This window comes from Diceros bicornis, chromosome X (assembly GCF_020826845.1).
Source record: "Diceros bicornis minor isolate mBicDic1 chromosome X, mDicBic1.mat.cur, whole genome shotgun sequence".
NCBI lineage: Eukaryota > Metazoa > Chordata > Mammalia > Perissodactyla > Rhinocerotidae > Diceros > Diceros bicornis.
Window position 1 is genome coordinate 70,772,197 of NC_080781.1, and position 72,089 is coordinate 70,844,285.

The 72,089-nt window shown below is 38.3% G+C and overlaps 1 protein-coding gene across 1 annotated transcript; it reads right to left on the minus strand.

Moving 5' to 3' along the window:
* Positions 1-25,136: 25,136 nt before the first annotated feature.
* Positions 25,137-54,266, minus strand: CYSLTR1 (cysteinyl leukotriene receptor 1). The gene is made up of 3 exons (XM_058536238.1): positions 53,987-54,266; positions 31,466-31,551; positions 25,137-27,858 (listed from the first exon to the last, which is right to left on the minus strand). Exon 3 carries the CDS (start codon positions 27,829-27,831, stop codon positions 26,818-26,820), a length of 1,014 nt encoding a protein of 337 aa, XP_058392221.1. The 5' UTR covers positions 27,832-27,858; positions 31,466-31,551; positions 53,987-54,266; the 3' UTR covers positions 25,137-26,817.
* Positions 54,267-72,089: the final 17,823 nt, after the last annotated feature.

A 72,089-nucleotide genomic window follows, 5' to 3' on the forward strand; every position in this document is an offset into this window, starting at 1 on the left:
TAGGATTCTCTCTTTATCTTTAATTCTGGACATTTTGATTATGATGTGTCTTGATGTGGGCCTCTTTGGGTTTATCTTGTTTGGGGCTCTCTGTGCTTCCTGTATCTGGATGTTGTTTCCTTCCTTATGTTAGGGAAATTTTCATCTATTATTTCTTGAAATAGATTCTCTGCCCCTTTGTCTCGCTCTTCTCCTTCCGGAACACCTATAACACGGATGTTAGTTCCTTGATGTTGTCTCAGAGGTCCCTTAGACTGTCCTCACTCTTTTTAATTCTTTTCTCTTTTATCTGTTCAGCTTGGGTAACTTCTTCTAGTCTTTCTTCCAGCTCACAGATCCGTTCTTCTGTATCCTCTACTCTGCTTTTGTGTCCCTCTAGTGAATTTTTCATTTCTAGTATTGTATTCTTCATTTATGATTGGTTCTTTTTTTATATCTTCCATTTCTTTGTTGACATTCTCACCGAGTTCATCTATTTTTCTCCCCAGATCAGTGTGCATACTTAACACTCTTTGTGTGAACTCTCTGTTGGGTATGTTGCTCATTTCTGTTTTACTTAGTTCCTTTTCTGGGGTTTCATCCTGTTCCCTTACTTGGAATGTATTCCTTTGCCTCCTCATTTTGCCTCTTTCCCTATGCTTGTGTCTACGTATTAGGTAGCTCAGCTACGTCTCCTGCTCTTGGATAGTTTACCTTATGTAAGTGCTGCCTTCAGAGGCCTGCAGTGTGCTTCCCTCAGTTCTCAATGTTTCAGGGGTGACTCCTATGTGGGCTACGTGTGTCCTTCTGTTGTGGCCTGTTTGCTCTCCCTGTAGGTGCCCAGGGAGGCCGAGTTATGCTCCTGGCCAGCTGTTCTAATGCTCTGCTGCTTGTAATTGTTGTGGGCTCTTCTGTCTCTTTATCAGGTATGTGGAGCCCCAGCACAGTTGGCTGAAAGTTCTAATACAACATTTGTGTTTCAGTATTTCTTTTAAGTGAGTAGGCCCCCAGCGTGGCAGGTTGTTAAGCTCAGGGTCTTACAATTGCTATAAGCCTCCAGCCTTTAGGTCTCTTGTCAGCTCTCTGAGGTTTGCAGCTGTGTGGGGCTGGCCTCAGGCATGGGAGCACCCAATTGTTTCAGGCTTTTGAAGGTGGGTCAAACCCCCTATGTGGGTCTTTTGAAGCACCAGTCTTCTGCAGCTGACACTCCCTGCTGCCCCCGGGTCCACACACAGTCAACACAGTCCCGCCCTGTGTGCGCACCCCAACCTCCCGAAGCAAATCCAGTCTCTCCATGCCGGGAGCCCCACACACTCCACCACTGCCCCACACTCTCCACCGACTCCTTGTGCACACCCTGCCCCACTGAAGTGGGCTCAGTTGCCAGGCTGCAGAGAATCCAGTCACAAATCTTTGCAGGCCCACAAGTTGCCTGAGGGCTTGTTGTTGTGTGGGGCCAGTCTCTAGGGTGGGCTGCATGCCCTGGCTGAGCTTGATTAAATTGGTGCTCTAGTGGGTGGGGCAGACCCTGGGCTAGAAGGCCCCAAGGAGAACTTCAATGGTGTCTGTGTCTTTACGCCCACACCAGGTCATAACAATGGCCGCCACCAATGTCCCAGTCCCTGGAGAGGTCTCACCCCTCACCGAGATGCACTCTGGGCCTATTAGGTGAGTCTCTTTTCACCAAAGCACTGTGCAGCTTTCTTTCTGGTGATTTTAGGTTGCTTTCTGAAACAGGTGAGTTTGCGTGTGGGCCCTTTAAGAGCCAGTTTTAATTTCTTTGTGAACCAGATTTTCTGGGTGTACTCCCCAATGTTTTAGTAGCAGGCAAAGTCAGATATTATGCCATTTGTCTTGATTGCGCTATGTCCACAGACTGCCCACAGCAGGGGCGCTCCCTGGCTCAGGACCCCGCTCTTTCAGGGAGGGCTGCATACCTTTGGGCTGCTCCCGGGCGGCCGTGAGGCGCTGCGGCTTGTGAAGGTGGCGTTTTTTCTCTCCATAAGGGAGTTTCTGCCTCTTCCACCTCAATTAGGATTGTCCTTTGTTGCAGGAGTTCCTCTTATCCAGTTTTCACTTCTGTCTCAGGGGTAATTTTTCCACGAGTAGTTGTAAATTGGCTGTGTCCGCAGGAGGAGGTGAGTTCAGAGTCTGCCTACACCGCCATCTTGACTTCGCCCCAAAGCTTTTTAGTTTGATGGACTGTCATTTGTTTATTTTTGCTTTTGTAACCCTTCTGAGGAGACAGATTCAAACAAATATTGCTAAGACTGATGTCAAAGTCTACTGTCTATGTTCTCTTCTGGGAGTTTTATGGTTACAGGTGTTACAAATCAGTCTTTTATCCATTTTGAATTTACTTTTTATATGGTGTAAGAAAGTGGTCCAGTTTTATTCTTTTGCATGTAGCTGTCCAGTTTTTACCACATCATTTATTGAAGAAAATGTCTTTTCTCCATTGTATATTCTTACTTCCTTTGTTGTAGATTAATTGACCATATAAGTATGGGTTTATTTCTGGGCTCTCTGTTCTGTTCCATTGATCTAAGTGTGTTTTTTCATGACGGTGCCATACTGTTTTGGTTACTATGGCTTTTTACTATGGTTTGAAGTCAGGGAACATGATAGCTCCAGATTTGTTCTTCTTTCTCAAGATTGCTTTGGCTGTTCAGGGTCTTTTGTGGCTCCATACAAATTTTAGGATTGTTTATTATATTTCTGTGAAAAATGTCATTGGAATCTTGATAGGAATTGCATTGAATCTGTAGATTGCTTTGGGTTGTATAAACATTTTAACAACATTAATTATTCCAATCCCTGAGCATGGAATATCCTACCATTTCTTTATGTCTACTTCAATTTCTTTCCACAATGTCTTATAGTTTTCAGTGTACAGGACTTACCTCCTTGGTTATATTTATTTCCAGGTATTTCATTCTTTTTCTTGTGATTATAAAAGGGGTTGTATTCTTTTTTTCTCAGGATTGCTTTAGCTATTTGGGGTCTTTTGTTGCCCCATATGAATTTTAGTATTCTTTGTTCTATTTCTGTGAAGAATGTCATTGGGATTCTGATTGGGATTGCGTTGAATCTGCAGATTGCTTTAGGTAATATAGACATTTTAACTATGTTTATTCTTTCAATCCCTGTGCATGGGATATCTTTCCATTTCTTTATATCATTGATTTCTTTCAATAATGTCTTATAGTTTTCATTGTATAGGTCTTTCACCTCTTTGCTAAGATTTATTCCTATATATTTTATTCTTTTTGTTGCAATTGTAAATGGTATTATCTTTTTGAGCTCTCTTTCTGTTATTTTTTATTAGCATACAGAATTGCAACCGATTTTTGTAGGTTGCTTTTGGACCCTGTGACTTTGCTCTAGTTGTCAATTATTTCTAATAGTTTTCCAATGGATTCTTGAGGGTTTTCTATATATAAAATCATGTCATCTGCAAATAGTGCGAGTTTCACTTCTTTGTTGCCTATTTGGATTCCTTTTATTCCTTTTTCTTGCCTAATTGCTCTGGCCAAAACCTCCAGTACTATGTTGAATAAGAGTGGCAAGAGTGGGCACCCTTGTCTTGTTCCTGTTCTCAGAGGAATGTCTTTCAGACTTTCCCCATTGAGTATGATGTTGGCTGTGGGTTTGTCACAAATGGACTTTATTATGTTGAGGTACTTTCCTTCTATACCAATTTTGTTGAGAGTTTTTATCATAAATGGATGTTGGATTTTGTCAAATGCCTTCTCTGCATCTATTGAGATGATCATTTGGTTTTTATTCCTCGCTTTGTTAATGTTGTCTATCATGTTGATTGATTTGTGGATGTTGAACAATCCCTGCATCCCTGGTATAAATCCTATTTGGTCATGTTGTGTGATCTTTTTAACATATTGCTGTATTTGGTTTGCCAATATTTTGCTGAGGATTTCTGCATCTATGTTCATTAGCGATATTGGTCTGTAATTTTCCTTCTTTGTATTGTCCTTGTCTGGCTTTGGTATTAGGGTGATGTTGGCCTCATAGAATGTGTTAGGAAGTGTTCCATCTTCCTCTATTTTTTGGAATAGTTTGAGAAGGATGGGTATTAAATCTTCTTTGAATGTTTGGTAAAATTCACCGGAGAAGCCATCTGGTCATGGACTTTTAGTTTTTGGGAGGTTTTTCATTACCTTTTCAATTTCTTTATTTGTGATTGGTCCATTCAGATTCTCTATTTCTTCTTAGTTCAGTTTTGGGAGGTTGTATGAGTCTAAGAATTTATCTATTTCTTCTAGATTGTCCAATTTGTTGGCATATAGTTTTTCATAGTATTCTCTTTTAATCCTTTGTATTTCTGTGGTATCCATTGTAACTTCTCTTCTTTCATTTCTAATTTTATTTATTTGAGCCCTTTCTCTTTTTATCTTAGTGAGTCTGGCTAAGGGTTTGTCAATTTTGTTTATCTTCTCAAAGAACCAACTCTTTGTTTCATTAATCCTTTCTCCTGTTTTTTGGTCTCAATTTCATATATTTCTGCTTTAATTTTTATTATTTCTCTCCTTCTGCTGACCTTGGGCTTTGTTTGTTCTTTTTCTAGTTCTGTTAGGCATAATTTAAGGTTGCTTATTTGGGGTTTTTCTTATTTGTTAAGGTGGGCCTGTATTGCTATGAGTTTCCCTCTCAGTACCGCTTTTGCTGCATCCCATATGGTTTGGTATGACATATTTTCATTTGTTTCCAGATAGTTTTTGATTTCTCCTTTAATTTCATCAATGTTCCATTGGTTGTTCAGTAGCATGTTGTTTAATCTCCACATCTTTGTCACTTTCCCAATTATTTTCTTGTAGTTGATTTTTAGTTTCATAGCATTATGGTCTGAAAAGATGCTTGTTATGATTTCAATCTTCTTAAGTTTATTGAGGCTTGCCTTGTTTTCCAACATATGGTCTGTCTTTGAGAATGTTCCATGCACACTTGAGAAGAATGTGTTGTCAGTTGTTTTTCGGTGGAGTGCTCTGTATATGTCTATTAATTCCATCTCGTCTAGTTTTTCATTCAAGTCCATTATTTCCTTATTGGCTTTCTTTCTGGATGATCTATCCATTGATGTAAGTGGGATATTGAGATCCCCTACTATTATTGTGTTGTTATTAATATCTCCTTTTAGGCTTGTTAATAGTTGCTATATGTACTTTGGTTCTCCTGTGTTGGGTTCATATATATTTATAGTTGATATGTCTTCTTGGTGGAGTGTCCCTTTTATCATTATATAATGTCCCTCTTTGTCTCTCATTACTTGTTTTATCTTGAAGTCTACTTTGTCTGATATGAGTATGGCAACACCTGCTTTCTTTTGATTGCCATTAGCTAGGAGTATTGTCTTCCATCCTTTCACTCTGCGCCTGTTTGTCTTTAGAGCTGAGATGTGTTTCCTGGAGGCAGCATACTGTTAGGTCTTGCTTTTTAATCCATCCTGCAACCCTATGTCTTTTGATTGGGGAGTTCAATCAATTTACATTTAGAGTGATTATTGATATATCGGGGATTAATATTGCTGTTTTATCACTTATTTTCCGGTTCTTTTGCATTTCTTTTGTTTCTCGTCCAGTGTGTTTTGGACTACCAGTTCAGTTTGGTAGCTCTGTATTATGACTTTTAGTTTTCTCTTTATTTATCATATGTGATTCTGTTCTGATTTTTTAGTGATTACCTTGAGGTTTGTATAAAAAATCTCGTGGATGAGATAGTCCATTATCTGATGGCCTCTTATTTCCTTAGACTAAGTCAGTACGATCTCTTTCCTCTTCCCCTTCTAAGTTATTATTGTCACAACTTATTCCATCTTGTGTTGTGGGTGTGTGTTTAAAGTGATGAGGTTATATTTATTTTTGGTGTTTTCCTTCCTTTGATCTTTGATTTTGGTATTTATGTGGTTGCTAACCTATTCTGATAAAGATCAACCATTTTTCTGATTTTGTCTACCTATTTTTCTCCTTGCTCCAAGCTTTGTATTCCCTTTCTCTTCTTTTTTAAGGCATGAGTGCATTCTTAAACATTTCTTGTAGTGGGGGTCACATGGCCATGAAATCCTTTAGCTTTTGTTTGTCTGGGGAAAGTTATTATTTCTCCATCATGTTTGAAGGATATTTTCGCTGGATAGAGTATTCTTGGCTGAAAGTTTTTGTCTTTCAGGATTTTGAATATATCATTCCAGTCTCTCCTAGCCTGTAAAGTTTCCATTGAGAAATCTGCTGAGAGCATGATGGGAATTCATTTGTACATTATTTTTTATTTTTGTCTATCTGCCTTTGATATTATTTCTTTGTCATTGACTTTTGCCAGCTTTACTACTATATGCCTTGGAGAGGACCCTTTCCTGTTGATATACTTAGGCAACCTATTGGCTTTACTTACTGGTATTTCCTGCTTCTTCCCCAGATTTGGGAAGTTCTCAGCTATTATTTTCTTGAATAGGCTCTCTCTTCCTCTTTCCCTCTCCTCTCCCTCAAGAATACCTATAATTCTTATGTTACATTTCCTAATTGAGTCGGATATTTCTCAGAGTCTTTCTTCATTTCTTTTTAGTCTTAGTTCTCTCTCCTCCTCCATCTGAAGCATATCTATATTCCTATCCTCAATAATGCTAATTCTTTCCTCCATATTGTCAGCTTTGTTCTTTAAAGATTTCAGATTTTCCTTTATCTCCTCCATTGTGTTCTTCATCTCCATCAATACTGATTGGTTTTTCTTTATGATTTCAATCTCTTTTGTAAAGAAACTCCTTATCTCATTGAATCATTTATCTGTGTTTTCTTGTAGTTTGTTGAGCTTTTCTATGATAGCTATTTTGAATTCTCTGTAGTTTAGGTTATGAATTTCTGTGCCTTCAGGGTTGATTTCTGGGTGCTTGTCATTTTCTTCTGGTCTGGCAATTTAATGTACTTTTGCATCGTGCTTCCTGTATTTGCTTTGTTTTTCCTCATCCTGGAAATATCTGGTTGTAGTTTCCACCTTCTGCCACTGGGTGGTGTTCAATGGCTGTGTAATCTGAGCCCACCGTGATCTGGGACTGCTCTGTGACTGCTCCGCGACTACTCTGACTGATTGGCCGAGCTGCTGTGCCAGGCGTGCCGGGGGAGAGGCTCTCCCTTTTGCTTGCCTGATCCCGGGGCACTTCTTGTTCTTCCCTCGTTGTCTGCTCTCCTGGGATGCTCAGAGGTTGACGGCAACCCTGCAACAGTTCTGACTCCTCCATGTGGGAGTTTCCCACAGGCTGAGAGAACTTGGAGAGTTACGGTTTCCCTGCAGAGGGCCGGCCATCCCCCCTCTCTGGGAGCAGCGCAGACCTGAGTCACAGATCTGATGGGGAGGGGGAAGATTTCTCCTTACTTCTCCCTACTTCCTCTGGGGGCTCCAGCATGTCCATTCTCATATGTGTGGCTGTGTGGGTCTCTCTGATGTCCTTTTGTGCCGTATGAGTGTTCTTTGTTGGTATGTGAATGTCCCTTTTGTTATATCTTCTGGGGGAAGAGTTTACGGGAAAGCTCACTCCGCCATGATGCTGACGTCACTGGGATTATATTCTTGATTTTTCCTTCTGTCAGTTCATTGTTAGTGTATGGAAATACCACTGATTTTTGCATGTTAATTTTGTATCCTGCAACTTTACTGAATTTGTTTGTTAGTTCTAACAGTTTTCTGGTGGATTCTTTAGGGTTTTTATATATAATATCATGTCATCTGCAAATAGTGACAGTTTTACTTCTTTCTTTTCAATTTGGATGCCTTTTTTTTTCTTTTTCTTGCCTAATTGCTCTGGCTAGGATTTTCACTACCACGTTGAGTAAAAGTGGTGAGAGAGGGCATCCTTGTCTTGTTTGTTGTCTTAGAGGAAGAGCTTTCTGCTTTTTACCATTAAGAATCATGTTAGCTGTGGGCCTGTCATATATGGCCTTTATTATGTTTAGGTATGTTGCCTCTACCTCAGTTTATTGAGTATTTTTATCAAAAATGGATGCTTAATTTTGTCAAATGCTTTTTCTACATCTATTGATATTATCATATGATTTTTATTCATTTTGTTAATGTGGTGTATCATACTGATTTGCAGATGATGAATCATTTACATCCTTGGAATAAATCTCAGTTGATCATGGAGTATGATCCTTTTAATGTATTGTTAAATTTGGTTTGCTAATATTTTATTGAATATTTTTGCATCTATGCACACCAGGGGTATTGGCCTGTAATTTTCTTTTCTTGTGTCATTCTTGCCTGGTTTTGTTATCAGGGTAATACTGGCCTTGTAAACTGAGTTTTAAAGTATTCCTTTCTCTTCCATTTCTTGGAAAAGTTTGGGAAGACTTGGTGTTAATTCGTCATTAAATGTTTTGTAGAATTCACCAGTGAATCTGTCTGGTCCTGGATTTTTGTTTGGAGGTTTTTGATTACCATTCCCATCTCTTTATTAGTGATTGGTCTATTCAGATTTTCTATTTCTTCTTGATTCAGTCTGGGTAGGTTATATGTTTGTAGGAATTTATCCATTTCTTCTAGGATGTCCAATTTGTTGGCCTATAATTGTTCATAGTAATTTTTACAATCCTTTGAATTTCTGTGGTATCAGTTGTGCTGTCTCTTCTTTCATTTCTGAATTTATGTGAGTCCTTTCTCTTTTTCTCTTGGTGAGTTTAGCTAAAGGTTTGTCAATTTTGCTTATCTTTTCAAAATACCAGCTCTTAGTTTCACTGGTGATTTCTATTGTCTTTTTAGTCTCTATTTTATTTATTTCTGCTCTGATCTTTGGTATTTCCTTCTTTTTACTAGCTTTTTTGTTCTCTTTTATTTTTTTACTTTTTATTGAGGTAACATTGATAAATAACATTATATAAATGTCAGGTGCAAATCATTACATTTACACTTCTGTATAGACTACATTGTGTTCACCACTAAAAGACTACTTATCGTCCGTCACCATACAAATTTGTGCTCCTTTACCTGTTTCACCCTCCCCCCACCCTCTTCTCCTCTGGTAACCACCAATCTGTTCTCAGTATCTATGTGCTTGTTTGTTTATCTTCCACATATGAGTGAAATCATATGGTATTTGTCTTTCTCCATCTGACATATTTCACTTAACATAATACCCTCAAGGTTCATCCATGTTGTTTCAAATGGTAAGATTTCATCTTTTTTACGGCTGAGTAGTATTACATTGTGTGTGTGTGTCTCTCTCTCTCTATATATATTTATACATATGTGTCACATCTTCTTTATTCATATGTCAATGGGCATTTAGGTTGTTTCCTAATCTTGGCTATTGTGAATAATGATACAATGAACATGGGGGTGCAAATAACTTTTTTAATTAGTGTTTTCATGTTCTTTAGATAAATACTCAGAAGTGGAATAGCTGGATAATATGGTAGCTCTAGTCTTAATTATTTCAGGAATCTCCATACTGTTTTCCACAGTGGCTGCACCAGTTTGCATTCCCACCAGCAGTGTATGAGGGTTCCCTTTTCCTCACATCCCCTCCAACATGTGTTATTTCTTGTCTTTTTAATAATAGCCATCTGAAGGGCATGAGGTGATATCTCACTGTGGTTTTGACTTGCAATTCTCTAATAAATAGTGATGTTAAGCATCTTTTCATGTATATCTTGGCCATCTGTATATCTTCTTTGGAAAAATATCTGATCAGATCCTCTGTGCATTTATTTTAGTGGGTTATTTCGTTTATTTTGTTGTTGAGTTGTATGGGTTCTTTATATATTTTGGATGTTAACTCCTTATTGGATATATGATTTGCACATATCTCCTCCCAGTTGGTAGATTGTCTTTTCTTTTTGTTGATGGTTTCTTTTGCCATGCATTAGCTCTTTAGTTTGATGTAGTTGTATTTGTTTATTTTTTTTCTTTTGTTTCCTCTGCCTGAAGAGACATATTCAAAAATGTCCTGCTAAGACTGATGTCAAAGAACATACCGCCTAGGTTTTCTTCTAGGAGTTTATGGTTTCAAGTCTTACATTCAAGTCTTTAATCCATTTTGATTTAAATTTTGTGTATGGTGTAAGATAACGGTCTACATTCATTCTTTTTCATGTGGCTGTTCAGTGTTCTCAAAACCATTTATTGAAGAGCTGTTCTTTTCTGCACTGTATGTTCTTGGCTTCTTTGTCGGAAATTAGCTGTCCATAGATGTGGGGGTACATTTCTGAGCTCTCAATTCTGTTCCCTTGATTTATGTGTCTGTTTTTGTGCCAGTACCATGCTATTTTGATTGCTTTAGCTTTGTAGTATATTTTGAAATCAGGGAGTGTGATCCCTGCAGCTTTGTTATTTTTTCTCATGGTTGTTTTGGCTATTCAGGGTCTTTTGTTGTTCCATATACTTGTAGCATTCTTTGTTATATTTCCACGAAAAATGTCATTGGAATTATGATTGGGATTGCATTGAATCTGTAGATTGCTTTAGATAATATTGACATTTTAACTATTAATTTTGTACCCTGCAATTTTACTTCTTTTTTTAATTAGTTCAAATAGTTTTTTTGTGGATTCTTTAGGATTTTCTATATAGAAAATCATTTCATTCACAAATAGTGACAGTTTTACTTCTTGCTTTCCAATTTGGAAAGCTTTCCTTTCTTTTTCTTTCATAATTTCTCTGTTTAGAACTTCCAATACTGTGTTGAATAAGAACAGTGATAGTGGGCATTCTTATCTTGTTCCTGTTCTTAGAATAGCTTTCAGTTTTTCATTGTTAAGTATGATGTTAGCTGTGGGTTTGTCATAAATGGCCTTTATTATATTGAGATATTTTCCTTCTGCACCCATTTTATTGAGAGTTTTTTTTTTTAATCACAAATGGATACTGAATCTTGTCAAATGCTTCATCTTTGTCTACTGAGATGATCATGTGATTTTTATTCTTCATTTTATTAATGTGGTGTATCACATTGGTTGATTTGTTGTTGCTGAACTATCCTTGAGTGCCTGGGATAAATCCCATGTGATCATGGTCTATGATTCTGTTAATGTACTGTTTTATTCAGTTTCCTAATATTTTGTTGAGAATTTTTGCATCTATATTCATCAGCAATATTGGCCTATAATTTTCTTTTTTTCTGTTGTCCTTGTCTAGTTTTAGCATCAGGGTAATTCTGGCCTCATAAAATGTGTTAGGAAGTGTCCCATTCTCTTTTATTTTTTGGAAGAATTAGAGAAGGATAGGTATTAAATCTTCTTTGAATGTTTGGTAGAATTCACTGGAGAAGCTGCTGGGTCCTGGACGTTTGTTTTTTGGGTGGTTTTTTACTACTGTTTCAATCTCCTTATTAGTGATTGGTTTATTCATATTCTCTATTTCTTCTTGATTCAGTTTTGAGAAATTGTATGATTCCAAGAATTTATCCATTTCTTCTAGGTTATCCAATTTGTTGGCATATAGCTTTTCATAGTATTCTCTTATAATCCTTTGTATATCTGTGGTATTCGTTATAATTTCTCATCTTTCATTTCTGATTTTATTTATGTGAGCCTTCTCTCTCTTTTTTAGTGAGTCTAGCTAAGTTTTGTCAATTTTATCTTTTCAAAGAACTAACTCTTAGTTTCATTGATCTTTACTACTGTATTTTCTGTCTCTATTTCATTTATTTCCACTCTAATTTTTATTATTTCCTTCCTTCTATTGATTTTGGGCTTTGTTTTCCCTTCTTTTTCTAGTTCTTTTAGATGTAATGTTAGATTCGTTTATTTGAAATTTTTCTTGTTTCTTGATGTAGGCCTGTATTACTATATATTTCCCTCTTAGTACCTCTTTTGATGTATTCCATAGCTTTTGGTATGTTGCATTTTATTTTCCATTAGTCTCCAGGTTTTTTTTTTAATTTCTCCTTTAATTTCTTTATTGATCCAGTAGTTGTTTGATAGCATGTTGTTTACTTTCTACATATTTGTGACTTTTCCAGTTCTCTTCTTGTAGGTGATTTCTAGTTTCATACCATTGTGGTCAGAAAAGATGTTTGATAAAATTTCAATCTTCTTAAATTTATTGAGACTTGTTTTGTTTCCCAACATATGGTCTATCTTTATAAATGTTCCATGTGCACTTCAGAAGAATGTGTATTCTGCTGCTTTTGGATGGAATGTTCTATATATATCTATTAAGTCCATCTGATGTAGTGTTTCATTTAAGGCTGATGCTTCCTTGTTGACTTTCTGTCTGGATGATCTATCAATTGATGTAAGTGGGATATTAATGCCCTCTACTATTATTGTGTTGCTGTCAATTTCTCCCTTTTTGTCTGTTAATAGTTGCTTTGTACACTTTGGTGCTCTTATGTTAGGAGCATATATGTTAATAAATATTGTGTCTTCTTGATGGATTGTCCCCTTTATTAGTATATAATGTCTGTCTTTGTCTCTTGTTATCTGTTTTGGCTTCAAGTCTATTTTGTCTGATACAAGTATAGCTACATTCATGTTCTTTGGTTACCATTTGCTTGGACTATCTTCTTCCATCTCTTAACTTTGAAACTATGTGTGCCTTTAGAGCTGAGGTGGGCCTTCTGGAGGCAGCATATTGTTGGGTCTCATTTTTTTAAATATATCCAGCCACTGTGTGTCTTTTTATTGTTGAACTCAGCCATTTACATTTAGGGTGATTATTGACATATGAAAACTTAATGCTGCATTTTATCTTTTGTTTTCTCATTGTTCTATATTTCTATTGTTTCTTTTTCCTTGTTTTTCTGTCTACCATTTCAGTTTGGTGGTTTTCTGTGATGTGTTTCTCAGTTTCCTCTGTTTTTGTCTTTTGTGACTCTGCTGTAAATTTTTGTTTTGTGGTTACCATGAAGTTTGTATAAAATATCTTATAGATGAGATAGTCCTTTTTCTGCTGATAGTATCTTATTTTTATTTGCCTATGCAGGTTCCATCCCTTTCTTCTTCTTCTATGTTTTTGTTGTCACAAATTATCCCTTTTCGTACTGTGAATTCATTACCAAATTGAAGTGGTTATAGTTATTTTTAATGCTTTCTTTCCCTTTAGCCTTTATGTTGTAAAGTGTGTACTAACCTATTCTGACATAGAGTTGCATTTTTCTGAGTCTACCTATCCATTTATCACCTTGCTCAAAGCTTTGTATATATGGGGCCGGCCCTGTGGTGCAAGCGGTTAAGTCAGAGTGCTCTGCTGCAGCAGCCTGGGGTTCGCCGGTTCGGATCCTTGGTGCGTATTGACACACCGCTTGTCAAGTCATGCTGTGGCGGCATCCCATATAAAGTGGAGGAAGATGGGCACGGATGTCAGCCCAGGGCCAGTCTTCCTCAGCAAAAAAGAGGAGGATTGGCATTGGATGTTAGTTCAGGGCTGGTCTTCCTCAAACACACACACACACAAAGCTTTGTATATCTTTGTCTTTTTATTTCATGTAGAAGAGCTCTTTTCAAGACTTCTTGTAAGGCAGATTCAGTGGTGATGATCTCCCTCAGATTTTCTTTGTCTGGGAAAGCCTTTATTTCTCTTTCATATCTGAAAGGAAATTTTGCTAGATAGAGTATTCTTGGCTGACAGTTTTTATCTTTTAATATTTTGAGTATATCATTCTGTTCTATTCTGGCCTGTAGAGTTTCTGCTGAGAAATCTGATGATAGCCTAATGGGGATTCCTTTGTACGTTATTGTTTTTTTTTCTCCCTGGCTTCCTTTAATATTCTTTCCTTGTCATTGACTTTTGACAGTTTCAATATAATGTGTCTTGGAGAGGTTTTTTGTGTTGAGATAATTAGGCATTCTATTAGCTTCATGTGTTTGTATATTCAATTCCTTTACCAGATTTGTGAAGTCATCAGCTATTATTCCTTTAAATAAGCTTTCTGCTCTGCTCCTTTCTCCCTCTCTTGTCCTTCTGGGATGCCCGTTATCCCTATGTTGCTTTTCCTAATTGAGTTGGATATTTCTCACAGGATTTCTTCATTTTTTTAAGTCTTAGTTTTTTCTCTTCTTCCACCTGAAACATTTCTAGATTCCTATCTTTGAGCTCACTAATTATCTCTTCCATACTTTCTATTGTATTTCAAATACTTTCTATTTTATTCTTCAACTCATTTATTGGGTTCTTCAGCTGCAGAATTTCTGTGTGGTTCTTTTTTAGAGTTTCAGTCTCTTTGAATTTCAGTACTTTTTCTGTTCATTAATTTTATTCCTGAGCTCATTGAACTATCTCTGAATTTTCTTGTAGCTCATTGAGTTTCTTCATGACAGCTATTTTGAATTCTCTATTGATTAGATCACAACCTTCCATGACTTCAAGTTTGGTTTCTGGAGAATTGTAATTTTCTTTTTGTGATACTGTGTTACTGTAATTTTTCATGGTACTTGATGAGTTGTTTTTCTGCCAGTACATTTGTAGTCATGAACATCTTTCTTTTTTTTTTTAACAATTTATTTATTTATTTATTTTTTCCCCCAAAGCCCCAGTAGATAGTTGTATGTCATAGTTGCACATCCTTCCAGTTGCTGTATGTGGCACGCGGCCTCAGCACGGCTGGAGAAGTGGTGCATCAGTGCGCGCCTGGGATCCGAACCCAGGCCGCCAGCAGTGGAGCGCGAGCACTTAACCGCTAAGCCACGGGGCCGGCCCCTTGAACATCTTTCTTATTTAGGTAAGGCTTTGTTAACTTCTATTTTGAGCTTGTTTTAGTTGTATTTGAGAGCCAGCACTTTTTACCTTCTGCTGCCTCTGTGTGAGGTGTCATCAGTGCCCTCATTGTGCTGCTTGTGCCTCTGAGGTTGCTGGTGCATTGCTGTTTCCAGTGTTGCTATAGTCACATGTGTGACCACTGAGGTCACCTGGCTGGAGAGCACCTCTGTTTCTTCTGAGGTCACCTGGGTCTCAGGTTCCCCCACCATGATGAGGGGAGGGTGAGGGTGGAGCAGGAGTTTTGATAATGGTCACCTCTGCCATGTTCGGTTTGCTGGGTCTGCAGGAACCACTCTTGTGGGTGGTGCAGCCAGGGTTGCTGGTGCCACTGCAGCTGGGTCAGACTGGGGTGTGAGCTCTGCTGTTGCTGTTACCGGGCTCTCTGTGACCTTGGGTACTGCTGCAACTTGTGGGCCACTGCCATACATGCTGCCTCCACTGCTCCTCCCAGGTTTTCAGGGAGTGCTTGCACCACTGCTGCTGGGGGCGTTAGGCTTGTAAGTATCATCACCACTACCATGTGGGCTGGTGTCACAGGTGCTACTGCCACCACAATGGGGGGGGTGGTACCTGGGTCATAGGTATCACCAGAGTTCCTGGAGCCTCTGGTCTCGGGTGCCACCAAAGTTCATGGAGACTCAGGTTGCAGGTTGTACTGCCACTACTGGGGGGGGGGGGCTGAGTCACAAGTGCCATCATAGCTCATTGAGTCTCTGTTCATGGATGCCATCATGGTTCCTGGAGCCTCTGGTTTTGAGTGCTGCCACAGTTTCTGGAACCTTGGGTCACTGGCATTGCTGCAGCTGCTTGGGTCACCGGGGTCTTGGATGCAGACCCTGGAATTGGGAGATCTGTGGTCACAAGTGCTGCTGCCAGGAAGGGGAGTGTTCTGGTTCATGTGTGCCGTTGTGGTTCCTGGAGCCTCTGGTCACAGGCACTGCAGTGATTTTTGAAGCCTTCAGTTGCATGTGCCACCTTGGTTCCTGGGGCCTCCATTCACGGGTATTGCTGCAGTCCCTGGAGCCTGTGGTCATGGGGGCCACCACAGTTCCTGGAGCCTTTGGTCTCAGGAGCTGCTTCCACTGCTCCTCTGGTCCCACTGTCTCTATCAGGTCCAGTCCACCCATCTTCAGTTGTATAGATGTATGGATCTTTCAGGGATTCTGATGTGCTGTGTGGAGGACCCTTTGTTGGTTTATGGCTGTCCTACTGGTTGTAACTTAGAGGGGAGAGACAAAGGGAGCAACTCACTCCACCATGATGAGGATGTCACCCTTGTTTGTTCTTCTGCCAGTTCCTTGATGTGTAAAGTTAGGTTGTTTATCTGAGATTTTTGTTGCTTCTTCAGATAAACATTTATTGCTATGAGTTTTCTCCTTATCACTGCTTTTGATGCATCCCATAAATATTGGTATGTTATATTTCTATTTTTGTTTGTCCCAAGGTATTTTTTAATTACTTTTTTTACCCATTGGTTGTTCAGTAGTGTGTTGTTTAATCTTCATACATTTGTGTATTTTTCAGTTTTCTTGTAGTTGATTTCTAGTTTCATACTGTTATGGTCAGAAAAAATGCTTGATATGATTTCAATCTTCTTAAATTTATTAAAACTTGTTTTGTGGCCTAACATATTATCTAACTTGAAGAATATTCTATGTGCACTTGAGAAGAATGTGTATTCAGTTGCTTTTGGATGAAATGTTCTCTATATATCCATTGACTCCATCTGGTATAATGTATTATTTAAGGCTAATGTTTCCTTTTTTATTTTCTGTCTGGATGATCCATCCATTGATGCAAATGGGACATTAAAATACCCTACTATTATTGAATTGTTGTCTATTTCTTCCTGTAAGTCTGTTAATACTTTCTTTATATATTTTGGGGCTCTTATTTTGGGTGCATAAATATTTAAAAATGTTATGTCTTCTTGTTGGATTGACCCGTTTATCATTATGTAATGACCTTCCTTATCTCTTATTACAGTACGTTTAAAAAGTCTATTTTGGCTGATATACATACAGCTACCCCAGCTTTTTTTTGGTTTCCATTTACTTCGAATATCTTTTTCCATCTTTTCACTTTCAGTCTGTGTGTGTTCTTACATCTGAAGTGGATATCTTGTAGGCAGCATATTGATAGGCCTTGTTTTTCAAACATTCAGCCACTCTATGTCTTTTGATTGGATCATTTAGTCCATTTAACTTAACATAATTATTGATAGATGTGTACTTATTGCCATTTTGTTAATATTGTGGGTGTGTTGTATTTATTCTGTTTTTTTCTTCTCTTTCTCTCTCCTTGCAGTCTATTTTAAATCGGTAACAACTTCAGTTTAAATGCATTCTAAAGCTCTACATTTTTACGCTCCACTCCCCATGTTTTATGTTGTTCATGTCACAATTTACATCTTTTTATCTTGTGTATCCCTTAAGAAATTATTGTAGTTATAGTTATTTTTACTACTTTTGTCTTTTAACCTTCATACTAGCTTCATAAGCGATTAACCCACCACTTTTACAACATTAGATTATTCTGAGTTTTACTATATATTTACTTTTACCAGTGAGATTTATACTTTCATATGTTGTCCTGTTACTAATAAGCATTCTTTTGTTTTGGTTTAAACAAGTCCCTTTAACATCTCTTGTAAGGCTAGTCTAGTGATGATGAACTCCTTTGGCTTTTGCTTGTCTGTAAAACTCTTTATCTCTCCTTAAATTCTGAATGACAACGTTTCCAGGTAGAGTATTCTTGGTTGGAAATTTTTTTTCTTTTGGCACTTCAAATATATCATGCCATTCTCTTCTGGACTGCAAAATTTCTGCTGAAAAATCTGCTGATAGTCTTATGGGTGTTCCCTTGTATGCAACAAGTTATTTTTCTCTGCCATTAAGATTCTCTCCTTGTCTTTAACTTTTGATATTTTAATAAGTAGTATGTCTTGATGTGGGTCTCTTTGGGTTCATTTTTTTTTGGAACTCTCTAAGCTTCCTGGATCTGGATGTCTGTTTCCTTCCCCAGGTTAGGGAAGTTTTCATGCATTATTTCTTCCAATAAGTTTTCTGCCCCTTTCTCTCTCTCTTCTCCTTCTGGGACCCCTATAATGTGCATGTTGGTCTGCTTGATGTTGTCCCATGAGTCCCTTAAGCTATCTTCACTTTTTTTCATTCTGTTTTCTTTTTGCTGCTCTGATCAGATGCATTCCACTGACCTGTCTTTGAGTTCACTGATCTTTTCTTCTGCTTCATCTAGTCTACTGTTGAACTGATCTAGTGTATCTTTAAGTCCATTTTTTGAATTCTTCAGCTCTGTGACTTCTATTTAGTACTTCCTTATATTTTCTTTATCTTTGTTGAAGTTCTCAGTGTTTTTATCCATTCTTCTCCTGAGCTCAGTGAGAATCTTTATCACCATTGTTTTGAATACCTTATCAGGTAAGTCACTTAGGTCCATTTTGTTAAGGACTTTTTTTGAGGTTTTATTTTATTTTTTCATTTGGAACATATTCTTTTGTTTCTTCATTTTCCTTGACTCTCTGTGTTGGTTTCTATGCATAAGATAAAGCAGCCATCTCTCCCAGGCTTAAGGTAGTGTCTTTGTGTAGGAGATGAACCTTATCATTCAGCATTGCACTAGCTCTTGGTTTTTCCTCAAACCTTTGTGATTTCCAAGTGGCCTATTTTATTTTTAATAGCTCCCAGTAGTTTAGGGTGTGCCAAAACCTGTCAGTGTCCCAAAGAGGAGGATCACAGTCAGGACCTAGAGTCAGGCTGATTGGAAGCCAGACCCTCAGACAGTAGCTTTTATTTTTATTTATTTATTTATTTATTTATTTTTTGTGAGGAAGATCAGCTCTGAGCTAACATCTATGCCAATCTTTCTCTTTTTGATGAGTAAGACTGGTCCTGGGCTAACATCTGTGCCCATCTTCCTCTACTTTATATGGGATGCAGCCACAGCATGGCCTGACAAGTGGTGCATCGGTGCATGCCCGGGATCCGAACCTGGGCTGCCAGCAGCGGAGCATGCACACTTAACTGCTAGGCCATGGGCCTGGCCCCAGGCAGTAGCTTTTAAAGTATGCAAATATATACAGTCTGATGGGACTGCAATCCTAATTCCCACTGGCTTCCAGATCCAGGTGGTTAGAAGCATCTCCTGGCATCAGCCACAAAAATTAGAGTGCCTGGTGAGGGTGTAAGCTCCTTTCTGGGAGATACCAGTTAGCTGGAGCAAGGCAGAGGGAGAGTGCCAAGATGACATCCACTGGCGTCGGTTCCCTGAGAGCAAGTAGTAGGCTGTTAGATGTGTGCCAAACCAGAAGCCTGCTCCTCAGCCTGAAGCTCCAGGACAAGCAAGTAGGTCTTTTTACAGGAAGACTGTGGATGTGTTTCTGTCTGCTGTCTGTGTAGTGCCCTGGGTGTTGTAGCCAGCTAAGAACTTTCTCTCTGATTGTTACAGTCCCGTGTACAAGCCTCTTTGGCCTCCAGAGCCAGGCAATCAAGTGGTGTCCCATGGATGGCACCTGCAATAACCGGGGCACCAGATATAAAAATGGGGGCACCAGATGTGTGTAAAAGCTCCTCTCTAGGAGATACTGGTGCTCTGGAGTGCAGCAGAGGCAGAGTGCAAAGATGATGCCCGCCCGCTAGAGCAAGGCAGAGGCAGGGTGCAAAGATGGTGCCTGCTGGAAAAAAAAAAAGGCCTAGAGTTAAAATAAAAAGAGCCTAGAGTTATAAAAAAAAGTTAGTACTCACTGGCTGGAGAGAGGCAGGCAGAAGGAGAACACAAAGGTAGCTCTTGCCAGCCTCCATTCCCAGAGAGTACCCCAGCAGGCACATAAATGTTTGTTAAGTTAGATGTGTGCCCCTCAGGCTGACACTTAAGGATAAGCAAATAAAACTCTTTGCCTGAAACCTGGGCACTTTTCCGATCGCTGTCTCTGTGCTGTGCCCTGGGGTGGGTGAATCCAGGCACGAGCCCTTTAAGAACTGTTTCTCACTTTGCTATAGCCTTGTGAGTCTCGTGGATGCAAGCCCCATTGGTTTTCAAAGCTAGATGTTTTGATGGCTCATCTCTCAGTTTCAGGTCTTAAAAGTTGGGTTACCTGATGTAGGATTCAAACCCTTCACTTCTCAGGGAGAGAGGTTTTGAATTCTCTTCTGATTGTGGGGTGCTGTGCCAGGCATTTTGTGTCTCAGCCTTTCTTACCTGCTTTGAAGTGTTTTTTTCATATTTGCCCAATGTGTAGTTGTCATTCAGCTAGTTTTTGGGTTTCTTTTTAATAGAAAATTGTTCCATATGTAGCTATAGATTTGGTGTGCCTGTAGGAGGAGGTGAGTTCAGGATCTTCCTACATCTTGAACCTCCCCTCCACCCTAGATTTTTAAATTTTATCTTGCTCGGTATTCTCTGGGCTCCCTGGATCTATGTCTTGGTGCCTGTCATTAATTTTGGAAAAGTCTCAGCTACTACTACTTCAAATAATTCTTCTGTTTAGTTCTCTCTTTCTTCTTCTATTGTTACCATTGTGCATATGTTACACCTTTTGTAATTGTCCCACATTCTTTTTTTCTCTGTGCTTTTCAGTTTGGATAATTCCTATGGACATATCTCTAAGATCACTGATTCTCTTGTCAATCATTTCCAGTCTACTGAAGAGCCCATGAAAAGCATTTTTTATTTCTATTACAGCCATATCTTAGTCTGGTTCCATTGCTTGCTTTGTCTTTTCAGACAATGTTTTTTCATGCCTTTTAGCACGCCTTGTATTTTTTGTTGATTGCCAAACATGATGTATCTGGTAAAATGAAATGAGGTAAATAGGTCTTTATTGTGAAATTTTGTGTTTATCTGGCTAGAAGTTAGGCTATGTTTACTATTTTTTGCCATAGGTATTGGCCTCCAAGGCTAAAATTTCCTTTAGTTTCCTTGTTTTTGTCTCCCCTGTTGTCTTTATGTTTCCCTAGAGACTCTTCTTAAGTAGATCTGATACTTGCAGTTCTTTCAGTTGTAATCCCCTGTGACTACACAGAAGCCTGTGGCCTGTATAATAATGTAATGTTAAGGTATGTTTTAAGGTATGGGGGTAGGGGAGTTTTCTGTAGTTCTATGATTAGGTCTCAGTTTTTTCGTGAGCCTGTTGCCCTGACCTTCACCAGTTATTCTCAGCTTTTTATCCTCCTTAAGTGAGACAGGAAGTCTAGAGGGGGCTGGAACTGGGTATTTTCCTTATCTCAGGTTAGTTATACTCTGGTAAACCCAAGTTAATTATGCTCTGGTAAATTAGTTTCCCTTGAGGGCAGGATTTTGTTAAGGAGAACAGAGTGCTCTGGGCATATTTTACAATGGCTACTTTTCCTCTCCCCTACTCAGAAACAAGAGGGGATTTTTATCCTTTGCTTCTGCTCCTGGTAAGCTTTTATTCTCTGTATTAATTTGTCTCTCCAATTTTTGGCATGGCAGCTTTCCCTGTGACCTCAAACCTCTGATGGATCTAAGAAGAATTGTTGATTTTCAATTTGTTCAGCTTTTCCTTGTTGTGGGGATGAGAGTGTCGACTTTCAAGTTCTTTACATATCAGACAAGAAACTAAGCTAGTTTTTTTCTGTATATTTTTTCTTGATACCAACAATGAAAACTCTAACTTACTAGACTAGTTCTTTTCTTTGCTGTCTCAGGAGGTAGTGAGTTCCATATCACTTAAAGAATGGGTTAAAAAATCACTTGGCAGAAACCCCAGAGGGGACTCAAACAATGTATGGGAATCTGGGCTATGTGACCTCTAAGGTTCCTTCTAGTTCCCAGATTGTAAGATTCTTAATTAGTTAAAATATTCAAAAGTTGTTTGCAGACACTGTCAAAGTGATTATAATAGGTTTCCACTTCCAAAGTGCCATTTGTAGTATTGAGGAATAGCTTGATAAGCAAGACCTAGGAGTTATACTTTTTCTCTATTCCAGAGTTGGGGCTTCTGAAGCTTTAGTTCTAGAAACCTCCATTCTCAGTTAACTTATTTTGTTCAGGACTGAATTGGGGCTGAGAAAAGAGAGTATGGCGATAAGGTCCCAGGGAAACTAGTTCCTGTTGCCCAAACCTACCAGAGAAGAGTTTTTACCACAGAGTCAATTGAATATTTTACAGTCAAAATAGAATAGCCAAGCAGATGAATATTCCTACTGGCCAGTGAATATTTTTTTTCTGGCAAGGAAGCCAGGAAACCAAATGGATATCCTAAGACTGATTTATGAAGAATACAGTTGATTAGTGAGGAGACTGCACAAACTAACCAGAATCTCCTGTCATCCATCTGGATGCTCCCTTGAGAGTTCCTGGGTACATTCTGTCCCAATATCACCTCAAGTTGCTCCTTTAATGCATTCCAAGATGCTTCTTGAAGTTTTCTAATGATATGCACACCCACATTAAGGGTCTGTAATTATTCCAGCCTTGAGAAAATGTCAATTTTTCCGTTAATGCACTAGCTTCTAATTCCCATGGATCAAGGAATTTTAGGCTTCTTCCAATATTCTTATAAAATTAGAATATAGGTTGTTGACAGAATCCTTTGAAAACAGGAGAAGAAATGGTACATATTCAAGATGTCAGTTATGCTGAGTACTAAGTGTGGCATAGTAGGAAAAGGCACAGAGTCAGAATTCAAGCCCCACAGGGCTACAGGGTCTGCTTTGGAATGCTCTTATAATTAGATTTAAATACATTAGATTTAAATAAAAAATTGATATCCATGAAGAGTTGTTGTGATACTTTAACAATGAAAATTTCTTCTGTGGTTGGAAGAAAGAGCCAAATCTTATGCTGAGGAACTATAATCATTATCTAGTAAAAATGAAAACTATGTGGAAGAGTGAAAGGGGATAAAATTTCCTGGTTTTCTTTGTAAGTTGTTTCAAGTTTTTTTTTTTTTTTTTAAGGGCGACTGAATTACTCTTTGCCCCAAAGTTGCAGAAAGAAGACTCTGTTTTTGATGAGCTGTTAGACATTATTTTTTAATCTTTAATTTTCATGTCTCTCTTTGTCTTCAAGAGACCATTAATCTTTCAAGCTATCAAGGTGAAAAAAACCCACTACACCAAAACAAAAGTAGTTAGTTGTGAGTATCTAGGAGGAATAAAAATGATCATTTTTGTCTACCAGAGTACAATGAAACTGGCAAGAGAAAACCTTTATTTTTTCCCTTTGTATAGTTAATAATATAACTTTTTTGCCAAAAAGGCAGCTTTCCATAAGGATAATTTAATTGTGTTAAATTTCCAAGATAGTACTAGTGACATGCAAAACATTTCCTAGATCAAGTGACTAGCTATGAAGAGAATCTTTAAAAGGCAGGTGGTTGGGGATACAAATTTAAATGTCAGTTGAGCAAATGTTCCCTGTAAATCTATTTGATAAAATTTAAGTTATGCTGGGGCCAGCCCAGTTGCGTGGTGGTTATGTTCATGTGCTCTGCTTTGGTGGCCTGGGGTTCGCAGGTTTCCCGGGTGTGGACCGACATACTGCTCATAAAGCCATGCTGTGGCGGTGTCCCACATACAAAAAAATGGAGGAAGATGGGCACAGATGTTAGCCCAGGGCCAATCTTCCTCAGCAAAATGAGGAAGATTGGCAACAGATGTTGGCTCAGGGCTAAGCTTCCTCACCAAAAAAAAAAGAAAAAAATTGTTATGCTTTTGAAATTTAGAATGGAAATATATTCTTGTGATTGAGTAGAGTTATTATGGAGGGGATTATATGAAGAGATTATATATAATGCAGAGAAAAAATAAATAATGAACAAATGAATAAGGAGTTAGAATTTGTCTTGCGATTTATCTGGGGTAACAGAGCTCTAGGATGGATCAAAGAAAATGTTTTGAATTTGGCCTCCCAGAAATATTTTGCTTTTTTAGTATTAGGCAAAGGCAATCTAACTCACGTTATTCACATGAAGTAGAATAGACTAAGTGAGCTTCTTTTCTTACCTCCAGTGCAGTGGTGCTTACTAAAAAGGGCTCACAAATTTAAATTGCTCTGAGATCTAATCTCACCTTTCAAACTTCTGAATTTTCCACCTGTTGGAGTCATAAAGTGTTAGTAGGAACTGTTTATTGAGGGATATATTTAATTGAGGGTTATATTTAATTATCTCAAAAGGCCATTTAAAATTCAATTAAAAATGCAAAATCACGTCACTAGAGTGAAAAGCCAGGAGATTTTGACAACCAGGAGAACCAGAGTTTACAGTCTGAGATGAATACACAAAGCCATTTATGTTTATTCTAGAGAATAAAATACAAAGCATTGCTTTAAGATCTGAAATTATTTTTTGAGACACAGAAATCGTATTGGTTGAACAAGATAGAAAACTAAGTGTATAATGAAAGAGAGCTTGGATAACTGATGAAGTTTGAAAGGACTGTAGAGATCAAGGAATCTGTGTGAAGACTGTGACATTTTAATTCCACAGGGTGTTATATAGCCATTAGGAATTATAAACATGAAGGCCCTTCTAATGTCAATGTCCTAGGATAGCATACAATATTCTTAAGATGTTCTTCCAAATAAAATTATAGGCTTTAGGTCATGCAGTCACGTAATTAAAAAATTTAAGCATGTAGTTTAATTAAACATAGTTTTAAAAATAAACAAATAAATAATTTTAAAAAAGCCTTTGCTTCTACTCCTTATATTTTGAAGGTGGAAAATGTTCCAGCAGGATAACATAGTAAATTAAGGTGTTGAGTTCTGGAGTCAGACTGCCTAGATTTGAACACTGGTTCTGATGCTTACCAGGTGTCTGACACTGGGCAAGTTACTTAACCTCTTGTGCCTCAATTTTTAAATCAGCAAAACAGGGATAATAATGGTACCTGCCTCACAGAGCAGTTGTGAGCATTAAATGAATTGATACAGATAAAGCACTTAAAACAGAGTAAAAGCTCATTAAACATTAGATACCATGATTTAAAGGCATAATTTTGGACCTCACGGAGTTGATAATTCCACAAAGTGATGCTTCCACTTTTTGGGAGAAAATACTAACACATATGGAAAAACTGGAAAAAAATTAAGTACTAAATAGTGTGGTATAGGCTATAAATACATACAACATTAAAGAAGATCAAATTCATGGTGAGCTTGTAGGTGATTAAGTATAGTATGTTTCTGTGTGGGAGGAAGTGGGACTGTGAGTGGAAGTGAGAACATAGGCAAAGAGCTTGGAAGTAGGAACAAGTAAGCAACAAGATTCTTTTATGTGCAATAGAATTTAACTATGACCTTATTTTGTTCTAATTCCTTAGAAATTGAGAATCCATGTAATATATTTGAATCAGTATGTTTAAGTAACAAACTGTCTCCAAATACTTTAAAATTATATCACACTGTATATTTTTAAGGTAAAACTTTTAACATATGTGTGTATGTTATGATCACATTTGAGTTTCAAAAACGCCCTGTAAGAAAGGCAGGACAAATAGTATTATTCCCATTTTACAAATGAGGAAGCTGAGGATCAGAGTTTATGTCACTTGCTTTTAAGTTACACCACTAGTAAGTAATAAGAGACCAGATTAGCATCCAGATCTTTTGGCTTCCAGTGTAGTTCTCTTCTACCACACTATACTTACCGAATAGCAGAAAGCTTAGTAAATGAGAAATGAGGACTGACTTTTATGATAAATATTATGTTTGATCTACAAGGAAAAAATGGTATAGGGTAAAAGTATAGGTACTGCCAAATCTCAGGTATGTTAAACAAAAATAAATGGGCATCAGTTATTCCTATGCTTTAAAGGTTCTCTGTCTTTATGTTTTGAGTTTTTTCCCTAAGGAATTGCACTATTAGAAGTGAAATAGAAATAACATACACGTGGCAGATTCAGATAGAACTTCTCTTTTCATAGCTTTCCTTTTTCTTCACCACTATCATTTATTTCCTTTGAGGTAATGTGCCTTTTGAAATACAGAATTAATAAACAGAACACACTTTGGCAAAAGCTTGCCCATGAATATTATATTTCAGCCATAATCAAGTTGTGGTTGCTGTTTTAAGAACAAAGCTTCCACTGTAATATAAAAGCCACTGTAAACATATCCTTGATATTCCTGTTGACATGCCAATAAAAAAGTAAAAAGCATAAAACAATAATAAAACTTATAATTAACTTCCACTCATAAATGCATATCGTAGAGCAAAACCTCTTACATATAGTTATACACATATGCATAAATATAAGTACTTCTTAAAACAATTTGTAATATCAACATTCAAATTTTTATTCAGAAACCTATTGTAGTTAATTTTGATCGCAGTAATAAGCATGTAGAAAAGTAGACTCCTTTACTCTTCCTTAGATAAATTTTTAATTACTTCTGTTCATATATTGGAGTGCCAGTTGTCTGGTTTCTTAAGGAAGGATTGTATGTCTTGTAGGGAGAGAATTCCCTATAAGAATCTCAGTGAGCAACAAAAACTCTACCATTCTCTTTTGGGGGCCTGAGAGAGGAGCAAAAGAAAATTAGACACAAACTAGCCCTTGACCAGGTTTATCTTCCTCAGTTTCCAGATTGTGCATTGCATGGAGTCTTTAGGGCCATTTGGCTGAATACCAGGCTGTTCTAGCACTTGCACATTCTCTTTTTAAAGAAATGGCCCTATTTTGCCTAGCCAGTCAATGCTACAAAGGAAGAGAGTGACAGTATATTTTATGTAGCTCCTGGATCATTTCAGTTCTCATCTGAGGGCATGCACGCAAAGGGATATGTTAGGATGATTGATTACTATTTGCTAATTTTATATCCTAAAAGGCTAGTTCTTATCCTTTGTAAAGCTTTTATTTGAGGGGGAAAAACTTGATCTCAGGACAGTTTTTTATAGTGCCAAGACATTAATATTATCCATCTTTTGATGAATCATCAAAAAAATTTATAATTTAGTTCATAGTTGTGGACTGAATTTTTAACACAAAATCTTTTTAGCACCTCTAATAATGTGGATACATAAATGAGACATTTATACACACACATTCAGTTGTGTAAATTATCAATGGAAATTCTTATTTTTATTGTAAATGATTTGAGAAAATACTTGTTTGGGAAGCTCTTTTCATTCATAGAGATAGGTTTAAACTATTCTTTTTATATTTCTTCTCCTTTTTCTGGCAAGGAGACCTTCTTCTTGGGTACATAAGTCATGCTGGACAAAGAATGCTTTCTAAATGTAGACAGCCTTCTCCTAAAGTTCCCCCCTGAAAAGAAATATAGGACAGGGTCAAAGCAACAATTTGATGCAGCCAGAGACAAGGTTATGACCACTGACTTTTGCATTCTAAGAACAGAATCACAGGGTTTAGTTTCATTGTGTAAAAAATGAAGGTGGATGGTGCGTTGAATATGATATGGCATGAAGCTGATCAAAAAGGCAGCTGTCACGACTATGATCATTCCTATAGCCTTTTTGCGACTTGATAGATTTTTCTTCATTGAATTTTTTAGTAAGGTCAAAATGATCATTGTGTAACAGACAATTATAATAACAAAAGGAATGATAAATCCAACAAACAATGACACATAGTGCAAGACCAAAACATGATTTTTAGCTTGATGGTCTTGTGGAGGCTCAAAGCACTTGGTATTGTTTTTCTCATCTTTGTAAGATTTGGACATTAAAAATGGAGAACTGGTCAAAATTACAAAAATCCAAATGCCAGCACATACAAACCTGGCTTTTTTCTGTGTAATCAAATTAACGTTCTGGACTGGGAAAACAATTGCAATGCATCGGAAAAAGCTCATTGCTGTCATAAAGAAGATGCTACAGTAGAGGTTGACATACAAGGCATAGGTGCTGAGGCGGCACAAAAAGTCACCAAAGAGCCAAACGCCTTTGTGAACATAATAGACCACACGGAGAGGCAGTGTACATACGCACAGTAGATCAGCTACTGCTAAATTAATCATGTATACTTGGAAGGCTGACTTCTCATGATATGTTCTTATGAGGACATAGAGCACAAAGCCATTGCCAAAGAAGCCCACAACGGAGATCATAGAGTACAAGGTAGAATATACTTGATTGCGGAAGTCATCAATAGTGTCATTGCATTTGTTATTACTGGCAGAAAATACTGTCAGATTTCCAACTCCATCCATGTTTCTCTAGGAATGGCTGCTTGGTGCCTACAATATATATATAAAAAAAAGTCTCGTCAATTTTTACCAGACCGTAAATTACAGGAAGTACTAAAGTTTCACTTTATAGTGTCACTATGTATACTTTTTGACCACGACAGGAAGCAAGGGTGGTGGGGCAATGAGGAGGGATTCAGCTGCACCTTGTCCCCAGGAGAAGGGTTTGGGTCCTACAGGCACACAGAAAAAATTTTTGCCCTCCTTTTTCATCCATATTTGCCTGATGGACTTCCTCTTAATCTCTAAGACTTAGCTGAAACAGCTCTGCCTTATTTTAAGTCATATTACTCCAGTACTATTCTGTAAATCTTCCTTTAAAGTGAGTTTGTTTTTGAATTAGAGAAAAGGCTTAAAGACAGTAGTCTCATAAATATGAATAGATCTCCATTATCTACCTACCTACCTATCTATTGGAAGAGCATTGAATTCACTTGGAGAATAAAATCTGGTGAAAATGCTTGGTTCACCCAAGAACAGGACTTCCTAGGTAAACATCTGCAGGGTGATGCTCATACATAGGGAAAATAATTGAATTTGTTATTAATGGAAGTCACTCCCCTAGGGGAGAATGTTAATCTAGAACACAAATGTCTCTATTTAGAACCACAGAACACCAAGGCCGGAGAAACTTTAGAAGCCATCCAGTTATTTTAATGAGGAAAAAGAGTTCTAAAGAGGTGAAATACATTTCTAAAATCTGCACCATAAGTTAAGGCTCTGAGGAAAGATATATCACAACTGTTGGAATATACTTTCTGGGTGAAGATATTGCTGTAGCTGTTCCTCCTTGTTCTCTTCCTAGACTCACACTCAAAGTCTTACTGTTTAACAATACATGGTAATTTATCTTATAGCAAGAGGTTGTTACTTGGTCTAGCCTAGTTCAGCTATATCAGGGCAGTCAATCAGGTCAGTCAACAAGCTCTGATCAGCGAGAGCTAGGGATGAGATAGTGTGGAAGTGGTGATTTCTTCAGTGTTCCTCCAGATTCTTTTATTCTTTAAGAAGGTGAGAGCAACTCATTGATATATAATACAGTGGATAATTTTTTATTGAAGTCTGATTTATTGGCCTTTTACACAGTTCTTGCTCACTGGTAAAAGAGGGGTTGGGGTTTGGAAGGTGGGAAGACTGCTTGAGCATGCAAGAACTGCCAGCATTGGAGGGGAATGATCTCATCTCTGTGCCAGTGATACAGAAACAGCCATGGTAGTGGTTGTAGGTGGCGTATAACTTCCCAGGTTTACTACTGCTAACAATTATATTTGCTGTGATAACATGCCATCCATCAATCTGTCCACCCTGGCTAGTTGTTCCATTTTTCCCTTTCATTAAAAAAAGTCATTATTTTTCACCAAGAACTGTTGGTATACAATAAAAAATGGAAGATAACCATTCTGAGAGTGGATATCTAAGATCATAGAGAAAAATGAGTTCACTATTCCCAACCTCTGCATTATTTCTCAGTTTGCTTTCCAATTACCTGCCTCTTTCACCATTGGTTCACTGAGCTCAGGTGCAATTGTGGAAGAAAGGGAAACTGCCTAAACTTAATCTAGTCTTTTATTGTTAGCCTTGTGTTGGGTTTTCCCCAAATCAGGCAGTGTTATGCTATGAGGCACTAGATGGTGCTGTTGAGATTTTTGATAAAGTCTTTGTTTTAAGAACTACACTTGAAAGGTATTAGATAATTACCATCTGTCCTTCATACCACCATCAACCCTCACTAAATCCTGCTACAAACTCTTTCCGGAATAATTTTCCATACATTGTAGCTGCCAATTATGTCATGTCCTTGCTCTAAAACCTTCAATGGTCTCCAAGTGCCTTCAGAATAAAATCCAGATTTCTTGGCCTGATATTTAAGGCTCTCTACAGTTTAGTTGCAACTGAACTTTCCTAGCTTCTCTCTCACTTCTCTCCTTTGCATACCCAAAGTTCAGTGAAACAACTACTTTACTATACCAGGGACATGCGCCACATGTTTTCCTATCTGCCTGTCTTTTTTCATGGTATTTTTTTTTCCTGAAATGCCCTTTCTTCCATTTATGTGTATGCAAAAATTACCCATCTTTCAGCTTAAATTACACATTCTTGACCAAGCCTTCCCTTAGCCTCCTTCCAAAGTAATTTCTATCTTTTTCCCTTCTAGGGAACTTTACACATTCTTTTCTTTTATAGTGTTTGTTTATTTATTTATTTATTTAATTAATTAATTTATTTTGTGAGGAAGATCAGCCCTGAGCTAACATCCATGCCAATCCTCCTCTTTTTGCCAAGGAAGACCAGCCCTGAGCTAACATCTATTGCCAATCCTCCTCCTTTTTTTTTTCTCTTTTTCTCCCCAAAGCCCCAGTAGATAGTTGTATTCATAGTTGCACATCCTTCTAGTTGCTGTATGTGGGACGCCACCTAGCCTCAGCATGCCCGGACAAGCGGTGCGTCAGTGCGCGCCCGGGATCTGAACCCCGGGCCGCCAGTAGCGGAGTGCACGCACTTAACCACCAAGCCACGGGGCCAGTCCCCCTTCTAGGGAACTTTAAATCCATCTTGTAGATCAATGATTTGTATGCATATGTTATCTTTTCTCACGGACTATCTGGTTGATATATAACATAGGAAGGCATCTCACACAAGGCTAACACGTATGTACCATGCCCATAAGTGCTCAATAAGTGTTAACTGAGTGAATGAGTAAATGAATGATGAAACAAGTTTGTCATTTGAAAATATTATTTGTCATTCAAAGCCGCTTAGAGTTATCTTTGCGTTTCAATATAATATCAAACCTTTCCAGCCTCAGAGCCTAAAGTGGCTCTAAGTGCAGTAGCTTCCTGAAGTATTAATGAAGGTACTAAATCATAAGGCTAACTGTAAGATTAAAAAAAAACCCATATCTTGACACAGATTAATCATTTGTTTATTTTATTTGTCTGTTAAGTGTTAGAAATAAATTTGAAATTCCTGGATCTTTGAATGAAAGATGTAAAATAAAACTGATAAATAAATTAATAAAAAACAAAGAAACAGATGATCTTTAGTCCCATTAATAAACTTGCCAGTCCTTACAGACCAAAATAAACTTTCTTAGTAATTTTGATATTTACGTTCAATTGTTTATTTATAACTGAGTTAAATCAATGACTTAGGCCATAAAAAGAAGATTATAAAACTTTCAAACAAGTAATGAATCTTAGAGGAGTTGAGATCATGTAGTCCAAGCCACGGGGCCACTCATTTCATGGATGATGGCTTTGCTTGTCTTAAACATCATTTAATTCATTTTTTTGTAATTTACTGTGATCCCCCAATAACGAGACCCACACTATATGGATAAAGAGATGCCTAAGATCCCATCCCTGCCTTTAAGCAGCTCACAGTCTAGTGGGGGGGAGAAGTGTCTCAGAAGGGTGGAGAGGGACAATACAGTATGGTAAAAGGTATCTTAGCACAAAAGAAATGGTTTATTAATTGATTAATATAAACCAGCAATAAACATAAATTAATTTTTAGTGCAGATGATGAAAGAAGTTACTTTGTTAAGATAATTTTGAAGTTGAAAAAAAAAAGATTCATTTAGAAAGTGGAGCCATACCTCTTTCTGGCAGTGCAGTACCCTTCACGAATGTTCCTGGTTAGTGGTCAGTGCTTCTTATGATTTAGTATCAGATTAAGCCTAAGCTGAAATCATAATATTGAAAAGGAAGTTAATGACTTCAGAAGCAGTCCAGAAGGGTCATAGGAGTTTAGCAGCCTTAAGCACAGATCCAGGTTTGATGGCACATCAAAGCTTTACTGACAGATTTAGGGCTAGTTATTGGATTCCATGCCATCTTCTTTTCCCTCCATTCATTTTACATCCCCAGGGGAGAAAATTGGAATACAGACCAGGGCTGATGACAGATGTTTTATGCTGTGTGCACATAGCTTCTGTATCTAAAAATGAAGACAGTATTATAAAAATACTCCTTTCTATGAAACCATGATATTTTTCCTATTTTCTCTTCTAAACAGTTTGCTATAAAGTTCAAAGGGGAAATAATTTGGAAGTTTATATCCAAGGATCTGGATTGTTAGGAAGAGGAGTTAGAACATTAAAAATATCAAGTATATCTGTCTGGGATGGCTTAGGGACAGTTTTCCTTGTAGGAAGGATGGCTTAGAGGACCTTGGACTCTTCTCCCTAAAAACTCATAATAGCATTTATTGTTAATGTCACTAATTTGGCATATATTATATACTTTCAGAGATCAACTGATTTGTAGTTTGTATAGTTAACTTTTCATGAGTGTATATGTCTCTTCTCTTCAATTAAACGGTATCAGAAATTCTAGCAAAGTATAACAAATCTCCAAGAAATGAGCAAGGAAGGGCTTTCTTGAAACAGTAACAATCTGAGCACTTTTCTTCTAAATTTGTGTTGCCTTATGGCAACTTTTATCCCTGTCTGCGAGGACTCCAGAGGCCACTTTCCTGTAAGGCCACTTTTCATTTATCTGTGGTCTACGTGCCAACAAAATAAACACCTTCCTCCACTTTATTCATAGCAAGTATAAACAGGCTGGGACATTCCAAAGGAACTCTACTGAAAAAAAAAAAAATAGGAAATCAGAAGGAAAGTAAAGAAAACGCAAAAATATAAAACATAGACAAGTTTTAAAAGTAGGAACCTGAACCTACAGTTACAATATTGCTGTTTGAATCTACCCTGTACTCAGATAATCATTTTTCAGATTCTCCAATTTCTTCTCTCTCTCTGAATTTTCCCTCCTTCTCCAGGTAAGGCGTTAACATAGGTAACCTACTATTAATGGTCTGGGTGGAGAATAGTTTGCAGGTGGGGAATTACTTAACCAGAGTGGGCTTTTATATTTTGTTACTCAGGCAATAACCTTTTTTTTTTGGTTTGGCTTGTCCTAGGTCTCTGAAATTAATAAATATATGCTGACTGAATATTGAATGAAAAAAATCCTTTCTAATCCTAAAATTATACGCTTCCACTCAACTTATCTATGGAGAAAATTAACTTTTGCTCCATCACAGTTTTGTGTTTAGACAAAGCTTATATTTCTCCCTAGTATGGAAAGAGAAAGAAAGTTTATGAATTTCTAACACCCATCTATGAGAAGTGTAATATTACCAGGCTAATATACTAGTCATCCATTTCCATGGTAGCTGTGCAATTACAATCTAGCCCACTCTTTACATGTACAAGTGAGTAAATGTTGCATTGTCTTGGCAACAGTGTAGTGTTTCCCCAAGTTTGGGATTCTGAGGAGTCTTCTGTGGTTCCTTTAGAAATTCTGAGCTTTGCATATAGCAGGCACTCAATACTTTTACTCCTTTCCCCTCTTTCCTTTTCAGTTTCCTTAAGGACTCTTGTCTCTGACAGCAGCTTCTGCCAAAAGTAGGTTCTACCATTCTTATCTGGGTGATTGAGTGGGTGAAGGTGAGGCAATGAAGTAAAAGTGTGTATATATGGCTTTTGATTTCAATTATTTAATTCAGTAGTTACTCGGATCTTTTATTTGGCTTAAGTCCATGTATGCATGTATGTACATATATTCTCTTTCCATCAGCGTTTGGCCTCCATTGAACCTGTAATCTGGTCACGCTCCAGTGACCAGAATGAGGTAAATGAGAGCCCAGAGATAATCTAAGAATATAAGGTCCCAATTCATATTCCATACTCTTTATTGTTGCTGCAATAGAATCACCTATGAGCGAGAATGACTTATATACTGTTGTGCTTTCTAAGTGTGGTCCAGGTAGAGCTGGTGATCTACAAGTGTCCCCAGGTAGTCCCTAGGCTGATGTCTTATATTAAATGAAAATAGTAATAGTGCCTCTTTTTTTTGTTTCTAGTCAAAGAAAAAGCCATCTGTGGTCCTCTCAATACAATTTAATATTTCTCTTTTTTGAAGTCCTGCAGTATTTTTTTGTACTTTTCTTGATAATTTTCATTTATTGTTTTGTGTCATAGTCATGTCTCTGGTTATTCAATTTAAACTTCTCCATTCTTTCTGACTTGAGTCCCACTAAGCTTAAAGGGTGATAAATAAGTGTTATTCTTTTTGTATTTTATGCTGTACATAGTACAGTACCTTTTAAATGTTGGTTGATTTGAATTAATCAATTTTCTATATCATTTCATTGATGTCATCAAAATCAGAGGGAATATTTGCCTGCAGATGGGCATGGTGGAAAATTTGTAGGACTGGTAGGCACAAGACCTGTACCATATCTCAGGCTCTGGTGGATGATTAATTGTGTAACATTGAGTAAATCACTTCCTCCTTGTGATCTCTTCACTTTATCTGCAATTCAATAGTGTTGTATTATATGATCTCTGAATTCCTTCCAGTTTACTGTTCTGTAAATCTATGAAGATCAGGGTATGTGATTTTTTCCTTGGTTTAGTTTTGATCTTAGAAAAAAAAAGAGCAAGTAGGATAAGAGATCTTTGGATTTAAGGAAGAGGAACATGAACATAAGTTGTTTGAGAGCTTGTTTTAAGATTACTAGCTGTTCCCTGAGTTTCTCTCAGGTGAACATCTGGGAGAAAGACTCACTTCATTCCTCTTTGAATGTATCGGCTGTGCTCGAGATACAGACTTGGTCAGGCCCTCTAAAGGCAACACAGTAGTTCTAGCTTTGACAGTGGTTTCTTTTCTTTCCTTTTTTTTTTTTTTAAGAAGGAGGATCAGCCCTGAGCTAACATCCATGCTAATCCTCCTCTTTTTGCTGAGGAAGACCAGCTCTGAGCTAACACCTATTGCCAATCCTCCTCCTTTTATTCCCCAAAGCCCCAGTAGATAGTTGTATATCATAGTTGCACATCCTTCTAGTTTCTGTATGTGGGACGTGGCCTCAACATGGCCGGAGAAGCGGTGCGTCGATGGGCGCCTGGGATCCGAACCCGGGCCGCCAGTAGCAGAGCACGCGCACTTAACCGCTAAGCCAGGGGGCTGGCCCCGACAGTGGTTTCTAAACTAAGTGCTAATTTTATAATATAAAGTGGCCCCACTTTCTAGGGCTCACAGGTCTCTCTCCCTTGCCTTACCCCTTTTGTTTTCAAATAACAAGTTACAACATTTCTGGTTCTAGCAGTATGATCACCATTTTTCAGATCTTCTAAGAGAGAAACTCCTAAAGTCATCTTTGTTGATTCCTTTTTATCATCTTTTGTATGGAATGCCAATCCTGCTTGATCATATGGCTTTAGAATTCCAGGGCTGATGATCACATGGCTTTAGATATCTTATGATCCATCCATTGATATCTTAGCTGATGCCTAAATCTACTCTGCAGAGTTTCTAACAGGCTTTGATTCCTGTTAAAATGACATTGTCTTTAGGACAGTCAAGCCACAAATTTACTAGACCCTGTCATCTCCATCTCAGTTAGATGGAAGGAGTCTGGGAGGATTTTGCTAAAGTTGACGGAGGCAAGAGAAAAAGAGTAGGAAGGCACCTGAAATCTGAGATCTGAAGACACTGAAGTTAAAATTACAGATGGAGAAAACAGCATAGATCTGGGAAGCTCGGGATGAAGGGAGGAGGGATCTGACTCCTTCCCAATTTTGCTCCAGTTCCAGCTAAACTTTATCCAATCTGACACCAAGTCTTGATCTTTTTCCTCTCCATGCCTCTTCATTCCCACTGCTGCTTCTTCAGTTCTGGCTCTCATTACCTCAGACATAGATGACTTATAATAACCTCTACTTTTCACATGCACCTTGTATTTTAGCTATGCTGAACTGCTTGTAATTCCACTCTTTTTGCTGCTCAAGAGCCTACAAATGACTAGAATCAAGTCCCAACCCTGTATTTCAAACAACCCCCTTCACAATCTAGCCCTAGAGTCCTATCCAACCTTCTGTCTCACAGAGAAAGATGATAATGGCAGAGGCCAAATAAGTGTTACTATCTGGATAAAGAAGAAATCCTCTAGTAAGTACTAAGGAAAGCTTAGGGATCTCAGAAAGAGAGCCTTATAACAATCTGTGGCAACTTTTTTGATATGCAGTTATCTCAAATTAAGATATGCTATAGAATGAAACAAACAGCTTAATTATTGGAATAGTGACTCTTGGGAAAACTTGGTTCACGGACAAGGTACACTGACATACTAGTTTAAAATTCTAATTGTCTTGACAGGCATATCCCTTGAATGTAGTATTGTGATTCACCAAAGTAGCCAATATCCTTGCTCTTCAGATCAGTGATTTTGTCCTGAGACCATGCCTTGTAGTACCAAATTTTAACTTCTTTTTATTTTATCCTGTCATCCTTTACAAGTATTCATGGTTTCCAACCAACCCCTTCCCCCTAGGTCCATCTCCAGCCCTGCCCCACTTGGGTCATCTTTTGAGCAATGAAATATGTATTTTTACCTTATTATTTACCCAATGCAAACAAATCATAAACATTTTTGTTTCCTTATGAGTAATATTTTGGGAGGTAGTCAAGTATTCCTGATATCTCCAACAACCTTAATTAAGAGAGATGCCAGGGCCAACTTTGATCAGCAGGAGGAGAGGTGTTAATTTGTTTGATATCTGGCATTTGGACTCTAAAATGATCTTAGGAGATGACCCTAATTTGGAATTTGGTTCCCGGAACTGAGAAAATTTCCAAAAATAATACAAAGAAGATCAGCTGTATTAATCTAAATTTGGGGAGTTTACATTACTGATTGCACTTTGTTGGAGTACAACAAATTACAAATCTTTTTACTTGGGAAAAAGGACTCACTTATTTGGGTTATTGAGAGCCCAAGGAACCAAAATATTCTGTATTAGGGGAGAGATATAGTTTCTATAAGGATCAAGGAGATATGTGAAAATTTACATTGAGCATACTTTATTTTCCAAAATATAGGAGGATAATGGAAAAATTCAAAATTAGAGAGAAAGGAACATGGTTTAATTTAAGGTCTGAATGTTGGTTTTAAAAAATGTACCTTTTTGAAAGGTAGATATGGGTTGTGAAGTTGAGGAGGTGGCAGAAAATCTCTTCAGTTCACATTATGGGAAAGCAAGAGGATTATAGTTGTTTAAAACACCCAAAATTCCACAGTGAGGTTTTAAACTTTAGTTATTTTAAAGTTTAGAATTTGAGAAAATGTACAAATAGAAAATCCTTATTTTAAGTTTTTAAAATAGGAATGATACTCACATAAGTTGCAGAGGACATATTGTATGCTAAGTCAAATTGCTTCTGTAGTAGGTTGCAAATAGAAAGAGAGCTTGTTTTTTGTCCTGTTTATTGACCATCTGTCTAATGATTTGTAGTTGCCTGTGTTCTTTCCTTCCTCATAATTCTTGCAAGCTATTGGAATTTTCAATCTGAGAGATCTATGTAGAGTGAGGTATTGCCAAGCAGACACCACTCACTGTGTGGTTATAGAGAAGAACTTAAGAACAAATTTGTATGGGAATGGGAGGACTTGGTGAGGGATGAAGCCAAACAACTCTGCTTTCCCTGATGGACCCATCATCCTTGAATGTCACTTGGAGATTAATTTTAGTTTTATTCTATATCATCTCATTAATAGCAAGTTCTCTGTTTTATAAACGAAGACTTTTTAGTTATACTAAACCACTCCTCCTTCAAGAAAGGAGAAAAACTCAGCTTAATTTTCTTTTTTTTTTTTTTGTGAGGAAGATCAGCCCTGAGCTAACATCCATGCTAATCCTCCTCTTTTTGCTGAGGAAGACCAGCTCTGAGCTAACATCTATTGCCAATCCTCTTCCTTTTTTTTCCCCCCCAAAGCCCCAGGAGATAGTTGTATGTCATAGTTGCACATCCTTCTAGTTGCTGTATGTGGGACGCGGCCTCAGCATGGCCGGAGAAGTGGTGCATCGGTGTGCGCCTGGGATCCGAACCCGGGCCGCCAGTAGCAGAGCGCGCGCACTTAACTGCTAAGCCACGGGGCTGGCCCTCAGCTTAATTTTCTACTGAGAAAAGATCAATGTGGGTATAGTGACAAAAGCACAATAGTCTTTGAGCCAGGATAGGTCTGAGTTTGAATCATGTTTTCTCTACTTACTAGATGTTTGACCTTCGGCAAGTTACTTAAGCTCTCTGATGCTCAGTTTTCTCATCTGTAAAATGAAGATAATAAAGGAGAGGAGACAGCAAAAGTGTGTCAAGGGGAGACAAGAAGAAAACAAAAAATGTATAGTATTAAACAAGTCAAAAGAGCAGTTTTAAGAAAGAATGTGGTCACTGATTTCAAATGTTTCCAAAAGACCAAAGAGAATGAAGTTCATAAAATGGCAATTGGATTTAGTAATTAAGAGGCCAGTGGTGACCTTGGAGAAAACATTTTCAATACCGTATTGAGTTTAGAACCAAAATACAAGGGTTAAAAGTTTTAATCAGACAATAAAAAGAGAAAAAGGATGAACGAAGGTATATTAGCTTTCTATTGTTGTGTAACAAATTATCAGAAACTTAAAACACCACCTACTTATTTTCTCAAAGTTTCTGTGGGTCACAAGTTTAGGTACAAGCTAGCTGGGTCCTGTGCTTAGAGTCTCACAGGGCTGCAATCTATCAGCCAGAACTGCGACCTCATCTGAGGCTAGGGATCCTTTTCCAAGATTACTGGTTGTTGGCAGAATTCATTCCTTGTTATTGTATGATTGAGGTCCCAATTTCTTGCTGGCTGTTGGCCAGGAACCACTCTCAACTCCTAGAGGCCACCCTCAGGTCCTTGACACATAGCCCCCTTCTCTCACAACATGGCTGTTTGCTTTCTTCCAGGCCATCAGGAGATCTCTCTCTTCAAATCTTTCTGACTTCTTTCTCTGACACCTAGACCTTCTTTTAAAGGGCTCACCTCATTAAGTAGTCCCACACAGGATAATCTCCTGTTTAGTTAACTGAAAACCAACTGATGAGTACCATAACACAGGAATGAAATCCCCTGATATTTACAGGTCCCACTCACACTCAAGGGGAGGAGATTTTACAGGGCTTGTACACCAGGGGGTAAGAATCCTGAAAGGCATCTTTGAATTCTGCTTACCAAAGAAGAAATGTCTAGGAGGGATTTTCTAGGAAGGAAAATGTGGTCCAAAGCCAAGCTAGAAAATTCTACAAAATAGTGGCAGCTGTGGAAGTGTGGATTTCTAAATAGAAATATGAGGATGATTGGTTAAGGTGCTTCAGGTGGACGTTAATTTCATCGCAGACTTTTTTTTCTGGCAAGGTGGGAGTGAAACAGTGTAGTCTGCATATAAATGCTCCAACAGAAAGAAATTGCCAGAAATCTTTGCCTTCATTCCAGGTGAGGTCTCCTGTTTAAATTATAGCAAAAGCTGGATATGCAGCTGAAGGTTTCCAGATAAAGTCAGGATTTTGAAATGCTCAAAGAAGCTCTTAAAAAAGGCACATGATGCCACTAAAGAAGGTCCCAATGGGGAAACAGAAGATCATTCAGTTGTCTGATATTCAGTACCCTTCAGTGTGGAGGAGCAGACTGTACCTTATTTCCCTGAGTGTTACAGAAAACAGTAATGCAGTAACATTCTTCTCAGGAATACATACATTTTTGAGACTTTGACAAGTCCATCCCCTGGTATCTACTCTCAGTGAATAGAGTGAATTGGAAGTGGTCTATGACTAAGTAAATGGCACATGAAAAGTTAATTTAGGGGCTGGCCCCATGGCTTTGAGCTCCGCTACTGGCAGCCCGGGTTCGGATCCTGGGCGCGCACCGACGCACCACTTGTCCGGGCATGCTGAGGCCGCATCCCACATACAGCAACTAGAAGGATGTGCAACTATGACATACAACTATCTACTGGGGCTTTGGGGAGAAAAAGGGGGAAAAAAAAGGAGGAGGATTGGCAATAGATGTTAGCTCAGGGCTGGTCTTCCTCAGCAAAAAAATAGGAGGATTAGCATGGATGTTAGCTCAGGGCCGATCTTCCTCACACACATACACAAAAAACAGTTAATTTAATTTAATTGAACAAACCCTTCTGATTCTGATTACATGATTAATGGTTTATTGTTTTGTCATAAACAGAATAAAATGAAATGTCTGCTGAACGTTGTCTAAATTCCCGCAAACTATTAAATATTCAGTTAAACTTACGGAGGTTAAACTGAAAATTTTAAAGGATAGGGCTGGAAACTGAACCTCTAAGTTTAACTTCTATGTCTAGAAAGATATTGGCAAAGATACAAGATCAGTTTATATTAAGTATTAAGAAATATTAAGAAGAAATTAAGCTGGCTTTGTAAAGAGAAGAACCTACCAGCCTGATTTAAAACTTTAAATTCCATCCTTCATAGCACACTCGATAATAAAGCAGAAAAATATGGTATAACTATAGAACTTACTACCTTATGCCTAATATTATATTATATTCATTCATTCAAAAATATTTTCTAAGCCTCTATTATCTCTATTTATGTACTTGACTTAGCTCTTCTCACCTGAAGCTCCTTAGGGCGGGTAGTATGTTTCACTCATCTTTGTGTTCTCAGCGAGCTTAGCCCAGGGCTTCAGACATGATAAGACCTTAAAGGTATTACTGACTAGCATTGAATTGGTGGTAGGATTATGCTTGAGAATGATAACTAATCAGTGTTTGTCTGGGACTGATGTAGCCATATCTCACAGGATTGGCCTTGGCCTACCATTGTTATTAAAATCCTTGATAATAGGCAAGAAAACAATCATTTTATGCAAATGTTACCAACTGGTGGATAAGAGTTAGAATTCTGAATAACTTAAAAATTAAATGAGCTGGGAGATGTAACTAAGGTGAATGCCCAGTAAGTTTGTATAGTTTGTTAAATACCAGTCAGAAAACGTACTGCTTTGTTGCAAGTAGAGCTAAAAAGAAAGAAAGAACAAACTAGGTGTAAGCATGGAAAGCAAGCTTCAATTTGTTCATAAATCAGCAGTGAGGAGGTAGTCCTGACAGAACACCACTTTGATCATACCTTCTCCCTCCTCAGAATCTCCTGATTACCTATAGGAGAAAGTATAAATTTCATCCCACTAGATTATACCAAATTGCTTCTCAGAGTCCCTTCTGTTACTGTAAATCTGTTAGCATAATATCAAATTTGCTTCTCTAAGATGGATTCAATTATTTGAAATATTCTACCAGTGCTACCTGGGCATTCTTTACAACAAGAAACAGCAGGACAAAGAGTAACTTAGCAGTGTCCTGGTGTTCAGGCTTTCATGAGGATTTGAGACCAGACATGATCACAGAATGAGTCATAAGAGAAGGGATGAGAGCTATGTTCCAACACAACTGGGAGATGAACCAGGTCACTGTGAACAAGTCAATAAAAAGGTAGTATGTGTCAGGATACTGAAAACAATACTTAAACAGAGCTACTCTGTTGAAGGAAGCTTCCAGAAGTGGCTAGAAAATCTCTGGGATTGAATAACCTAAGGAATTTTATGGAATGTTAGAGCCAGAAGAGCACTTAGAAAACATCTAATCCAGGCCAGCCCTGTGGCTTAGCGGTTAAGTGCGCACGCTCCAATACTGGCGGCCTGGGTTCGGATCCTGGGCACGCACTGACACACTGCTTCTCCGGCCATGCTGAGGCAGGGTCCCACATACAGCCACTAGAAGGATGTGCAATTATGACACACAACTATCTATTGGGGCTTTGGGGGAAAAAAAAAGGAGGAGGATTGGCAATAGATGTTAGCTCAGAGCTGGTCTTCCTCAGCAAAAAGAGGAGGATTAGCATGGATGTTAGCTCAGGGCTGATCTTCCTCACAAAAAAAAAAAAAAAAGAAAACATCTAATCCAACCCCACTCCCTTAATGACCCAGAAAGATAAAATGACTGCTGAAAGTAACACACAGAATTAGTGGCAGAGCCAGGATGCCTGACTCACAGTCCAGTGCTATTTTCACTACACCATACTGTAAAGTTTCAGATTCCACAAGGCCTCTCACTAAATACTGACATAAAACAAACTCATATACTGGTACAAATCATGATGGTTGAACAAACTGTTGTGCAGAGGACTGTGTACAAGCCAAGAGTTGATCCATTGCTTTGCTTTCCCTTTGGTTATAATATGGGAGTACTGTTTACTGAATACTAGAAATTACAACTTTCTTTTTAATTTTCTTATTTCTCTTCTTTTCGGTCTGTCCTTATCATTTATGCTGGATTATTCATATTAAAGCACAATTCTAATTATATTACTTCCCTTTCAAAGGTCTCCAGTGGGCTATTAAGTTAAGCTTGAAGCACCATTCAAGACTACAATAATATTCTATCCTAATCTTCTAGAGTCACTTTTCCATGGTTTACTATATGTATATTATACAAATGTGACCTTAAGACCAGTTCCATCCCTTATTTGGTCTCTTTTCCTTTGCTCAGGCCATTTTCCCATCTGAAATGCCCTTTTTCCTCATTACCATCAGATTTAATTATAATCATCTTTAAGACAATTTTTACATCACCTTCTCCATAAAAACTTTCCTGATCCTCTGTACTACTGTTATATGCTAGTTATATTAAAAGGGATGTATTGGTTACTCACTATGTATTAATTCTGTTCTAGATCCTTTGGAAAATAAGACAAAAGCCCTGCCCATGAAGGCTTACACTCTACTAGAAGGAGACACAGATATGTTAACAAATTAATTCACTACACCATTACAGCTGCTGCAATAGAAGTACAAAGGATATGGAGAATATAGGGAATAGTAAATGGTGTGTGTATGTTAGTAAAGGCTTCATAAAAGATAGAAGGGTATTACAGGTGGAGAAGAGCATTCTAGGCCAGGGTAGAAAGTAGAATAAGCAACAGCTTGGAGGTGTGAAATAGCCTGGCATATTTAGGGAACAGCTAACAGTGTGATAGAGATGAAGTATAAGAAGAAGGGTACATGTGTGTGCAGGTGTGCCTGTTTGGGTGTATGTATCTGTATGTGATTGGACTATGGGGTTTAAAAGTTAGAAAATAGTTTGGAAAGAAATGCAAGAACTAGATCATGAAGGGTCTTGTGTACAATTCTAGAGAATTTGAGTTTATCCTCTAGAGAACAGAAAGCCACTAGAGGGTGCAGATTGAGAAAAAATACTGACATGTAACGGAAAGAGGAAGTGGAGCAACAAAGATAGAGGTTGCTCATCCCTGAGAGGCTTAACTTTCTTGGCAAAGTAAGAGACAATGTGGTCTGTTGAGAAAAAGAAGGCTGCACTTGGGTTTAGGTCTTCTGAAAACTGGTGAAGATTTGAATGGTGGTTCTGGAGAGTGAGAGTGAAATATGACCACGAAAGGACTGAAGGCCCAACTGAGGTTGTAGAGTGTGAATTTTTAATGGTCCCAGTCTACACAATTGTGTGATTTATTCCAGTAGAGATCAGTAGTCTGAGTGTAGGAGAGAAAAAATGCAAATACTTAAATTGATCCAAGGTTGGGGTCATAGATCAAATGTTATAGAAGGACAGTGTGGTGAGGAAGTTGCAAATGCTACCAAAAGAATGCTTAAAAGTGAAACCATGAAGAAGTTTAACAAATTGAGAGAAAAGGGAGAGACCGAGGGACTGGTAGATTCACTTAGATTTAACAACTGGTGTAGTGACAATAAGGGAGTGAGAGAACACAAAGTCTAGAATCTTATGGTCAGAGTGTGGTACATGGTGTTTAAGATTTTAGTTGTGTGATAATAAATAAGGCCCCAAGTGTGGCCATGGAATGAGTAACCGAGGTGGAATGTGAATGGACATTGTTGCAGATAAGGTCGTCAAGAAAATTTGAAGTCAGTTTACTGGGTGGGTTGTTTACATGGAAGATGAAGTTAGCAAGGTAATGGCAGGATTTGGGGTAGAAAGGAAGACTGCAAGCCAAATGCCAAAATATTCGGTGAATTAGGGAGAAATAACTAGGAGTTCAATAGATGATGACATTAATAAGGAAGATTAGAAGGTGGTATAGATACATTATGGTAGAAAATTAATGGTTTAAAGTGGCACCAGGGAGCCAGGAGACATCCAACAGACTCTAGATCTCACAGTACTTGGGTTGTAGAAAAATAAGCAGCTTCCTTTTTATGGGGAGGACCATGTTTCACTTAGGGCAAGGAAGTTGTGGGAGAATTATTTGAAGAGGTTTAGGATGTAGGAGAACTTATAATGAAAAGGGGGTTCCAGAGGGCACGGTGAGGAAGGGTTAGTAGAAAGGTTAGATGAAAGGTTAGTAGAAAGGTGGAAGGAAGAATTAGGAGGGAAGTACAGAGTATTCTCAGGATGTTAGAATCCTGGAGAGCAGCTGGCCACAGAGGTCGATGGTTCAATTACAGAATTCAATTTTGTGTTTCTACCTCTTCTTTTTACTTTTTCTTATAATAATTTGTATTTTTGCCTAATATTTACTAATAAATTGTAGACTTTTTTGAGGACAAAGACCAGATCTAATTAATATGAATAATTTCTGTAGAACCTAGCAAGGAGCACAACACTTGGTGCCCAGTAAATGTGTTGAATCAGACTAACTCATTTCAAAATTGCTTTATTGAGGCACATTAGATGTATAGTTCATTTCTTATATTACTTTCTTATTTTTTCTTTGGTATAACTCTTGAAACAGTAACAGGAATTTTTTTAGAACATTTTACCAAAGCAAAAAATTAATAAGTACAACTTTATGTGAGAGCTAAATTTAAGCTACTTGTTTTTCATCCAACTAAAGGGATAGGCAAGTCTGACAGCTGAGTGATTTACTGTGGATCAGCTGAAAGTGAGGCCAAGAGGTTCAACTAGATTGCAAGTTCCTTGAAAGCAGGAATTATATCTTCATGTTTTCTTTTTCCTATTTTACTTCCCCTTGTACTTCCTCATTTTTTTCTAGCACTTTTCATACACAACAGGAACATAATGAATGGCTAGTGAGGTTCTATGCCATTCTTTCTAAATAAAATTATATTATTGACCCATGTCAGTAGAACGTGCCCTTTGTTATTCCAAGAATAGGTGCCAGTTACAGCTAGAAGTGATCTTTGCATTATGTTCCAATGGACTTTTACATGTGAAAAAACTGAAACCTGGGGATGGGAATGGAATGGTGATGACTTGCTCAAGAGCACATATCTAGTAACAGGGCTGGGACTAGAACCCAGGCATTACAACCATCAGTCCAGTTCTGCTACCACACTGCTGCCCCAAAACCCACTCTTCCTTTTGGTGTCCCTTTCATCAATGACAGACTTTCAGATAGCCAATTGAGGTTGTCAGTGCAGCCAAGATCTGTGAAATGCAAATATTTGGTGTTCAGTTCTTTGCTTCTCTCTTTCCCTTGGAGAATTTATCAACTTCTATGGTTTAAAAAGATCACTTTCATGGGGATGACTCAAGTCTCTGTCTCAGCCACAAACTACTCACCTGCCTATTAGGTTACTCTTCTTGGATTACATGCCTTTTTCTCAATTTCAACGTGCTTAAAGAAAAATATATCATCTTCTGTCCGAAATGAACTTTTCCAATTGACTTTTCTGTTTTTCCCATTGACACTAATAGTCTTCCAGTCACTCAGGCACAGAACCTGGTAGTCATATTTTATCCCACACTACCCTGACCTCATCCCTCATGTGTAAATTCTAAGTTCTGTTGATTTTCATTTTGTTGTATCTCCTGACTCTCTTTCTTCTACCAACTTAGTTCAGGATCCTTACCTCATCATGCCTTGGCTACTTGAAGATGCTTGAACTATGCATCCTTTTCAGCCTTACATGGTCAAAGAGGTGAACTTGGCAAATTTCTACTTACATTTCAAGATTCAAGTCGAAGTTGTCATTCTCTACAAATGCTTCCTTGTTCATGGTTCTTTTATCTTATTTATTACAGTGCTGTAATTACTCTTTTTACTTGCATGTCTGTCATACCCATTTAGATGGTGAGCCCATTAATGGCAGTCAGTCTACTTTATTCATTTTTGCTCTCTTCCTCTCCTAATTGAGCAACTTTGGAAGAGTAACTGTGCTTTTGAGTAACAGAGTGTTTAACTCTCCAAGGTAGGTGTCTAGGAGGTGGAGGGAGGAGCATATTTTCAGTGTGGAAACGCAGGTGCTATTGTGCAGGAATTTAGATAATGGTGTAAAGTGGAAGTGAAATGTGGACACCTCTAAGAGGGTAGAGTCTATTAAAAAGAAACATGAAAAATCAAAGAGTGTAGGGGACCATGACTCATAAATGGACACTTTACAAATCACTGGAGAAGAAAGGAAAGGGGATAGGGCAGGTGAACCCACACATTTAGGAAGGAACATAAGGCAAAGAGCTTAAAACAGAAAAGGCAAAAGTGGTCTTGTGGGGCTAAAGGAGAGTTCAAAAGTGGACTAGGTCAGAGGTTGATGAAAATCCAAAGAGCTAAGGATGTGTTTGACTATAAGGTCTGAGTGAGACTGATATGGGTGTTTTTGAATTTAGCCAACAGGAGGGACTGAAAGATTAAGTCAATATTTGGATGTAGTTTTATGACTCTATTAAGTTGAATGTCTCCCCAAGACTTCCTTTCCCTTTCTAGTTAACGCTAGCATGCATCAGATGATCTGCATGTGTTGGAGGACTGCCAACAGGGGTGGGGTAATGAGGGCAGGGCCAAAGCAGAAGAGGAAGTGGGGGAGGTTAGGACTCAGGGTTCAGTCTTCTAAGGCAGATACTTCCTTCACTTTTGCTGAACAGTGTCAAGATTCAGGAAACTTAGTTTTTATGAGGGTGCATGCAGCTCAGTGGGGCCCTACTTTTATTTGGTCAACTCCCCAATGCTCTTTCCTATTTTCTCCATGTACCCTATTATTGTCAAATGAAAAAAGTTAGTTGTGCTGTTCATCCCCTAATATTGAGCTCAGGGAGGTGAGAGACAATGTTTTTTTTCCCCAGCTTTATTGAAATATAATTGACAAATAAGATTGTAAGATTTTTTGTGTGTGTGTGAGGAAGATTGGCCCTGAGCCAACATCTGCCAATCCTCCTCTTTTTGCTGAGGAAGTCTGGCCCTGGGCTAACATCCATGCCCATCTTCCTCCACTTTATATGGGACTCCACCACAGCATGGCTTGCCAAGCGGTGTGTTGGTGCGTGCACGGGATCTGAACTGGCGAACCCCTGGCCACCGCAGTGGAGAGCGCGTACTTAACCGCTTGCGCCACTGGGCCGGCCCTGATTGTAAGATATTTAAAATGTACAACGCGATGATTTGATATATGTATACATTTGAAGGGATTCCTCCCATCGAGTTAATTAACTGGAACAATGTTTTATTAATCTTTTGATACAGCAGGTGTTTGTTGAATTGGATACATGAATAAATAGGAAAATCAGCAAATATGAATGTTTTGTAAACTGTAAAGCACTATACAAATGTAAATGTTTATGGTTCTCTTTCCTATTCATACTAGGCTCAGCTCAGGTTTCACATCCTGACACCTGACCATCCCATCCTACACTCATATCTCTCTTCTTTGAACTTGTATTATTTTTATTGTCTGTACCATTAATATGGCAGTCAGTATTCTGCTACTTTGTATTGTATCTTTTAATGTGTAGGAATCTTGTCTCCCTAGGTAGCTTGTGAACTCCCCTATCATGGGAGAAGAAAGTCCAGGCTTTTTTCCCTTAAGTTCTATGAACACAAAGCCTAGCCTATCACAATGTTTTCCACATAGAAAAACGTGCAATAAATGTTTGTTGAGTGATTGGTTATTGATTGACTGGAGTAAAGCTAAACATCCTCCATGCTTTTTTTTTTTTTGTGAGGAAGATCAGCCCTGAGCTAACATCTATGCTAATCCTCCTCTTTTTGCTGAGGAAGACCGGCCCTGAGCTAACATCTATTGCCAATCCTCCTCCTTTTTTTCCCCAAAGCCCCAGTAGACAGTTGCACGTCCTTCTAGTTGCTGTATGTGGGACGCGGCCTCAGCATGGCAGGAGAAGCGGTGCGTTGGTGCGCACCCGGGATCCGACCCCGGCCCGCCAGTAGCAGAGCGTGTGCACTTCACTGCTAAGCCACGGGGCCGGCCCCACCACGCAGTTTTAATCTATGAACAACCAGGCTTGTACTAATGATCCCAGTGGCTTTCCTCCATGGTAATAAAAGATCTTGGAGAGGGGAGTAGAAAGATCCTCCTGTCATCACTGTGGCCTTATTATCACAATAAGTAGCTTTTTTACTTGGCATTTCCAGGGATATGCTTAGCAGCATTTTCACTGGTATAAGAAACTACAGGGGAGTTGATACTGCATTGCTGACAGCTCTAAGATGTTTCTTTCCAGTAGCTTATTCATCCTTAAGGTGAGAATATCACGTCCATCAAATTTGGCCACTCTGTTCTCAGATAGCTGGATTCCAAACACAGGAGACCGTCAAGCCCCAAAGGAACTTGGACTGTGGCATTCAGAGCTAATGACACAGGGTGACCCTTTGCATAATACTGTGACATAAATATTTTATCCTTTGTAATCAGAATAAAATGATTCATAAGAACTGACCTGAAGGGAAATGCAGGTCACAAAATGGCAATAGAAATCTTGAGGAGTGTATGAGTATGGGTGGGAGTGCACAGTGGGAGGATAGTTCCACCCTTAGTCTGGGTGCTAAAAATATGTTACAGATAGCTTACATACTTTTGAACCTTTTGTAAAGCACTAACTAGAGGGCCTACCTCCTTCCAGGAATATCTGTATAAGTCTAATTACCAGCACCTTGGAATCCCCCTAAGTTCTGAGGCTGTTGCTCACAGCTGACTCCGAGGCCTGCCTCTAACTTCTTGGTATGTATGTAGATGCCTGGATCTTGGAGGCAAGATAATTGTTCTCTAGGAAATTGCTTTTTATTGAAGGCCTTTGTCTTAAATAAGAATTCAAATTCAGATTAAACATAAAGGATAAACAATTTGGCATGAAAAGAAGCTTTTAATGTCTTTTGAGGCCTGAACTTCCTAGGAATTTTGGCATAAATACATAAGACATGTCAGAGATGTTTGAGTGTTGTTATTATTAGCTTAATTCCACTTACCGTGTTGAATCCATGACAACACAAAGACAACCCTATGTAAAAACAAAAGCTGTTAATCTGAAATAGATGAGATATATTAACAAGTCCTATATGTTAGACATCTCAAAATGTGATTCCAAACTGGATTTTTCTTTCCCTTTTAGGGAAAAGGGATTCATGGAAAAAAAAAAAAAATAGAAAGCTTGAATGTGCCAGGGGACTCTAAGTCTAGATCTCAGCTCTTTTTCCTTTTCCATCAGCTACATTTAAGTAGGAGCTCAAATGTTTGGGATATATTGATTCTACAACACTCTAAATAAGACAATGAGGGGCCGACCCAGTGGCATAGTGGTTCAGTTTGTGCGCTCCACTTTGGTGGCCCAGGGTTCCCAGGTTCGGATCCCAGGCTTGGACCTACACGCGGCTCATCAAACCATACTGTGGTGGTGTCCCACATACAAAATAGAGGAAGACTGGCACAGATGTTAGCTCAGGGACAATCTTCCTCAAGCGAAAAGGGGAGGATTGGCAACAGATGTTAGCTCAGGACCAATATTCCTCACTAAGAAAATAAAAAAAAATAAGACAATGACATTTTATTCATCAAAAGGAAAATCAGATTTGTGTTTGAGAGCTCAAGGGTCTATGTTTACTCTTCTGTTTTGTCTCTTTCCCTCTATTTCTACCAGAGCCCCTCCCTAACTAACTTCTTCCAAACATTTAAAGATTTTTCTTCCTCTTTTTTTCTCATGTGTACTCCCCTCTAAATCCAGGAACAAAAAACTGGTGGGGCACAAAGAAGGGAGGGATCATGATGGGATGGAGTGGGATGGAATGGAATGAGGAAGCAGGATAGAAGAGTTTTGTGATGCACAACTTATGTTTAAACAGTGGTCTTCTCTACCAACCTATGAAGAATTCTCAATTGAAGGCAAAAGTAATTGTCAGTTGACGATGTTTTAGCACCAGTGTTGTAACGTGAATTCATGGACTTAAGATGTCTGGATTTATCTAATCAGGTTAAATGACTTCCTTTGTTGCCTTTTCTGTAAGGATGAGGATGTGCCACCACCTGCTATGAATCTATCAGACATATTAGCAGTTATGTTTCCTCAACGCAAATCAACAAATTGGCATTCTGACTCCTGAATCTCTTTTGTAGGATTGATTAGTATGAATCCATTTCCCAGGAGATTGCTCATACCTGATTGGACTGGGAAAGTTTCTCCTCACTGGCTCTCAAATCATACCATGTAGATAACCATGTAGCCTGAAACCCAAATAACATCGGTGTAAGGGATAAAAATGACTTTAGGTTTTTGTATTTTAGGGAGAGACACTGCACTATACCTACCTATATATTCTGAGACCATGATTTGTATTATAACCAAATCTGTGGTTGAACAAGTGGCTTTATGACAGAGTAGTGGAATATTGTGTTACATTCAGAACTCAGTGTAAAAAATTATTTTGATCCTTAGCGTTTAATTCTAAGAATCAATGGACTTTATAGAAGTAATAGCTAATGAAAAAAGGTGGATAGTGTTTTCACAGAAATACTTCTTAAATACTACTTTAAATTTTTTATTCCTTTCAGAATTCACATTGAGGCTTCCACAGGTATTGTAGAGTTAGTGGTAACTAGAGGCTGGATCCTACTGATGGGTCTAGGAGGGATGACATTGCTGATCTTAGAGTGAGGCCCCTGGTCTAGAGGTGTAGTTTTGGGAGCAGAAAGTAACTGGCCCTTCTCTCTCCACATGCAACCGATTTTGTTATGTATTTTATTCTCCTGGAATGGACTTTAAACAGAACTATTTTGGATGGTGCTTTTTGTTTTCAAGTTGCTTTCATATTTATCATTTTAACAGATCTGAAAAATATTCCTATAAGCTCATTACTACATTTGACACATGAGGAAAACAAGAAATACTGATGTTCAGTAACTTGCTAGAGAACACACAGCTGATTAAAAGGCAAAGTTAGGATGAACTCCCAGTTATCCAGGCCCAGTTTCTTTCTCATTGAAATCCATGCAGCAAGGTAGTTTAGAGCAGCCACTGTTAGGTTGCAGAGTTTATGACAGAGTTCAAACCGGAAGATAGCTTGAAACAGAAAATCTCCATGCTTGCTTGTGTTAGAATAACTTAATATTTTTTTAGTGCTCATGGTGTGTATGAGGCACTATGCTAGTTATTGTCGGGCAGGGGAGGTTTAAAAGAATAAATAACCTGATACTTTCCCTCAAGACTCTTGGTATTTTGTGAGAAGAAGAATTATATTTCTTGGCTCTTATTTCTCAGGACCCTCTTCTCTTCCTCTTGCCCAAAAGTGTAAGCACTGCATAAGTGTCAGTCCTTGGTCATCTCTTAGATTAGATTTGCTTTCTATTAGCTGAGCCATTCTCACGGCCTTGGCTATCACACTCCCCGGATTTAACTTCGGCCTCCACCCCTTACCCATCACTCACATTGAGGGCCATTATTTCCAGCCATCCATCAGACATTGCTTCTTGGAATTTTCTCCATCTCCTCAAACTCAATAGATCAAAAACAGAACTCATCATTTCCCACACTCCCCACTTCCATCCCCAATTTAACTATTTCAATGTAAGGTAGTAGCACCACTGCCCAGATCCCACAGGTTCAAAATTTCAGATACAGCTCTGACTTATTCTTTTCCTATGCTGCCTGTATCTAATCACTCACCAACTTCCATTTATTATTCCTTTAAAATGTCTCTTGAGTTCCTCTCAATTCCATTTTCACTGCCACCAATGTAGTTGAGAGCTTCATTAACTTCTACTCTTTAAGTGGTCTCTCCGTTTCCAGTTTTCTCCAAATTTTGTCAGGCCTATGAAACTCTGCCAGATTCATCTACTCAAAATGATTTTCCATCATGTCCTCACTTATTCAAAGTTTGCTGATATGATTTCCTATTAAAAAGTGCCTGGAATTCAATGTATAATAATCTGGCCTTAAATTTCTTTCCAAATTTGTTTACTGTTATCCCTCAGTTCAATCGCTTTACTCTAGCCACATCAGGCTCCTCGGTGTACCCTGCAGGTGCCAAACTTACTTCTAACACAGTAAATTTCTAACATCATTTCTGTCACTAGAATTGAATTCAAACAACATATATCGACCACTTACTATGTGCACAGAAAGTTTGCTCAGCATGGTCCCATATCCTAGATATTCTTTTAGGCCTATCTCATTTTATCCTCTCTGTGAAGCCTTCTCCATTCAGCCCAGCTCACTGCTATCTTTCTTCTCTAAGCTCCTTTGCCATTAAAAACATAACATTGGCTTACTGTCTCATATTTTTATGTTGTGTATGTCTTGTATCCCCACCAACATTGTAAATTCCCCAAGAGCAGGAGCTACATTTTACCTTACTTTGTGCCACATACTGTATTAAGCTTAATTGACACTTGTTTAACTGGATTACAACAGATTTGAGATATTTTAATAAGAACATAAGAGATAATAAAATGAATTAAAGTAGAGGTTCATACAGAGCTATGTTATCTGGGCAATTATGATAGTTATCCTTCATGGCATCAAATCCACAAGGTTGGATATATACCTTAAGGATCAGTGCTCTCCCTTTAATCCCTTATCATGAGCCAGTGATACTGCAAAGGCAAATTTATAATTTTCTGTACCGTGGAAGAATCTTACTTTTATCCCAGATAAATAGTTCCTAAACACATTAAAATTTGACTAAGGATAGGAGGGAAAAGGTAGTAGAAAATGAAATTGAGGATTCTAGACTAGGAAGACATTGAGATGCTGGATTCAGACTGGACTTAATCTGCAAAGTTTCTTTAACCTACCACTCTATTTTGGGTTCACTCCTGGGCTGGTTTATTTCATTTGCAGGAACTGACTGGCTAGTGTATTCATTTAAATATTATGGGGACCTGGGGAGCAGTTTTTGTTAAGGGGATGGATGTAAATATAGTACATGAGGTTGTTTATTTACTATGTAAACACAGACAACTTTTAGTTCTAATTGGGCAATTAATTGTGAAACAACAACAGAAAATATTTTTGAGTGATTGTAATAGGTACAATAAACTTAATCTTCCTGCAATAGATACCACAAACTTAAAATTATCTAGAAACAAAGTTCATTAATATATTTGATATACAATGGTGTCCCAAGTCCAGATTTAGTTACATTTTGTTTTTGAATAATCACCTGATAACTGTATGGTGTCATGGCCTCTCTTTAGGTTTCAAAACAGACCATTGGAAGCCAGAACCACTGAATTCAAGGTTTTTTGTTTTTGTTTTTAGCTAGAGATGGAACCCACCAACCCATTTGTTTATCCTTGAAAACAGCTTCTTTGCTGCTAAGTAGAAGAATACTCCTGGCCAAAGATTTTGATTAAAATGTATAAAGTGTTGGTTCTGTGTAAACTTGGTCTATGTTAGATATGTCTAAGTTACTAAATAGATCATGCAATTTTCTTATTTTAATTTATAGTTATGAGAGCTTTCTATTTGCAGTCTGTAGTCAGAACTCACCCATTTGTAGTTCTGTGTGTGTTTCCAGAAGTTTTCTTAACCTCTCTGAGTCTATTTACTTATTTGCAAAACAAGGATAGTAGCACTTACCCTGTCTAAATTGTAGGATGTTGAGAGGCTAAAGTGGGATAATGTGAAACTATCTAGTGAAAATATCAGATCATTCTTCACTGCTTGGTTTACCTTCGTCAGTCACTATATATTTTCTTTCCATATTGAAGGAAACTGTCGTTACAGAGAAAGAAACTCTATTGAGCCCTTAAAATAGGATTTTAAAATATGCCCTACATTTCTGACTTGATTGCAAAGGTGCTGGAAGCTTGGGGAGGGTCCCCTCTGTATTTTGCCACATTGAGCCCCTAGCAGAAGCACTGAGCAATACTTGTTGACAGACTGATTAGATTATCAAATCTCTTGCCAATAAATAAAGCAGAAAGAATTCACAGTAACAGCCTAATTTAAAGCAGGCAAGGCAGACTAGTTATACCCAAACTCCCAGGAATTTGCTAAAATCTGCCATCAGCAGAATTTTACCACATGCTGTTTTGATCCTGGCGTTGAAACACTGAATCTCCTTACCTGCTAACTTCAAGGTTGACAGTTTAAGGTCCTTCTGCATTCATTCTCAGAAGCAAGCTCCAAGTCTTCAGTAAATTCAATCTACCCGTTCCTTGGAGAGCTAACAGTGAACCTGAATCCCCTGGATGGTGCTGAAAGCCCACTCCATTCACAGAGTTTCTGCTCTTTAGGCAGTCTTCTTTGGAAAGAGGGGTTGCTGCTATTTTCAAGAGAAGAAAGGGCAGGGCACATATGCAAGCCAATGTATACAGATTCTTCTTCCTCTTTCAGACTAGTCTTCAAACTGTTTAAAGCATGCCTAAGTTTTGCTTCTCTTGTGCAAAGTGGGGGAGGGGAAGGCAGAGGGAGTGAGGAAGAATAGAAACTGGAGACTTGCAGGTTGTCGTGTGTATAAATGAGCTTTTATCCTTAGCTCCAGTAACAGAATCCTCAGGAAATCACCCAGCTGCTCTAAGACGGGAAGCAGGAAGGAGTATATTCTCTTCAGCTTAGTTCTGTGTGATTTTTATGACTTGAGAGTAGTTAGACTATTTGTAGGCGGAGAAAGATAATTCTACCAGTATATGCTAATCTAACTGCCATTATGTGAAACTTGATCCTAGGCAAGATAAACTTCATATCTCTCTCTCTTTCTCATTTATGACACTTGTGGCTCTACCCACACTCTAAAAAGCTTTTTCCTTTCTGGTGCCTTATATCCTGGAAAATAATTGTCTTAGTTTGAGTTTGGTTTCCCCAAATCCTCATGACAATACGTTGCCTCCACTGGATTAAAAGTGGGTTTTATTCTGTCGCACTGAAAAGGGTTTGGAATGACTGGGCTTGCTATCAGTGCTCCTGTTTTAGGAATTTGGAAGCCATGTAAATGCTCTTGGTCTTGGCTAGGCTCTGGGGTGTTGGAGCTATGTGGCTCTGTCTGGCTTCTGGAGAATGGGGACATGGTATTCTGCTGTGTGCTGACTGGAACTTGTGGGGAAATCTTGATATTATGAACCAAATGGATGAGACCCTGATGTTAGCTGGCTACATCAATTATATTAAGTTATGTTAAGATGGTCTATATGGGAATGGGCATAAATATGTTCATTTTAATACTTTTTAAATATGGCCCCATAGTTAACAACTAATTTGGTGTACTCAGTAAAACATAAACCCAGCAACACCCCTCTGGCCTGCTACCTGCTGCAGGAATAAAGCCAATTACTCAAATTTTGCATTTGTAAGTACCAGAATTATCTCACAGCCAATCTGGGGCCAGGGCTCTAAGGTTTCTGAAATCTTCACTGCCTTTCATAGAATTCTTGGTTGTAGTACTGGTTGGGTGAAATCAAATTAAAGGGGGAGATAACATTTAGATCCAACACCAGACTCTTTAATCCTCCCCTGGGGAGTTTTACTAACTAAAGTGACATTATAGCTAAAATTTCTTCAACTGAGTTTAGATCCCCAGAGATCAAGGGGAAAGTTCATAAGGGAGACGGAGGGTAAGTTATCACTTCCCCTCCAGTCTGGACTGTTACAGCCATCTTGAGCTATGGGGGAAGGGTAGTTCATACTCAGGTAAGGAATAAAAGAGAAAGGGGCTAGATTTTTTTTTTTTGAGGAAGATCAGCCCTGAGCTAACATCCATGCTAATCCTCCTCTTTTTGCTGAGGAAGACCGGCTCTGAGCTAACATCTATTGCCAATCCTCCTCCTTTTTTTCCCCGAAAGCCCCAGTAGATAGTTGCATGTCATAGTTGCACATCATTCTAGTTGCTGTATGTGGGACTCGGCCTCAGCATGGCCGGAGAAGTGGTGCGTCAGTGTGTGCCCGGGATCCGAACCCGGGCCGCCAGTAGCGGAGCGCGTGCACTTAATTGCTAAGCCACAGGGCCGGCCCAGGGGCTAGATTTTTGAGCATCAAGATGGCATCACCACAGCAGTAGCAGAGAGGGGATACCCTGTGGTGCTTCTGTGTGCTCCCCTACTCATTTCCTTCCTTAGCTGCTTCTCTACTTCCTAAGTGGTGGGAAGGGCAGTGTTCCATCTATCCCCAATTGGTCTTTGCCTGTACAGCTGCATCAATTTATACCATGTTTGCTATAATTGACAGCAGATTCCTTATCTCCTTTCCTCACCTCTCCATCCTTTCTGTCTATCTTCATTACATACTTATCCTCGCATTTTCTGTCATTTTAGGAAATGGTTAAGTGCCCAGACTGATACCTCTCTGCTGCCATCTCTCTACTCTTTCTCAGTTTCCCATACTTTCAGTTCTTACTTTTATTACCTGGGTGAAGAGGACCAAGTAGGGAATGGTGAGGGAGAGGAGGAATAACACGTAGTTGGATGGGGACTATGTCTTAATGAAGTAGGACTTGTGTAAAAGGTTGAAGGATTTTTGGTCATACAACATTCACACGTTAACTACGAGCCACAGGATTCATAGCTTACATGGACTCATAGAGCTGAAATGGGGCTTTCAAAAATTATTTTGTTTAGACTTTTTATTAAATTGAGCTACTGAGGGTATGACAGGTCTGATTAATCATTGTGTCCCGAGCTGTCCAAGGTGTATCCGTAGCTCATCACCTTGTTTGGCTTAACAAATAGATAAATCTAGTCCAACTCTCTCATATTGCAGATGAGGAAACTGAGGCCAGAGAGAAAGGGACTTTCTCAAGATATATTTGTTTTACCACAAAATCAAGAGAAGTCAATTTTTTTCTTCCAGAACTGAAATTGTTCCACAATTAATACTAATGACACTTTGGAAAGGTAGATAAAGAGTATTACTATACTTATAGCCCAGTTCTATACATACATGTACATTCATTGGGATAGCCTTGATTCACCCTTTAGTTCCAGCTTATTGAAACCCAGAGACAATAAAAATTACCAGTCTAGATATAGAAAAATGGCTCTCATCACTTTCCTTCTTTCTGCCCCAGAGCATACCACATGAGTATGAAGCAATCCTAGATTATCATTTCTGGTGAGGCCTAGGCACACTAACTGAGAATTCTGGATGAGTTTGAATGAACCCTGTAGAATAGAATTGCATAGACCACTTAGGAGAGATGGCACAGATCATTCAAGCCAACATCCCTACATTATTCTGTGCTGTCCAATGTGGTAGCCACTAGCCACGTGTGGTTATTTAAACTTAAATGTAAATTAATTAAATGAAATGAAAAGAAAAATTCTGTCTTTCAACCATACTAGCCACATTTCAGATGCTCAATAGCCATAGATATAGACTAGATTTTAAAATTAATATCTAGGTTGGGGTAGGGAGTATCACTAGTACAAGGTCATATAATTAAGTGCCAAGTTGGGAAAAGAACTCAGGTTTTTGGATTCCCCATCAAGAGTAAGCAGATTTATTTCCACCACCTTTGTATTTATTTCTATCTCAATGTGGATCTATGGGCATAATTGAGGCACACTGAGTGTGTGACTGTGTGTGGGCTTTGAATTTCGGGAGGAAGGCATCTGGTTAGCGTGGATGAGGGATTTTCTTTACATGGATTTGTACAGTTCTTGCCTTTGTCCCCTGACAGGACCAAAGGAGAGAATATACATAAGAGTGCAGTGAAAAGAAAAAGAAGTTACATAAATGGAAGGTATCGTAATGATGCTAAACTCCAGCTTTACTTTCTCCTACTTAGTGTTTGCCTCTGAGTCCAGCTGGAGATGGGTGTGGGTGGGAAAACGGGTTCAATTGGTGGTTCATCTTGGCAACTGAGGTGAGAGAGAGTCTGCCGGGTGCATGTGCTCAGGAATCTTGATAAGAGCCTGCAAATCTAGGAAGTGGGGCCTAGCTGGACTTTCCCCCACCTCAGCTTTTGCTCCAAGAGAGGATCAGTAATGGAGGAATTAGGCAAAGATCTTCAGTGAGAACTACACCTTTCCACAATTGGAGATATTGTCTACAACCACTTAAAAATGTATCAAGTTTAGGTTTTTCTAAGGAAAATGAAAGAAAATTTTCTGAGAAATCATTTGTCATAAATTCCTGGTGAAAGTGCTGCTCTAGCCAGAGACTAGTTTACTGACAGTTATTTTAAAAATGTCTAAGTCCACAATTCCTCAAAGCTCCTGATACTCCAAACTTGTTAGCATAAGGCTGAAATTCCTTTAGGTGTACTTCACAGTGAGAGTCCACTTTTAAATGCCTTTAAACTCAGATCTACTAAGGAGAAGTGACCCAAGGACTGACTCTCATAGGAGAGGTCATCCACTACGGATGGGGAGTCTTAGTGTTCTTATTAGAAAAAAATGGTAATAATATCAATTCTGCCTATTTCACAGCATTTGAAAATCAAATAAAATGAGAGCATGAAAGAGCTTTATAAACTATAAGGTAATATGTAGATGCAATTATTTCATTACCTATTTCTCCATCCTCCTCTCCAATACAGTGGCTATTTCTCACCAAAAATAGTGCACGGATTCTTACAAATAAAATTTTGAGATAATTTGGGACTCTGTAGGGTGTTACAATCCCAGGGCAAGGGAATATTGCCATTGAGGATCTAGTTGAAAAGGCCTACTTTTATGCCTGGAGCTAAGTTTGTAACAATGACAGCACCTGCCAGGTATGTTTGTATGTGTTTGCTGTGTGTCGGGCTAATGAAGTGCTATTTGTAAAACTGCTTTAGCCACTGGAGCTCCTTGAAGGTAAAGTGAAAACATTCATTTAACTTGAAAATGGAGTCCCAAGACTCCACCATATTTATTATGACTCCACCACTTTTGGTGTGACCTGGAAGAGAGCAAGTCACTTGAAATTTTTGAGCCTCAGTTTTCCCATTTGTAATTAATAATGGTAAAGGGTTAATAATCACATCTCTGTCACTTCAATGGGAATCAAAGTGAGCTAAAGCATATGAAAGTGCTTGTGAACTGTAAACAGCTATACAAACAACTTTATAGTTATTTCCTGGTATCAGGGGAAATCACTCAGGGACATGCTCAGAAACTGTATTTGGTATATATTTCCTTTTTCTCAGTAGGGACTAACCAACTTTCTAGCCAAGAAGGGAAATTGACTTAAACATTTAATTTTGAGGCCGAGCCCTTAACCTTGCTTCACCTCTCTTACTGAGACACCCTCACTTTCAAAAAATACAAGCAGAACTAGATTTGGGCAAAAGTTTTGAACCAAATAATGCATGTTTTCATGACTCCTCTTTCTTTTTCCTTTTAGCACTCCCTCTCCCAGAGGGAGTAGAAGGTAGCATAAGAAACTACATTTTGAGAGGTTGTATACATTGAGAGGTAGACAGATCTGGGCTGAATCTTTGTTCCACCATTTACTAGTTATGATCTTGGACAAGTTTGGCTCCTTAGATTCTTGGTCTGCAAAATGGGACCAATAATTACACTAACTCATGGGGTTGTTATGAGGCTTAAATGCAATAGTGCCTGGAAAAAATTATGTTTCCAATAAATATAGATTTATTTTTATTCACACTATGATTATGCTCACTCAGGGTTATTTATATTTTAAAGTTACCAGCAAGGGATTAGACACTGTCCCAAAGAATGATTTCTGGTTTGGAGCATTAAGAACTTTCCCACATCTTAGCCTTGCTGGTTTGGTGGTCTGGTGGTTTGTACAAATGGTGCCCTCAGGCTATATTGGGCACAAATTTGAATACAAAATAGAATCTTTATTTTTTTTCTTAATGATATTTCCACAGCCTTTCCAATTTACACCTTTTTGATGATTTTTCTTTTACTTTTGCTTACAGATGATCAGAAATGCTTTACTGGATATTGATTATCTCCCAGTAAATATGTGCATCCCTGTTCTGTCCAGAGGCCCCACACCACTAGAGAGTTGGTGCCTAGATTGGCTGGTCAAGGCTTTTACTTTGACTAAAACAAACTAACAAAAATGAAGATTATTTTCCTGTTCTTCAGAGAACACAAAAGATCGCATGGGTCTCATGGGGCTAAGCTGGATCCCTAGAACTATAATAGATATGGTAATGGAACAAAGGGCTTAGTTTGTTTAATTTCATGATTTTTGATTTGGAACTCATGTCTATGGATCAACCTCAAATTCACTTTATCAGTTTACAGATTGCCTTTGGTTCCATGAAGTTGTACCTGACAATTTATTTGTCACCCATAGAGAAAAATTATGGGGAAAGTTGTGGAAAGGGGACAAACGTGTGGTTACTGATTGGCTGAACATTTTCCTTATAGAAGGAAAATAAACTTATAGAATGAGGAGTAAATGTTTATCTGGTGTTTAGGCACTTAAATTGATCACTTTTTCACATCTCTTAACTTAATAGAGCCTGAGCTATTATTTTTCAGTTTCTCATTGTTGATCAAATGAGGTCTGTGAAAGCACTTTGAAAACAGGAATGCATTATAAAATTCTGAGGTTATTATTTGTTATTATCTTAGTGTTGGTTGTGAAATGCTCTTGTTAGAGAAAGTTGAAATTTCTCTTTTGCATAAAGATATTATTGGTGTCCTCCCTCCTCTGAAATGATTCTAATGCTGACTTTGATTTCTAAATGAAGTACATTCTTGAATCTGATGACTATCAATTTCCAGGATGTCTTGAGTCCAATATCATTAAAACAAACAAACAAACAAACAAACAGTCATGAGGAGCAGTCAAAATGGTAGCTGTAAGAGTCTGTCTTTTTGTTCTTGAGATAAAGAAAACTTCATTTTACTCACTTTGGGTTTATAACTGTCAGTCCTCTTCCTTCCTGTTTTAAGCAGGAAATGCTGTTAACGTGATATATAAATAAACACTCTATGTTGCTTAACTGTTGCCTCCTTTCTGACTTTTAAGAGTGTGTCAGCTAGCCTTGTACTTAATAGGTACTCAGGAGAGCCAGTCAGAAGAACATTTTAAACAAAGAAGAAAAGGGGCTAGAAATTTAGAAATCTTTCTTCCACACTGTGTAGGTCTTCTTGGGGGCACAGTTTGTCTGCCAAACATATAAAATTAACTCTAAACTTGTCAGTCCAGCAGGGTCAGCCCTGAGGAAAACTAGGGAATAAATGAAGGGAGATTTCTTGATTTTTCTTTTATTTAAAGATCTCTTTTCTCTTTTTTCTCTTTTCTGTTGTCTAGGCATCCAGTGCTTCTCTTCTTATGCTGATTGAGTTCCAACTGTTTGAAGGAAAGTGGATTTGAGAAATCAGTAACATTTTAGTGTAAATAAATTTAAGTTGCTCTTTTTTCTGAAGTGACTTCATTTTATTTTAGTTATATGAAATTACAAAATATTACTAAGGAAAAATAAAATCAATAAAAAATCATCCATGATCCCACCATGCTGAATTAACCCACTCTTAATATTTATGTGTATAGGCTTTTAGGCTTTTTTCTTTGCATATATACATAGATATAGTCATCAAAATGCAATTACATTATACATATTGTTTATCAACCTGTTATTTTTATTTAGCAATATATTATGAATTTCTTTCTATAACATTAAATATATTCTCTCTCTTTTGGTTTCTTTTCATTTGAAAAATTTTTATGTTGCTAAACCATTTGTAGACAACCTGCTTCTGGGTCATCTACAGATCAGCTTCCTTGCTGTGATCTACTGAAAGTCAGCCCTCCAGACAAGGGTTTGTAAAAAAAATAAAAAACAATGTAGAAACACAAAAACAAAAAAGAAATAAAAAAAAATTTAAAAAGTGGTGTGTGTGCTTGGCTGAGGAACCAATGGGGGAAGCAACCACTTGTGCTATTATGACTGAATACCTCTAACGTAGAATCCCACCCAGGAGAAATGATATGGCAGCACTACAGAGCTTGGGTTGGCCTCAGATAGCTGGTGCCCCCACTCCTTGCGTTGCTCGGTGTGCCCTTGCTGTGCACCAGGCCAGGGTCTGCTGCAGAGAGCCTCTTCCCCCCAAATGGGCACTGCCCAGACACACAGCACTTGTTGGTGGGAAACCTAGTGCTAAAAATATTTTTAATTAAAATTTTATGTTGGGATAATTGTAGATTCGCATGCAGTTATAAGAAATAATACATAGAGAGAGATGCTGTGTACTCTTCTCCAGTTTCCCACAATGGTAACATGTTTCAAAAGTATAGTGCAATATCATAACCAGGTGATTGACACTGATATAGTCAGATACAGAACATTTCCATCACCACAAAGATTCATGTTGCCTGCTATAGCCACATTCACTTTTGTTCTTGCCCTCATCCCTCAGCCTCAGGCAACCATTGATCTCTTCTCCATTTCTATAATTTTGTCATTTCAAGAATGTTATATAAATGGAGTCATACGGTATGCAAACTTTTGGGATTGGCTTTCTCTCACTCAGCATAATTCCCTGAAACTTCATTCAAGTTGACTCATGTATCAATAGTTTGATCCTTTTTATTTCTGAGTAGTATTCCAGGGTATGAATGTGCCACAGTTTATTGAATTATTCACCTGTTGAAGAACATTTTTGTTGTCTCCAGTTTTTTTTCTAAATTATTTTATTGAGGTCACATTGGTTTATAACATTGTGTAAATTTGAAGTGTACAGTATTATATTTTGGCTTCTGTATAGACTACATCACGTTCACCACCAAAAATCTAGTTGCCATCTGTCACCATACATACATGCCCCTTTATCTTTTTTGCTTTCCCGCCACCTCTTTCATCTCTGGTAACCACCAGTCTTTTCTCCTTATCTATGTGTTTGTTTCTTATGAACAAAGCTGCTATGAACACTTGTGTACAAGTTTCTGTGTGGGCATAATTTTAATTTCTCTTGGATAAATGCCTAAGAGTTCAATAGTTTGGTTGTATGGCAGTTGTATGTTTAGTAAAATAATACCGAAGTACTTTACAGAGTGGCTACACCATTTCACATTCCCAAAAGCAATGTATGAGTGATTGTTTCTCTGCATCCTCACTCACATTTGGTGTTGTCACTTTTTTGTGTGTGTGTGAGGAAGATCAGCCCTGAGCTAACATCTGATGCCAATCCTCCTCCTTTTTTGCTGAGGAAGATTGGCCCTGAGCTAACATCCATGCCCATCTTCCTCTACTTTATATGGGATGCTGTCACAGCATGACTTGACAAGTGGTGTGATGGTGCAAGCCTGGGATCCGACCCTGCAAACCCCGGGCCGCCGAAGCGGAGCGCCTGCACTTAACTGCTTGCACCACCAGGCCGGCCCGGTGTTGTCACTATGTTTTAGCCATTCTAATAGGTGTGCTGTGACATTTCATTATTTAAATTTGCATTTCCCTAATAGCTAATGAATTGAATATCTTATCATGTGCTTATTTACTGTCTATATATTCTCTTCAATGGAGTGTCTGTTCATGCCTTTTGCCCATTTTCTAACTGGATTTTTTTCAATTATTGTTTTCACAGAGTCCTTTATAAATTCATTTTTTTAAAAATTTTTTGTTGATTGCAGTAACGTTGGTTTATAACATTGTATAAATTTCAGGTGTACATCACTATACTTCTATTTCTGCATAGATTACATCATGTTCACCACCCAAATACTAACTACAATCCATCACCACACACTTGTGCCAAATTATCCCTTTCGCCCCCCTCCCTCCCCCCTTCCCCTCTGGTAACCACCAATCCAATCTCCGTGTTTGTTTGTTGTTGTTATTATCTACTACTTAATGAGGGAAAGCGTATGGTATTTGACCATCTCCCCCTGACATTTCACTTTGCATGATACCCTCAATGTCCATCCATGTTGTCACAAATGGCTGGATTTCATCGTTTTTTATGGCTGAGTAGTATTCCATCGTGTATATATACCACATCTTCTTTATCCATTCGTCCCTTGATGGGCACTTAGGTTGCTTCCAAGTCTTGGCTATTGTGAATAATGCTGCAATGAACACAGGGGTAAATGTATCTTTTTACCCATTGGTGTTTTCAAGTTCTTTGGATAAATACCCAGCAGTGGAATAGCTGGATCATATGGTAGTTCTATCCTTAATTTTTTGAGGAATGTCCGTACTATTTTCCATAGTGGCTGCACCAGTTTGCACTCCCACCAGCAGTGTATGAGTGTTCTCTTCTCTCCACATCCTCTCCAACACATGTTGTTTCCTGTCTTGCTAATTATAGCCATTCTGACGGGCGTGAGGTGATATCTCATTGTAGTTTTGATTTGCATTTCCCTGATAGTTAATGATTTTGAACATCTTTTCATGTGTCTGTTGGCCATCTGTATATCTTCTTTGGAGAAATGTCTGTTCAGGTCTTTTGCCCATTTTTTAATTGGGTTGTTAGTTTTTTTGTTGTTGAGATGCATGAGTTCTTTATATATTTTGGAGATTAACCCCTTATCCAATGTACGGTTTGCAAATATCTTCTCCCAATTGTTAGGTTGTCTTTTCATTTTGTGGATGGTTTCCTTTGCTGTGCAGAAGCTTTTTAGTTTGATGTAGTCCTATTTGTTTATTTTTTTCTATTGTTCCTCTTGCCTGGTCAGACATGGTGCTTGAAAATATATTGCTAAGGCTGAAGAAGAAGAGCGTACTGCCTATGTTTTCTTCTAGAAGTTTCATAGTTTCAGGTCCTACATTCAAGTCTTTAATCCATTTGGAGTTAATTTTTGTGTATGGTGTAAGGTAAGGGTCTACTTTCATTTTTTTTGCATGTGGCTATCCAGTTTTCCCAACACCATTTGTCGAAGAGACTTTCTTTTCTCCATTGTATGTTCTTGGCTCCTTTGTCGAAGATTAGCTGTCCATTGACATGTGGGTTTATTTCTGGGCTTTCAATTCTATTCCATTGATCTGTGCGTCTGTTTTTGTGCCAGTACCATGCTGTTTTGGTTACTATAGCTTTGTAGTATATTTTTAAATCAGGGAGTGTGATACCTCCAGCTTTGTTCTTTTTTCTCAGGATTCCTTTAGCTATTCGGGGTCTTTTGTTGTTCCATATAAATTTTAGGGTTCTTTGTTCTATTACTGTGAAAAGTGTTGTTGGAACTTTGATAGGGATTGCATTGAATCTATAGATGGCTTTAGGAAGTATGGACATCTTAACGATGTTAATTCTTCCAATCCAAGAGCACGGAATATCTTTCCATTTCTTTGTGTCTTCTTCAATTACTTTCAGCAATGTTTTATAGTTTCGGTGTACAGATCTTTCACCTCTTTGGTTAAGTTTATTCCTAGGTATTTTATTCTTTTTGTTGCAATTGTAAATGGGATTGTATTCTTAATTTCTCTTTCTGCTACTTCGTTGTTAGTGTATAGAAATGCAACTGATTTTTGTATGTTGATTTTGTACCCTGCAACTTTACCATATTCGTTTATTACTTCTAAAAGTTTTTTGGGGGATTCTTTAGGGTTTTCTATATATAAAATCATGTCATCTGCAAATAGTGACAGTTTCACTTCTGCCTTTCCAATTTGGATCCCTTTGATTTCTTTTTCTTGCCTGATTTCTCTGGCTAGGACTTCCAGTACTATGTTAAATAGGAGTGGTGACAGTGGGCATCCTTGTCTTGTTCCTGTTCTTAGAGGGATAGCTTTCAGTCTTTCACCATTGAGGATGATATTAGCTGTGGGTTTGTCATATATGGCCTTTATTATGTTAAGGTACTTTCCTTCTATACCCATTTTATTCAGACTTTTTTATCATAAATGGATGCTGTATCTTGTCAAATGCTTTCTCTGCATCTATTGAGATGATCATGTGATTTTTATTCTTCATTTTTTTAATGTGCTGTATCACATTGATTTGCGAATGTTGAACCATCCCTCCATCCCTGGAATAAATCGCACCTGATCATTGTGCATAATCTTTTTAATGTATTGTTGTATGCGATTTGCTAGTATTTTGTTGAGGATTTTTGCATCGTTGTTCATCGGTGATATTGGCCTGTAATTTTCTTTTTTTTTTTTTGTCCTTGTCTGGTTTTGGTATCAGGGTAGTGTTGGCTTCATAGAATGAGTTAGGGAGCTCCTCCCCCCCAATTTTTTGGAAGAGTTTGAGAAGGATAGGTATTAAGTCTTCTTTGAATGTTTGGTAGTATTCAGAAGGGAAGCTGTCTGGTCCTGGACTTTTATTTTTGGGGAGGTTTTTTTTTTTTTTACACTTTATTTTTATTTTTTTAAATTTTTGATTACTGTTTTGATCTCCTTACTGTTGATTGGTCTATTCAAATTCTCTATTTATTTTTGATCCAGTTTTGGAATGTTGTATGATTCTAAGAATTTATCCATTTCTTCCATATTGTCGAATTCTTGGCATATAGCTTTTCATAGTATTCTCTTATAATCTTTTGTATTTCTGAGGTGTCCGTTGTAATTTCTCCTCTTTCATGTCTGATTTTACTTATTTTAGCCTTCTCTCTTTTTTTCTTGGTGAGTCTAGCTAAAGGTGTGACAGTTTTGTTTCTGTTTTCAAAGACCAGCTCTTGGTTTTATTAATGTTTTCTATTGTTTTTTTCAGTCTCTATTTCATTTATTTCTGCTCTGATTTTTGTTATTTCCCTTCTTCTACTGATTTGGGGCTTTGTTTGTTCTTCTTTTTCCAGTTCCTTTAGGTGCATTGTTAGCTTGTTTATTTGAGATTTTTCTTGTTTGTTAAGATAGGACTGTATTGCTGTAAACATCCCTCTTAGAACTGGTTTTGCTGTATCCCATAAATTCTGGAATGTCGTATTTTCATTTTCATTTGTCCCCAGGTATTTTTTGATTTCTCCTTTGATTTCTTCATTAACCCAATTGTTGTTCAGTAGCATTTTGTTTAATCTCCACATATTTGTGTTTTTTCTGATTTTCCTCCTGTAGTTGATTTCTAGTTTCATACCATTGTTGTCAGAGAAGAATCTTGGTTTATTTCAATCTTCTTAAATTTATGTAGACTTGTTTTGTGGCCTAATGTGTGATCATTCCTGGAGAATGATCCATGTGCATTTGAAAAGAACGTGTATTCTTTGGTTTTTGGATGGAATGTTATGTATATATCTAGTAAGTCCATCTTTTCTAGTGTGTCATTTAAGGCCAAAGTTTCCTCATTGATCTTCTGTTTGGATGATCTATCCATTGGTGTAAGTGGAGTGTTAAAGTCCCCTACTAATATTGTGTGTCTATTTCTCTTTTTATGTCTGTTAATAATTGCTTTATATATGTAGACGTTCCTACGTTTGGTGCATAGATATTTACAAGTGTTATATCCTCTTGTTGGGTTGTTCCCTTGATCATTATGTAGTGCCCTTCTTTGTCTCTTTTTACATTTTTTGTTTTAAAGGTTATTTTGTCTGTTATGAGTATTGCTACCCCAGCTTTCTTTTCCTTGCCATTTGTGTGGAGTATCTTTTTCCATCCCTTCACTTTCAGTTTGTGAGTGTCTTTAGGTCTGAAGTGTGCGTCTTGTATGCAGCATATATATGGGTCTTGTTTTTTTATCCAATCAGCCACCCTATGCCTTTTCTTGGAGCATTTAGTCCATTGACGTTTAAAGTAGCTATTGATAAGTATGTACTTACTGCCATTTTTTAACTTTTTTTTTCTCAGTGGTTTCATAGTCCTTCTCTATTCCTTTCTTCTTCTCTTTCTCTCTTCCCTTGTGGTTTGATGGCTTTCTTTAGTATTATGTTTGTGGTCCTTTCTCTTAGTCTTTTGTGTATTTATTATATGTTTCCGGTTTTTGATTACCATGGGGTCCATATACGGAATTGACGGTCTCTTTAGTTTGATCTCTGTTTGACAGCTCTACTCTTTAACTATCCTCCTCCCACATTTTATGTTTTTGATATCATATGTAACCTCTTTTTTGTGCATTTGTATCCATTACCCTCTTATCATGGAAATAGATAATTTTTCCTATTTCTGGTCTTCTTTTTTCCCCTTAAATAAGTCCCTGTAGCATTTCTTGTTGTACTGATTTCTTGGTGACACACTCCTTTAATTTTTGCTTGTCTGGGAAACTTTTTATCTTTCCTTCCATTTTGAATGATAGTCTTGCTGGGTAGAGTATTCTTGGCTGTAAGTTTTTTCTTTTCAACACTTTAAATATATCGTGCCACTCTCTTCTAGCCTCCAAGGTTTCTGCTGAGAAGTCAGCTGATGGCCTTATGGAGTTTCCTTTGTATGTAACTTCTCTTTCTCTTGCAGCTTTTAGGATTTTCTCATTATCTTTAATTCTGGACATTTTAATTATGATGTGTCTTTGTGTGGGCCTCTTGGTTTTATCTTGTTTGGTGCTCTCTGTGCTTCCCATACCTGGATGCCTGTTTCCTTCCTTAGGTTAGGGAAGTTTTCATCTATTCTTATTTCTTCAAATAGATTCTCTGCCCCTTTGTCTCACTCTTCTCCTTCTGGGACACTTATAACACAGATATTAGTGTGCACGATGTTGTCCCAGAGGTCACTTAGACTGTCCTCACTTTTTTAAATTCTTTTTTCTTTTACCTGTTCAGCTTGGGTAATTTCTTCTAGTCTTTTGTCCAGCTCACAGATTCATTCTTCTCTATCTTCTACTCTGCATTTCAGTCCCTCTAGTGAATTTTTCATTTCTAGTATTGTATTCTTCATTTCTGATTGGTTCTTCTTTTTATCTTCCATTTCTTTGTTGATGTTCTCACTGAGTTCATGTTTTCTTCTCCCAAGATCAGCGAGCATCCTCATGACTTTTTGTTTGAACTCTTTGTCAGGTAGATTGTTTATCTCTGTTTCATTTACTTCTTTTTCTGTGGCTTTGTCCTGTTCTCTTACTTGGAATATATTCTATTGCCTCTTCATTTTGCCTCTTTCTCTGTGCTTATATCTATGTAATATGTAGGTTAGCTACATCTCTTAATCTTGGAGAGTTGGCCTTATGTGTGGGATGTCTTATGAGGCCCTGGAGTGTGCGTCCTTTTTGTCACCAGTTCCAAATGTTCCAGGAGTGACCCCTGTGTGGGCTATGTGTGTTGTTCTGTTCTTGCAGGTTTGCTCCTGCTACAGGTGTCCAGGGAGGCTGGGCTGTCCCCCTGGCCAGCTGGTTATATTGTTCAGCTGTGCGTGGCTGCTATGGACCCTTTGGTCACTTTATCAGGTGTGGGGTCCCTAACACAACTGGCTGCAAGGTCTAATAGAACATTCCTGTTGTGCTTTTTCTGTTAAGTGAGTAGGGCCCCAGTGTGGCTGGTTGTTGGGCTCAGGGGCTTGCAATTGTTGTAGGCCTCTGGCCTGCCAGTCTCTTGTCAGCTGTCTCAGGATTGCATGTGAGTGTGGCTGGCCCAAGGCATGGGAGCACCCAATTGTTTCAGGCTTTGGAAGGGGGCCGATCCCCTATGTGGCTGTTTGAGAAGCACAATTCTTCTGAAGCTGAAAAGCCCCACATCCCACAGGGCCACACACTTCATCAACATAGTCCTGCCCTATATGCATGCCCTGATCTGAAGCAGAGCCAGTCACCCCACTGCAGAGGTCCCACACACTCCACCTGCTCCTCACACACACCCTTCCCTGCAGAAGTGGACCCACTCACCTGGCTGCAGATGATCCAGGCACCCAGCCTATGCACGCCCACCAATTGCCTGAGGGCTTGCCATTGGGTGCAGCCAATCCCTAGGGTGGGCTGCCTGTCCTGGTTGAGCTGTATTAAATTGATGCTCTAGTGGGTGGCGCAGACCCCTGTTCTAACAAACCAAGGAAAGAACTCCAATGGCGTCTGCCAGCATCTATGTCAGCATGTCTGTATTAGGTCACAATAATGGCTGCCACCAATGTCTCAGTCCCTGGAGAGGTCTGACATCTCACTGAGATGCACCCAGAGCCTATCAGGTGAGTCCCTTTTCACCAAAGGACTGTGCATCTTTCTTTCTGATGATTTTATGTTGCTTTCTGAAATGGGTGAAATTGTGTGTGGGCCCTTTAAGAGCCAACTTTACTTTCCTTATGTCTGATAGCTTTTCTGTGGGTATTCCCCGCCACTGTTAGTAGCCAACAAAGCCAGACACTATGACACTCGCCTCAGTTGTGCTGGGACCAAAAGATGTTTATAGTGGTAAAACTCCCCCGCTCAGGTCCCCCACTCCTCCAGGGAAGGCTGTATACCTTTGGATTGCTCCTGGGCAGCCACGAAGTGCTGCAGCTTGTGAAGGTGGCTTTTTTTTCTCTCCAGAGAGAATATCTGCCTCTTCCACCTCAGCCGGGTCTGTCTCTTGTTGCAGGGGTTCTTTTGGCCATTTTTCAGTCTCTCTCTGTGGCAATTGTTCCAAGAGTAGCTGTAAATTTGTTGTGTCCTTGGGACGAGGTGAGTTCAGAGTCCACCTATGCTGCCATCTTTCCAAAAAAGTTTTTTCTGCTCAAGAAAGGAAAAACTATGGAAGTAATATGAATTATATCTATCTCATGGTCCTACAGTCTCCTGATACAAGGAAAGCAGAATTTTGAGGGGGGTAAAGTATGTCAATTTCACCTTTCCCTATTCCAAGTATGTTTCCCCTTCCCCCTCCTCTCCTACAGTTGGAATTAATTATTCACTTTTATATTTCCTAATGCATTTTTTATTTCTCATTTTGGAAATTATTATATCACACTCTCACAGTGATTTTTGTACATGACTGTCTTTCTCAAGATTATTGATAAGAGGGGTTCATCTCTATGTTTACGTCTATCATGGCACTTAACATCCTGTCTTATAATTTTTGGTTTGTTGGTAACTCCCATAAGGAGCCATTGAGTGAGGGCATAGGTCTTGTTTGTCTTTGTAGTGCTAGCTCAGTGTCTGGAACACTGGAAATGATCCAATAATTTGAGTCAAAGTAAGGAGATGAAGCTCAATTTTCAGTATCTTGTAGCAGGTGTAAGAGGACTTGGGAGGACTTGGGATTCCATTTAATAGTTTCACCTTCTTTTTTCTAGACCTGGTTTAGAACCTGTTAGCATTTTGAATGATGAACTTCACGAATTTAGCTAAAAGATGATGATATCTATACCAGAATATGATAGAACTTAATATTAATTAACCTACTGGCATCTAGGATTTGGGAGCAGTATTGTATGAGAGAGCTTGGAAGTACTATGCAAAAAATGCTTTGAAAATTGAACGAGACTGTGATGATCACTTTAGTCCACAATGACAAATCTTCTTAATTCCCGCTTAAAATGTACCATTTCACGTGACATATACTACTCACATTACTGCCTTATGGCATTTCTTAGACTATAGAAATTTTGACTCTTAAACTAGATTATAGGCTTCATGAAGGCTGGGACCATGCTTTCATCTTCATTGTATAACTCTCATGCCTATCAAAGGGCTTAGTATACAGTAAACATTCAATAGAGACCTGATGCATGAATAAATATAATGAATGCACAGATAACTGGTTCCTGGCCCAGTTCCTGTTAGGTCCAGGGGGACCAGAGCTAGATTTCTGTGCTTTGCTAGACTGAAACATATATATATATATATTTGCACAAATTCCCACAAATATTCCCAGCTCTCCCCCTTCCACTCCTCACATTCAATATCTATAAACTATCAGGCTTCTGTAATAAACACTGTTGGTTGCATATCCATTATCAAACGTCCTTGTTTTTCTTCCTGGGATGGAGTTTGAAGAAAGCTAACCTTACTTTTTTCTTCAGAAAAGGGCCTGATTAGCCTAAGATTACAATCCTTTCACCAGTAACTGGTTCAGGCATGGGAAAATAATTTATTCTGGTTAATGAGACATAATTTGGAACTTGCTGGGAGATTTTGGGGAAAGTTTCCTTGTCCTTAAGAGAGAACTACAGGAAAGAATAGCCTTTCTTGTTTCTCTGAATGTAGTCACATCTTGATATGACACCCAGTTCTGCTGTGGCCATCTTTCTCCCTGAGGATGGCAGAACTGACATTAGAATGAAACTTAATTCTTAATGACATTACTGATTTTGTATCCTGCAACTTTACCATATTCGTTTATTACTTCTAAGTTTTCTGGTGGATTCTTTAGGGTTTTCTATATATAAAATCATGTCATCTGCAAATAGTGACAGTTTCACTTCCTTTCCAATTTGGATCCCTTTTATTTCTTTCTCTTGCCTGATTGCTCTGGCTAGGACTTCCAGTACTATGTTAAATAGGAGTGGTAACAGTGGGCATCCTTGTCTGGTTCCTGTTCTTAGAGGGATAGCTTTCAGTTTTTCACC

Bases quoted from the DNA above. Each gene is read 5' to 3' on its own strand.
- CYSLTR1 (XM_058536238.1), bottom strand. From the start codon at position 27,831: ATGGATGGAGTTGGAAATCTGACAGTATTTTCTGCCAGTAATAACAAA.